Source organism: Triturus cristatus, chromosome 8, assembly GCF_964204655.1.
Source record: "Triturus cristatus chromosome 8, aTriCri1.1, whole genome shotgun sequence".
Lineage (NCBI taxonomy): Eukaryota > Metazoa > Chordata > Amphibia > Caudata > Salamandridae > Triturus > Triturus cristatus.
The window spans coordinates 1,666,239,328-1,666,311,416 of record NC_140591.1 but is presented as its reverse complement, the minus strand read 5'-3'; the positions used below and the strand labels follow the sequence as shown (position 1 = coordinate 1,666,311,416).

At 43.1% G+C, this 72,089-nt stretch overlaps 1 protein-coding gene across 1 annotated transcript; it reads left to right on the top strand.

Annotated features, from left to right (window-relative positions):
• Positions 1 to 34,259: 34,259 nt before the first annotated feature.
• Positions 34,260 to 65,062, top strand: LOC146808527 (vomeronasal type-2 receptor 26-like). Its single transcript, XM_085623979.1, has 4 exons — positions 34,260 to 34,283; positions 43,167 to 43,394; positions 53,642 to 53,765; positions 64,149 to 65,062. The coding sequence occupies exons 1-4, from the start codon at positions 34,260 to 34,262 to the stop codon at positions 65,060 to 65,062; spliced, it is 1,290 nt and encodes a 429-aa protein (XP_085480105.1).
• The last annotated feature ends 7,027 nt before the right edge of the window (positions 65,063 to 72,089 follow it).

The following is a 72,089-nucleotide window of genomic DNA, read 5'->3' as shown; positions in this document are numbered from 1 at the left end:
CTTTATTTGTGGCCAGACATCCTATGTGCAGCTGCCCTTGGACTGGGGTGGGACGTGCTACATATAATTTCTTCTACCACCCGTTTTCTTGGCCCCATCAAGCTATCATCAAGATCTTCGGCTCACGCTTGTCAGACACAGACGAGGGCTCGATGCTTCCGGCATTGACCAGACTGAGACAGCTTGGGAGCAATATACAGATTTCAATAAAGGATTCTTTTTCTTCATAGGTCCCATCCAGAATAGTAAACTTATCCGAAGGCTAACAAGGCTTGTAGGGTCATCGGTTCTAGCTGTTGCGTTTTCATACCTAATAAAGGCACCATCTGTATACAAAGCAATAACAAGGCTCCACAAGATTGCCCAAAACATACATCAAGACCCAAGCACGTGGACATGGTCCGGTTGGCTCTGGGGATTAATATCGGCTTGGGGATGGAAAGTGTTGACCGTCTGTGGGTTGATACTATTAATAATATTCAGTTGTTGCCTGTGTCTGCAGTGTGGCCCGGTCATTTGTGGCCTGTGTGCTACTGCATGTGTTCCACATCCCCATTTACAAAGCATTGAAAATGGAAAAATAATGCTACAAGAACAGATCGACTGTCTCATGAAAATAGACGTTACATAGGGGGTTCACTAGGGTACAAGGAGGGAATGTGGAAAATAAAAATCTATGAGGCCTATATGTCCCCATGTGCCCCCCAACGCCTATGTGCGCATGCATGTAACCTATGCATTTCCCCTCCATGGCCTTTCCTATCATGTTACTTATGCTATAACGTGGCCTGTCATCATTCAGTTCCCCATGAGAGAAACGACAAATCTGTATTGAGGCCTACACGTTTTGCATCATGGTTTCCTGCACCACATACAAACCCGTGTTTGTGGCTCAGATAGACTCGAACAGAGGTTTCAGGCCTCGGACGTTCAGAAAGCTGCAGCTGCGTATCCTTGGCCTTACACACTTGGGCCTCAGCCAAAGGGGCCCTGTCACAAGGTACCGAGACAGTATTGAGCACGGTTATCTGCTTACTCCTACAGAGCCGCATTCCTGCCTGGAGAAGGAGGGATCAGCAAAGGAGAAAGCCTAGCCTTTCTGTCTCTCTTTGTGAGATTGCAAAGCTCACGTCAGTAAAAAGCCCATAGCCCCCATGTAAGGCCTCTGCAGTAAATGAAGTAAATGAAGAAATAGATGCCACATCGGCTCTTGGTGATGAGCAACCTATGTCACAAATCAGTCCCTGCTCCAGACATCAGATATCAGATAAAACAAGATGTGCTGGTCGTCCTGACACTGAAGGCCTCACTTCCAGACTTGTCCGGTTGCATAGCAACCCTCCCCACGTCAGTTACACGTCATGCTCGAGTTGAGCACAAGTAAGGCAAAGTTCCAGTACAATTCCAGCAGATCACGCAACCCCCTCCAGGTATCCACCCACACTATGACAAATTACCCATTATCATCAAGTGGACGCCCACATGGACGCCCACCTTCACACCTACTTACACGCCCACATGCTCTTATCTCATTCTCTTTTGCTCTTTTTGCTTACGTACATTATAGAGATGTATATATACTGTACTCTGTGAATACTCTTTTGAGAATATTGAGAATACTTTTTAGTCCCTTCCAGATCCCTTGTGGTGATGGTAATATTCTCCCTTTGACTCGAGTTATTGGAATAAAGCCCTTTTTGAACCTGATACCACAGACTCAGCCTCTTGCTTTATGCATGATCCTATTGATATTCTGAAATACATAGAGCGTAATATTTTATTTACTACATTCTTCAGAAGTATAACACATGTGAGAATATATATACATGTTGACATATATCTCAGTCACAAGAGCACGCAGACCTTTAAACATGACAGCTTGCACTTCCCATTTGAGTACAGGAAGAAGCAAGATATGTGCAGAAAGAGACAAAAGAATTGTAGAAAGAAGGAACACAGGTGCAGAAAAAGGCAAGAGGGGTGCAGAAAGAGGGTAGAAGGGTACATCAAGAGGTGAAAGGGGTGCAACAAGAAGCAAGAGAGGTGCAGAAAGAAACAAAAGAAGCACAGAAAGCAGGAACAGAGGCAAGTGGGGTACAGAAAGAGGCACACGAGGTACAGAAAGATGCAAGAGTGGTGCAGAAATAAGCATGAGAAGTGCAGAAAGAAGCAACAGAGGTGCAAAAGACAGATGGGGCAGAGATAAAAAAAGGTGGAAGAGGGGAGGAAAAAGAGGCAAGAGGGTTGCAGCATGAAACAATAGAGGTGCTGAAAGAAACAAAAGAAGTGCAGAAAGAAGCAACACATGTGCAGAAAGAGGCAAGAGGAGTGCAGAAAGAGGGAAGATGGGTGTAGAAAGATGTAAAAGGGGTCCAGAAAGATGCAAGAGAGGTACAGAAAGAAACAAAAGAAGTAGAGAAAGCAGGAACAGAGGTGCATAAAGAGGCAAGGAGGGTGCAGAAAGAAGGAAGTGGGGTGCAGAAAGAGACACAAGGTTTATCACGGATTTAGAAAAGTTGCAATGGTGTCGCGTACTGTTGTCGGGAATTGCATAGGGTTCGCAATTCCAACGCAGTGTTGGCACTATTAATACAGATATATATAGATTTATGTCCTTCATTTTTAGATCATTGTTTTAGTTATTCATGAATAATATTAATATTTTATTTTTAGTAGGTTTTATTGTTTAAAAAAATAATTTAGTGGAACCGTGATACCATTGCACAGCGTCACATCACGTAATTCCGGTGTCGCGCAGGGTGCACGACTCTAACAAGGAGATATACTTATTAGAATTTAGAATGGTATATTTTTTTTTAAAAGCACATACAAATTAAAATGTAATACTTTTTGGGGGGATTTGCAGTGGAGGCGCGAAGGGGTTGCGCATAACATGTGGCATAAAATTTAAAGGATTTAATTGGTTAAAGAGTTTTCTAACATATAGAGAGAGAAATCCTACCCATTCCCTTTTTCATTTGGGTGTAATACTAATCAGTATGTTTTGCAAAGAAAGCAACTATTTTGAAGGTTCTTTGGTGTTTTTTTCTTGTGTTTAAGAGACAATGGCAGCCTCTTCTGAATTGCAGCAGGAGGAGAAAATCAACATGGAGGAAGAAGAATAGGAGCCTCCAAAGAAAAGGAAAGAAAGTGGTGTGTGGGAATTTTTTACAATACATGAAGGGGAGAAAACAAAACAAGGGCTTTTCACCACAGAAACATCACTTTTAATGATGCTCTTGTGGTGCAATGTCCTGCTCTTAATGTGGCCCAATGCCACCTTGTAAGTATGATCTCTACTGCACCACTCTGCTGTTGCAAAGGGGCAGGCAATGGGTGTTGGTGTTGACTGCAACACCCATTGCTTTTTGACATTGCCCCCTATTTACAAGGGTGGTGTAAATATGGGGCAGCGCTCGGAATAAGACCAGGAAGAACCTGGGGCCTTATTTATAAGCACTTTCGCACTGCTGGAACGTCATTGTTTTCATGTTCCAGAGGCACAATGTGCCCCTGCATATTTACCAGGTTACACAAAGCCACTTTATGTGGCTTTTCATGGCATTTTCCTGCCCATTTCATGCAGAACGGTGTGTGAAAGGGGCGTTCCATGAGTATTGCTGTGGGTGTTCCCACGCAACACCCGTGGAATCTGAAGCATTTGCAGATTTACGAGAAATTATAAACCTGGGTATCCAACCCCACCCCAGGGGTGACATTAAGGAGGCACAACAAGGAGAAATGTTTTCATTTCTCCTCGTTTTCTCCTTTTTCTATGTGTACTGCTTTGTGCAGCACACATAGAAAAATTAAATCATCTGAATTGATTGATTTTATTTAGGAAAGTGTCATACACAAAATCAATGAGCCCTGCAATGCAGGCACTCTTGCTCTATGATGCAAGGGTGCCTACGTTCACACATTGCAGCCCATTGTGCGCCAGGGCAGGGGATAACAACAGGAATGCACCCGATCTCATAGATATAGTTTATTCCTGCTCTTCTGTTTTGACGTAGGGCAGCACCGAAAGATTTAATAGGGCACTGCCCTATGTGAACATCTCATAAATTAGACCTTTGGTGTTAAATAGGTACAACAACTCTTGTTTTTTCTGTTTCTATCTGTGCTTCAACTTGCAGTATTGACATTAGGGATTGTTTACGTGCAGATGGTATTCTTTTCTGGGCATGAACAATCATTACCTGTAATGCATGCACCCTTGTACTATGTTGCAAAGGTGTCTGTATTCATGCTAGGCAGCTACTGTTAGTACCAGTGCTAGTGCAAATGCAGAGATTAGATGGTGCAGGTAAAGTAGCCTCTCGGTAGTAGACTACCTCTGTTTCAGACCGTAGGCTCTGTATATGTATGTAAAAGAAGCTGCATGGATCACTTTCTGTTTATTATACAGGGCAGCAGAGTAGGAAGCGTTGTGTACAAGTGCTTCAATGAGGCCTGCGTAGCAAACGGATCTATGTTTCTGGGACTAAAACGTGAAATAGCTCTCACAATATTTGTCCAATGGTATGATAGAATGTTTAGTTTTTAAGTTAGGGTCATCAGCTGCACCACACATGTCAGAATACATATAGAACTACAGACACACTTGAAATTTTATAGCAGTCAGATATTCAACCTTGAAAGCATATATTTTTAGGGGGATATGTACAAGTGAAGTGACTGAGAGAGACGTTAGCCGGCATGGCTTAATGCCTCACTCCACCACTTCTGAAACACAAGATTGCACCATATTTACAAGGATATGGTGCAGTTTTGCGTTTCCCCTGCATTGGCGCTGCACTTTGCAGTGGAGCCCCAATGCAGGCACCCTTGCATCAAAGTGCAATGGTGACTCCGTGCAGGGGAGGGTTGTTTGTGTTTATGTTTGTTTATATGTTTGTATGTTATGTTTATAAACAATCCTAAAATGGCATTGTGTCCCTTTTATGCGTGCTGCTTAATGCAGCACACATGAAAGTCACAACATTGCTTTTTTTTTTAACAGATTGTTCAGGTACAGGAAGGGGGACCTTCCTGTACATAAACAATCCATTGCAGTTTACTTTTTCCATGTGTGCTGCACAAAGCAGCACACATGGAAAAAGCAAAAATGAGGAGAAATAATGAATTTCTCCTCATTTCACCAAGTTAAGACCAAGTTTTCCCTGGTCTTAACTTTGGCGCTGCCTCCTATGTACATAGGGTTTGCATCAAAATTAATGGGTGTTATGGTGGAACGCCCACCGCAACACCTACTGCCCACCCCTTTCATAGCATGAAAGGGGGCCTTATTTACAAAGGCAGCGTTAGTGGCTTAATGCTGCCTTGTAAATAAGGTTAAGCCCCTATCACCACCACACTCCTGGAAAAATTGATGATTGGTGGCAATAGGGTTTTTACATATGCCCCTTAGTTTCAAGCACACATATCACAAGCTACAAAATATTTGCAGTGTACCTTTACAGAGACTTATATTGACTAAGATAGAGGTTAATACACTTGGAATCATATTTTAAATCTCACATTACTCTACGACTTTCTTTAAAGAGACATGTTGCTGTGCCAGGCAGCCTAACATAAAATGAAAGGAAAAGTCCTGCAATTTCACTCATATTAATGTCAGCATCCTAGAGATGTCAATGAGAGTGACTGTGCCTTTATAGGTAAGATGACACATGTAAAGTAGGGTATAGGTACTAGACTACCTTTTTTCCCACCACATGGTCTGTAAATGTGTGTAGAAGAAGCTGCATGATTCATTTCCTGCTCGTTATACAGGGAAGCCAGGTATGAAGCTCTGTGTTCAAGTGCTTCCATGAGGCCTGCCTAACAAACAGATATGTGCTTGTGTGACTGAAAGGTGATGTAGCTGTGACAATATTTGTCCAGGCGTATGATAGACTATAATACATTTTAATTAGTGTCATCAGCTGTACCACACGTAACATCTCACATAGAAATAGACACATAGCTGAGACATGGTAGTAGTCCAATATTCAAACTTCACAGAATACCATTTCAGTTTGAAGCACACACATCACTATCTATGACCTACATGCAGAGTACCATTGTGTAGAGTTATATGGACTAGGATAGGGTTAATATATTAGTCAACATGTTTTAATCCTCATATTTTCTACCAGTTTATTTAGAGAAGCAGAGTTCGCAATGCCAGGCCTAACCCAAAATGAAAGGCCAACTCCTGTCATGGCACCCTTCTGAGTGTCACTATCTTTCAAGAAACCTCAATGAGGGTGTCAGTGTCTTTTTAGGGGCAAGATGACACATGTACAGAAGCCTTATAGGTACTAAACTACCTCTGTTTCACACCGCATGCTCCCTAAATTTGTGTAGAAGAAGCTGCATGGGTCACTTCCTGCTTATTATGCAGAGAAGCCAGGTATGAAGCTCTCTGTTCAAGTACTTCCTTGATGCCTGCCTTGCTAAGAGATCTGTGCTTCTAGGACTGAATGCTAAAGTACCTCTGACAAGATTTGTGCCTGGGTATGATCGACTGTATCGTTTTTAAGATAGGGTTATAAGCTGCAGCACTTGTGTCAGACTACAAGTTCAAGTAGAGACATATGCGAGGCATCACAGCAGTCAGATATTCAAACTTGAAAGAGTCCGCTTTTAGTATACCAGTGCCACCTCCCCAGTGCATATGTAATTTAATATGGGGGTCCTGTATGCCCCCCTCGCAGCCCCAGGGACCACAACTTCCCTGTGGCACTTAATAATATGTGTGTGGATGAGCCCACTGGGCCCACCTGCTGCCCCGGAGACCCCCACCTCCCCAGGGCACATGTAAAATAATGCAGGTGGGGGCCACACAGCCCTCCACAGACCAGAGACCGCCACCTCCCTCAGACAATCATTCAATTGTATGGAGGCACGCAGCCTCCTCGTGCACTGGGAACTGCTACCTCCCTGGAGCCACAATCTAATAATGAAGGGGGTCTGTCGCAAACCCTGGCCATGGGGACCACCACCTCCATAGATCTAAAACAAACACTGTAGCGGGGCCGCATGGCCTCCTTGGAGGAGCCACAGATGGCGCTGGGGACTGCCACTACCCCAGGGCCGGCCCTTGGGAGATATCCATTTGTTTCCAGTCATTGAGGACGGTGGCAGTCTCGATGGAGCAGTTGATGGTGCTGCATAGTTCGGGAGTGATGGTGATGCCGGCACTGTGTAAGATGTAGTGTGGGCAGGGGGCTAAGGGGGCTCCAGAATGAATGCTCTTTATTGTATTGAGGGTGTTGTCTGTGGTGAGCGGGGTCCTGTTGAGTAGGATCTGTTTAGTGGCATTGTTGTCTTGTGAGGTGGAGGCGAGAGTGATGGGCCGGTCTTGAGTGTCAGAACTGTTGTAAATCTACCTACTCGTATGGTGGAAGTAGGTACAGGGTTTGTTGCATAAGTCTTCAGAGTGTGGGAGTTCTCTGGCCTTGCTGTAGAGTTTGGAAAACTGCTTGACTATTGTGAAGGGTTCTTTGCTGTTGTGTGCATTGGCATTGATTCTGACTTGATGGACCATTTTATTTGCGGTTTTGAAGAGGGTGTGGTGGGAAGAGGTGCAGCTTTGAAGGCTGTCTGGGTTTCTGGGGTTTTGTTGTTCCAACATCTCTTCTCAAGCCCTCTACAGGTGCGTCTGAACTCATGGAGGATGTGAGTAAACCAGCTGGCTCTCTTGAAGTGTTGCTTTCCGGGTGCTATCTCGAGGGGCGCCAGTGTCAGAGCAGTTGGAGCTCCATCGGTGGAGGTTGCGTGCTGAGGTGCTGGCATCTGTGGATATTGGCAGAATGGTTGTGCTGAAGGAGGCAGTGAGATGTTCTTCTGTGACCTTGCACCAGTTGCAGTGGGGAGGGCAGTGGGTGTGCTGGTATGCAGTCAGTTTGTTGAAGGCAATGTGAACGTAGTGGTTTTAGGTCCAGTAGAGTTCTGAGGTGTGGCTGTAGGTGATGTTCTCACTGGCAGAGAAAATGGGGTAGAGCGTGTGTCCTGCTGCATGGGTCGGAGAGGTGATAGCTGCATGAATCCGATGTTGGCAAGGTTCTCCAGAAGGGATGAAGTGTTTTTGTCATTGGGGTTTATGAGTGCTAAACATATGTATTAAGCTACTGCAAAAGTTAAATTAGAATACTAGGTGCACTACCACTGAGTGATACTATTTCTAACATATATTATGTTGGTGGATATGTGATTGTATGTATCCTTGTGTGTATGGGTGTGTGAGTAGCTATATGGGTGTATGAGTGGCTGTTTGTGAGTTGCTATGTGAGTGACTGTATTGGTAAGTGAATGTCCGTGTGAATGTTTGTATGAGTGAGTGAGCAGATGTGTGAGTGCTTGCATGGATGTGTGAATGTGTATGGAATTGGTTGTGTGAGTATGTCATTGCTTGTAGGTGTGAATCGGTAGCTGTGTTCAGAGGCTGCATGGGTAAATGAGTGGGTGTGTGAGTGACTGTGTAGGTAAATATGTTGGTGTGTGAGTAGCTGTATGGGTGAGCGTGTGGCTGTGTAATTGGTCATATGGATGAGTAACTGGTTGTATTATTGGGTATATGGGTGAATGAATGGTTGTATGAATGGCTGTATGGGTGAGTGAGGGGTGTATGACTGGCTCTTTGGAATATGTGTGTGAGAACTGGTGTGGATCTGTGAATGGGTATGTGAGTGCTTGTGTGAGAGTGTGAGTGGGCATACAAGAGGTTGTATGGGAATGAGTGGGTGTGTGAGTGGGACTGTGTATGAAGTCATCAGTGATGTCAATTGAGATGTCATCAGTTATGTCAACAATGATATCACTACCATGTCATGAGTGATGTAATATGTCAGGTCATAAGAGTCCTAATGTTAGGAGTCCTAACTTTACTACTCTTAAACTGAGAAAAATCCTAACTTTAAGACTTTCGGTATTCACAGAAGGCATTTAGGAGTCCTAAAGTTAGGTCTCCTAGCTTCTGTGAATACCGAAATGAGTAAGTGCCTTCTGTGAATACCAAAATGAGTAAGTGCCTTCTGTGAATACCAAAATGGTAGTAAGTTTAGGATTTTGTCTTAAGTTAGTTCTGTGAATCGGGCCCTATGTTTACGCCTTACTTGTACATCTTCACTTATCTCTTCCTCATTTCTATGAATCATCTCTTCTTTTGCATTGGTACTACTGTCTTTTACTTCATAATATGGGACAGATGCGTCAAATGCATACACTAATTCATTTCCTTTAAGTGTAATTTTTCATTAAATTAAGGGCCTGTAGTTAGCGTACTCTTCCATTCTCTTTTGAAAGTGTTGCAAAAGTTACTTTTATTGATATCCCCTTTTTAATTATCCTTCTTCATAGATAACAGAGTTTTAGCCAGTGTTTTCATTCTGCTTTGTTTAAAAAAAAATAGTTTGCACTTCAGAGGAAACACTTTGTTAAACACGAACTTAATATAATTTTTGGGGAGTATTCTTCTTCTCATCTTAGTGTCCCTCATTTTTCGTACCAAATAAATATACTTCTAAACATTCTTATTCATATTTCTTTAAATAGTTTCCACCTCATTGTCAAATAACGTATTTTTTATTTAAAAAAAAAAAAATACTTTTAATCTGACTTACTCCTGCTACGTTACAAATTTGGAGAGGTAAAGTACATAGACAGCAACAGTGTAAGTATTTGGGTGAACGCATACAGTAGTTAATCAAAAGGTCAACTTTTAATGTGTTTCTGTATTTGTAAATAGTAAAATAAGTTATCTGATGTTTGTTTGTTAAATATTTGGTTTAAATTGTTTTCTAATATGTTAATAAAATGTACTTGTAAAGTTATCAATATATTTATTAATAATTTAGGTTAAGGGTCACAAGCACTCCTGTACAGGAACTCATATATATACTCACACACTGATACAGTCATTCACACAGGTACTGACAAACAGACACACTGACACACACCTACTCAAAAATCCTTACAGTCAAACACGTGGCATTTTGCACAGTGACTAACCATATCACTCAAATCTTCAAAGGAGGCTGCTATTATGATGACTACAACTGATGAGCGTTCTTCCAATAGTGCTGCAGAGATGGAATATTCTGCTGCACCTTGTATATCTGTATCCTGCAGTTGTACACCTTTTCATGACTTGTTTCTCAGTGGTTTCAGTAGGAACTTATTCGTTGTGAATACTTCTTGGCACAGCTGCTGAGGAACAGAATGCTGCAAATATTACACTGCATATATTTAGGTGCAACTTTCTTTACCCCTGAAAGTATTGTAAAATGCTTGCAGACATCACATTCTTTTGTGATTGCTGGTGTAAAGATATACCTGCAAATGTTTAAAGTGGGTGTGCAAAAAACTGTATTGGTAAATAGTTAAATACGTTGTTTTCCCCAATATTCAATGATGACTGCTTACAAAGTACATTGTTTATGGTGTATGGGTAAAAAAGCTGAGAACAGTAAAGAAAAGGGAACATGAAATGTTGATTTATATTAATAAATACCTTTACAGTGTGAGAAATGTCAAGTTATTCTTAAAATTAAATCTGTATGTATTGAAGAAATTGTAAGTTACTTTTGTAATTCTATTAATTGTAAAACTAATACATATTTCATTATTCACTTTTATGCAGATCAATGACCTGATCTTTTGGGGTAATGCACTTTATTAATAAGTTCTGCTAGTGTTTAGACTTTGAGGAAGCACACCCAAGGGAAGAGTGCTACAGTTACTAACACACCTAAGCACACATCTGTACAGCAACACACACACAGACCCACACTGAGATAGCCACTGGCACACCTAGACACACATCAATACAGGCACTGATACACCCAGCCAAACACTAATGCATCCAATTCGACTCCCAAGCGGACAGTGACACGCCTAGGGACTTACCAATGCATACACTCACACACGTAGGCATATACAATACAGACAATGACACATCCAGCCAAACACTGAGACACCAAGATTCTTACCAATACAGACACTGACAAACCCAGGCTTCTATCAATGCATACACAAACACACCCAGCCAAACAGTAATCCATATGATAACACTCCCAGGCACACACTGACACACCCAGGCATACACTGATGCATAGCCTGAGACACCCAGGCATACAGCACTGCAGATACTGATACACCCAGCTAAACCCTTATGCATTCATTAACATGCCAAGGCACACACTGATGCATACAATGACATACCCAGGAACATACCAATGCATTCACTGACACACCCAGGTATACAGTAATGCAGACACTGACACGCCCAGCCAAACACTAATGCATCCAATAACACACACAAGCACACACCAATGCAGACACTGACACATCCAGCCAAACACTAAAACATGCAATGACACACCAGGGCATACACTGATACACACATGGAGACACCCAGAGACTTACCAATGCAGACAATTACAAACCCAGGCATAAGAAATGCATGTACATACATATCCAGCCAAACAGTTATTCATACAATAGCATACCTAGGCACTCACTGATGCATGTTCTGACATATAAAGTCTCACATTGATGTATATCTTAACACACCCAGGCACATGATGATGAATACACTAACACACCAAGGCAGACACTGATAAAAATACTGACACGCCCAGGCACACACTTATACACACATGGAGACACTCAGAGACTTATCAATGCAGAAACTGACAATCTATATAACTCATTTACTAGGTCTGATGAACTGGAGCACCTAAAAGCACTGTTCACATTCTTGGACGAGTTTGATGCAAGTAATGTTACACCTTATTCTCTTTTACTATTTGGCGATTTTAATATTCATGTATGTCATCTCAATTGTTTTGAAATATTAATTATGATCATTGCCCTCAAGAGGTAACTCACTTTGAACATTCTAAGGGTGGGATGTACCTAGAGTGTATTGTATCTGCCCTCCATTTATTTGCTCCCGTACAAGATTCCTTATCTCCTGTCCCTACGTTCACTGGACAGGGCCATTATAGTACGATTGATTATATTTTTGTTTCTTGTCTTTTGAAGGACCTTATAGGTTCTTTTTGTGTCACTCAAAATGCCTTAAGTGATCACAATCCTCTCACTATGGAAATTATTATTAAGGCTGTGACGAGGATAAACCCTCTGCCTACGATTGCTAACTTAAACTTAGTCTCTATAAATCAGGGAAGACGTTTGAGATGGGATGTCATCACCCCGGCCGATTTCCTCGAGAATTTGTACCATAGTAATATCGTGGATTTAAGAATATGTTTGTCAACAGAGTCACAACCAGTGGAAATCCTTGGTGCTTTCGAGAGAATAACAAAACAGGTAGTGGGCAACTTAACCCACTACGGGAGACCGAGGCCTAAGAAATTTAAAAACTGGTTTGATCATGCATGCTCTAGTGCGCATTCTGCACTCTTGTCGGCATTAAAAGAAAGTGGGAAAGATGCAAGTAAGATTGTGGAGGCAAGAAGGTCTTACAAAAAAGTAATAAAGGCAAGGAAAATTCAGTTAAACAATATGGTATGGGATGAATTGTCAGAAGCAAGTATCTTAAAAAATAGCACCCAATTTTGGAAAGTGATTAATAGTCCACTTTTTAACGAGCTGGAGAACACAAATAAAGACTGTCTTATTCCACCAGCTAAATGGGTGGCTCACTTTAGTGGTCTCTATTCTGAAATTCCTCAACTTAACCCAGTAAACTATGGGGATATTAACCAGGCTTCGAAAATTTATTTTAAGGAAGACGAAGTCCAGGAGGCCATTGAGTCAATGGCAAAAGGTAAAGCACCAGGCCCGGATGGTGTCCCCGTGGACATTTATAGGGCAGATTCAAGGTATTGGGCGAAGCTTTTAACTTCTGTTTTTAATGCAGTATCTAAGGCGGTTGCTCCTAGTGCATGGGGCAAAGCAGTCATAGTACCATTATTCAAAAAAGGCTCAAGAGAGGATCCGGCATGTTATCGGCCTATCTCTCTCTTGGATTCTGCCATGAAGATAATGGGTAAAGTAGTTCTCGCTAGATTAACAAATTGGCTGAAGGATAAATCCATCATTTCTGATCTACAATATGGGTTTAGACAAAGAAAGGGCACTGTGGGTCAATGCCTTAATTTACATCTTATCATTGGGAAGTACACGGTCGCTAAGCAGGGGGACTTACATCTAGCATTTATGGATTTGTCCACTGCTTTCGACCTTGTAAATCGTCAAAAACTATGGGCCTCCCTAGTGGTATTGGGGCTTGACCCGGTGTTGATATCCTTCCTGGCGCTTATTCACGAGGACACCACCGCAGTCGTCCGCTACAGTGGTGACGGGAGTCTGTCAGAAGCTTGGCAGGTGAAGCGAGGGGTAAGACAGGGGTGCATTCTTGCTCCCCTGCTTTTCTCGCTTTACATTAATAATCTGGGTGAGGCTTTAATTTCGACCAGCAAGGATATCCCCAGAGCCGGCTTAAAATTGATCCCCGCATTATTGTATGCGGACGACACGGTTCTGCTGGCAAGAACCGCGAGAGGCCTACAAGCCCTTTTAAACTGATTTAATGATTTTATGGTCTCTTTAGACTTACTAATAAATTTTAAAAAATCACATTCCATGTCAATTGTTTGTGGGGGGGCGAAAAAGGCTAAATTCTACTGCAATGGGCAGGAGCTCACAAAAGTGCAGACCTTTCCATATTTGGGGATTGTCTTTGATGACAGGAGAACTTGGGTCATGCAATGCCCCCAGAAAAAGAATATTCTTGCTAGGGCAACAGGAGCCCTGTTGGCCTTTGCAAAACGTTTGGGCTGTAAACCCCTGCTTATTCGACTGGTAAGGTAGTCCAGATGTGATGCCTGTCCATAATCAGTGCCGAGTGCACTCATGCAGGTGGTATCCTTCCCGTACGGACCGTAAGCACTGAAAGGTAAACTGAATATACAAGGACAGGATTACAGATTCTTGTGGTTACGTGTGACGCCGCCACAACAGAAACCATTGGCGGTTTGGAATTATCACTGCCTATTAAATGCTACAATCAAGCAGGAAATAGCCTTGAAAAAGTCGCGGGACAACATTCCCCAGTAGCGACGAAACACGTGTTGGCTTGTGGCTGTTTTGAATAACTGAGAAGACTTGCAATTAATAAAAGAACAACCAAGAAGAAGAAAGACAAATTCATTCTTATGTTCATTTGATTGAAGCTTTTGTGGAAACACGCTATATGTATTGGCATTGAAAATTATTACGTGTGCTAAGGATTGTTTTATATTGTACAGGGTCAAGGCCCATGATTCTGGGAAGTAGGGTGGTTCTTCTCACCTTTTAGCACCGTCGATTACTTAGTTCTGGACAACTATATATGTGAACATTCTCTGTGGCTCCTTTACCTAAAACAAATACCACCGGTGTGAACTATTCAACTCCCTTGTGATTGGTCAGACCACCACTCCATTATATTCCTCATTAATGGAGCGGTAAAACTAAACTTAGCCCAACCTACAAAACCTATAAAATGGAAAGGAACCTAAAAAATGCTAACAGAAATCTACTAACATCCTCCAGTGTCAACCTCTTGCTTCCCCCTGAAGACTTATCTGATGTTCAAGTTCTTACAAACCACTACTTTAAATCCATGACTATGGCATAGACACAGTTGCAATGTTACGACTGAAAATGATCTCCACAAAATATTTTAAACCATGGTACAATGGCAGCCTCAATGTGGACAGATGTTCCTTAAGATTAATTGAACGTTGATGGAGAGCATCCCTGTCCCTTGACCAACTTAAGCTTCTAAGAGATACCAGAAACTATAAAAATATCAGAAGGTCTAAAGCAAATTTTGTTTAAGAACCAGTTACACCAAGCTAGAAATCGACCCAAAAAACTATTTGAATTAGTCAAACCACAATCAAATGGCCTACCATACCCCCCTCAAGTTGGACTGAGTTTATTATCCAGTTGCAAAGAATTTGCCTCTTTCTTCATTGAGAAGACAGAAAACATGAAGATAGACGAACATAAGGCCTTAGTACTTCATTCTGACATCCATAAAGACACCATATAACCCTCTCTGGCAACCCTTAACATGTGCACACCAAAGTTTGGCCTAAAAAATAACTCTGCATAGTCCTCCTTCAAAACTTTTAGTGAAGACACAATCTTAAAAGTGCTCACATCATTGAACCCTTCCAACCACTTCACCAATCCTCTACCCGCCAACTATTTAAATGAGTTCAAACCTTTGCTGCTGCCACTATGGACCAAGATTACTAATGCCTTTCTGCTTCAAGGCATTCTACCAGAAAACCTTAAATCAGGGCAGGTGTCCCCTATCCTAAAAAAACCAAAGGCAGACAACACAGACTTAAAACATTACAGCCCAATCTTTAACATCCCAACTCCAGCTAAACGCCTGGAAAAATGTGTACACATCCAACTTTGCAACCACATTGACCAATTCAACCTGCGAAATTAATACCAATCTGGTTTTCGTTCAGGGCACAGTACTCAGTTGGCTCTGACCCACATAGTTGATGATGCACTAAAAATCCTAGGCCAAAATGAAGCTTGTCCTTTAATCCTGCTCAACCTATCTTTGGCATTCCACACCATCAAACATGACAATCTTCTGGACCTCCTGAAATATAGAATGGGACTATCAGGATCCGTACTAAATTGGTTCACCTCTTTCCTCCAAAATAGATCTTTAAGATTCAAGGCCAATCAATCCTTATCTAAGTCCATCCCAGTCACATTAGGAGTCCCAAAAGGCTCCTCCCCCTCATCCACTCTTTTTAACCTATTCATGGAACCTATTACCAAAATTCTTAGCTCTTCCAGCATCCACTATCACATGTACACAGATGATACACTTCTCTGGAGTACAACAGGTCTCTTAATTTAACTCTACAAAAAACACATATTTGGCTTGCTGGAAACCCCGTGGAACTAAACACCATCAAGACTTAATTCCTCTTGATCGCTCCCCCAAACCAAACAACCACCATAGAGGAATGGCTTAAACAATTTACAGCGCTCAACTGCCAGCCTCGAGTTATGGACTCAGCGAGATCGCTGGGAATAACACATGACAGAAATCTATACTTGCAAAAACATTACCGGTCCGCAACAAAAGGAGCAAACATACAGATGAACATTATGAGAAAATTAAAAGGCTTCCTTCCCACCAATAATGACTTTCAATTGGCAGTACAAGCTCTGGTAATCTCAGATTAGATTATGGGAGTGCAACTCTCAGCAGACTTCCCAGATCTACAACGTCCCCTCTAAGAGCCTACCTCAATTCAGCAGCTAACTCCTCATGGGTACTAAAACAAACTGCATCATTTCCCCCGACCTTAGAGTGTAGTGAGTTCTCCCTGAATACGTACATACATTGTTAAGTTAGCATAACCACGTTAAATGTTAGAAAGCCATCTTTTTGTCTTTGCACATGACACTGCGTTTACATGTTATTTCTTAAACAAACTGCTGACTCGAGACTTGCTTCACACGAGAGAAATCTGTTGTTACCATCCCAAGCTCTGCGCAGCGACCTTGGTCTGTACATGGTGTGACAAACAGTCTGGAATATTACACAATGTATGTTTTCCACTCTAGGTTGATCGACCCACTATTTAGCCATAACACACGCGCAGCTGCAAATGCCTGAAAGTTGGTGCTTTTAATATCACAGACATCATGTTTATTATTCAGACCGAAGACGAGCCTTCCTGCGAGAAGACTCCTGATGCTCCTGTGATGTGATTTCACTAAGCTGATCTTTGAGGTATGGGGTCCCCTATTCAAGCCTAAGAGACCTTCTATTAGCATAATAATAATATTAGCTTATTCGTAAAGGGAAGGTGGTAGTATCCACTGTCATTATAATATGATCACCCCTTTTATATTCTATGGTATTGTAACTATGTTGCTGGTTTTGATATTAATCATTTGTCTGCTTGTATTAGCCAAAGTACTGCATCTTAGGACACGTGGTCTATAAAAATAAACCCCTTTTATTTACAACGTGTCTCTGTTGATTATTGTTGTGGACTGATGTGAGAATAATATACGAACAGGTATTTCCGATTCCCACCATTCCTGAGTATGTACTGAGTCGCTTGTTCTGGGTTGTCTATTCATTGGGACCGCCGAGCCAAATCTCGGATAACGAATGGGACACTTATGCTAGCCGGATACTGGGTTCTGGGTTCTGAGGTGAGTTTCTGGTACACCACAATTCACTGAGGTCCTGGGGTTCTACGCATAGTTCTGTGTATCAGCAGAATCCCTGCAACATGGCGCACCTAACGTTTGGTCTATGAGTTGAAACGCCTTAGTAGTGCTTACATTTAGTCCACAGCACCCTCATTCTTGTTTCCGGATAACAAGTCTGACGGATTTAAACCTACCTAGTTCTATTGATATAGGTTCCTTCAAGCTTGATCATTAAAAAGGTTATTGAACCCTTGTGCTACTGAATACTTGAAGTGTAGCTTGTCCTAATGTCCGTAGATATTGCGGCGCATAGCCGCGCGGCACTGAAACGTCATTTGACGCAGTATGGAGTGCCGGACGCGGGCATGGACGTCATCTTTGTGGTGGGAGCCGATGCGGCTCACCCGTTTGAGTTATTCTATTCTTGGGTGACGATTCCGGCAGTGAGTGGGGATGACGATACCTTTCATTCTTACACTGCTACTGCCGTGCCTGCAAACTATGCGCCGTATAGGACACAGGAGATACCAATATCTGCTTGGCAACATCAGATTTGGTTTAATGGCGCCCTCCCCCATGTGGTTATACCGCCGAGAATGGGCCCTTTATCAATTGCGGGGGCCACTTGGCCGGTACTAGCCGGATTTACGCCTCATCCCCGTTACCTCACGGTGACGGTGGCTGAATTGCGTGTACTACACACTGCCCTTATAGCAGTATATAGGGCGTTGGTGCAGTATGTGTCGCGCACTGTACAGGCGGGGGCGCCTGTTGGTGCGGGACAACCTAGTGATCGTCACGCGGTGGTAATTAGTCCTGTTATGGTTAATTCTGTTATGGGCAAGCGCCCCCTCACAAGAGATGATTATCCCTTTTGGCTTGCTGAAAAATTTGACCAAATAGAGGCGGTTTATCCGCATACAACTCCTGTGGAGAAACACAGGATACTCACCATTAGTTTGCCTAAAGACTTAGTTCCCCATATGGATGATTGTGTATCCTGGGGTAAGATTTTTGCTGCGACGTACGCGCAGTGCTTTGGCACTCCGTCTATGTTACAGCTGCCCTCCATTATTAAACAGGTTCAAGAGGACCATGGAGCGGAGTCTGCGATGGAATTGGGGATGCGGCTCCTCGGAGATTTTGGCCTGGTGGCTACCATGATAATGGGAAACCTTAAGGGTGATGCGTTGCACTTTCAGGTTCGTAATGAACTAAAGAAAGTTGCTGAAGAGGACAAGCCGCAGGAATTTGCAAAAATAATTTCAGAAGCATATCGTGATTTGGGTCGTAGCTCTTTAGGAGTTAAGCCTGTGATCAAAAATCCCGATTCTAGGCAGCAGGGTAAGGCAGAAACTTCTGGTAAGGATGGCCGACCAATTTTTACAAAACAAAATTGGCGGACTAAACAACAGGGAAAGCAGCAGCAGAAACAGGGCTCTCGGCCTGCCTCTCCCGTACAGTCAAGTAGTGAACGCACTTATGATCTGCGAGATCGTGCTACTATTAAGTCTCCTGATAGATTTCAGGTTTCTGAACCGCGTTCTCCTCGTTCTTCACAGGAAACATCGGCTACACAGTCTGGTGGCGGAGGCGGTGGCAAAGGTCGGGGTGCTCCACAACAGCGTGACCAACCCCGACAGACTGAAGGTAAAGGCAAGCAGGACGAATTTGCTCGACAAAGACCCCCGTTTCAGAAGAAGAAAGTGGCGGCTCTGACGGCAAAGTATGCCTCAGATAGTGCGGACACAGCTTCAGAACCGGACATGGGCGCTGACGCTACTGGACAGCGCGGCGGAAATTACCATAGTCCGTCAAGCTCTGCGTCCATTTCTGGCGGCGACAGCAACTGATGTATTGGTTACTGTTGAAACAGCTGACACCAGAGTGGCTCCCCCTGATAGACTTTATGAAATAGTCTTATTAATTGAGGGTGACATACAACGTACTATAAAAGGGATTTTTTGGGATAATCTGACCACCACCTATGATATCCTCCTAGCGGAGGCAGATTGGCCCCCAGCCTTCATTTTGGAAGCTCCTAAAGGGGAGGAGAAAATCCTCCCGTCCTTTGCGCACACAGTGCCTAAGGACCAGGCTGAAATGTACGCTGGGGAGTGGGCGCTGGCGCTTGCGCCAGCGGTATATCGTACTCAGGTGGGTTGGGACCGGTTGTCCCCCTGCCATGAGATTCCATTGCGGTCTATGCCCCAGCCTCAGCCCCAGTATCCCATGCGTCGTGAAGCTAGACCCCACGTCGCGGCGATCCTTGAACAATTGGAATATCAGGGTGTTATTTAAACTTGTGTGTCCCCTATGAATAACCCTTTATTCACTGTAACGAAGCCTGACGGCTCGTACCGTTTAGTTGTGGATTACCGGCACCTAAACTCCCACTGCCGGACCTGCGCGGTACAAAATACACATAGCTCGGCTCTAGTCGACAGTCTCGTGCGTAAGCGGTTTAAAACGACACTTGACATTTCCAATGGCTTCTTTAGCCATAACCTGTCCACACTGAGTAGCCAGTGGACAGCGTTTACTTCGGGCGGCAAACAAAAACAGTTTACAAGATTGGCCATGGGCTACAAAAATAGCCCTGGCGTCTTTTCCGCTCGCGTGGTTTCTCTCTTAGAAAGAATAGACCCCGAGGCATACTCCTACGTTGACGATATCTACCTCACGGATGATGAGCTGTTGCCGCATCTGTCTCGAGTCGACAATATTGTAGTGAGTTTTGCTGACTATGGCTACAAATTCAATTTTGCGAAGTCTCACATCGCGGAATATACGGTGTTGTTTTTGGGCTACGAGCTCAATAATGAAGGAAAGGGGTTAGCTCCCCACTTTCTGGAGAAGTGCGCATGCCTGAGTGCGCCAACGACACTAAAGAATTTACAATCTCTGCTGGGCTTTCTGAATTTCGGCCGTACGTACATTCCGGATTATGCCCAGCGTATCAAGCCGCTTTACGCCTTGGTACAACCCACATTTTCGAAGTCTAGCTGGCAGCTGGAACATTCAAAAATCTTGGTTGCAGGGGATTCGTGCACACGTTTTCTGTGGGTATGGCCACAAAGGAGTGCTGACTCGCGGACTGTCATCAGGGATTTGCGTGTCTTTGTGGGAACTTTTGCGTGTGGTACCTTCCATTCTGATCAGGGCCCTGCGTTCGCCTCTAAGGCTTACAAGGAGGCTATGAGAAATTTGGGGGTCCTAGTCAAATTTTCGTCTCCCTACCGACCTGAGGGTAATAGTGTGGTGGAGCGAATGAACCGTGACTTAAAGCAATCATTGACAGCCCGTGTTTTAGGCACAGGCCGGAACTGGCTAGCCCATTTGTATAACGTTCAACGTGCACTTAATAATCTCCCTAGAAGGTCTCTGGGTGGGCGGACCCCGTACATGATGCTCTTCGGAATCAGAATGTTTGTCCCAGACCTTGATGGTCTAGACTTAGCGGCGTCGACCGCACCCTTTGACGTAGATGATCACTGTGCTGTTTTACAGACTCTACAAGAAGCCAGAGACACTCTTTCGAAGGAACATTTGCCCTCCACATCTGAAGCTGAAGTTCAGATTCCGGTAGTCGGCTGGCTACCCCGAGTTGGAGATCTGGTCCGTGAGAAGGTGGAGAACAAGAAGGAGTTCGGCCCCTCTTATCGTGCACCAGTTCCAGTGCTTGGAGTGCAGGGTACAAGAACAGTCATTTTACCTCCACTTCCTGGTCGCAAAGAAAACAGGTACATCTCTATTGACAATGTCAAACTTCAGCGAGTGGCCGATACTTCTTAGTATGACTCCAGCAGTTTCATGCCAGACGATGCAAAGAAATTCAATGTTGACACTTGCTTCTAACACCTTGCCTGATGTTGCCATCGAGATGCAGTCAGTTACTGATCGCTTGTTGATACCATCGGCTGGTGGTTTGCCCGAAGAGACTGAGTATGCTTATCCTACACGTGGTCCCTCGCCTGTTTTACAATCTACAGCACTTGGCCAGTCCCCTTTCTCCTTTGACTCTAACTCATTGCCCTCAAGCCCCCCATCGAACATTGCTGTTTTTTTCAGCTGGTTTAAGCGACATTTTTTGATTGCCCCTTGGACATACATTTGGCTGTTGCTTTTCAGTGTTTTTTTGTTTATGTCCATTGGATTCGTAATAGTTTTTTTCCGTCTTGTGGATGGCCACTATCTGAGTGAGAGATCGACAATTAGACTTATCAATGGAACTTTGGCCCCCCACTCCTCGTCCCACATCATGAAGAGGGACCAGACTTTGGTGAATATTACTGCCTGGCCCGTCTTGGATGGAATCGCGTGGGATGCTGTTAAATTCCAAATTCATGGGCCTACAGAGGTCATTAATGTACCTAATGTGTTTCGTGTTTCTATGGGTGATGTGGTTAGGCAGAACATACGTTCTGATGATTGGGATGTACATGCCATTGAATCACTGTTCGCTGATTTGAAATATTATGCCGCTTTTGATGCTGAAGATTTATATGAAAATGCGGCTAATTATGCGGAACAGTATTGTTTTCAACATTATGGCAATCACTTCCTACATAAGGCAAATACATTTAGAAATTTTGTAAATTTTACCCAATGGGAACACTGTCCCACTCCCGCATACGGAAGTTCACAAACCCTGGTTAATAAGTATTCTTATTTTACCGATTCTAGTGTTTCCAACCCGGCGGCGTTTTATTTTAAAGTACTGCCTGAGTCTGCCGCAAAGGTTAGACTGACACACACAAAGTTACTTTATTCCAAGTCCTTTATGGACGAGTTGTCAATCAAAGGTTATGACGAATGGAAGGCTACTATTGATCTAAAATCGGTTTGGGGTTCCAAGCCGTGGCAGGTACAGGGTACGGCTTTACATCGTGCCTGTCTTATATCAAATCATATTCTATTTTTAAATTCATCCATCTTCCAAACCACCTGTTTTGGATTGGCTACTTCTAAACAATTAAAGTCACCTTCTGTGCCGGATCTGGGCGCTTATCCCAATTGGGATAACCACACAGATCTATCCCTGGCTGCTTTGCAATCCTTAGTTTCAAATACATCTTTCAATATTTCGAAATTTAATAGTGAGGGTTGGTTAATTTGGCAAAGCAGTTCAGATATCTGTCAACGTCGTTTTCTAGGACTGAAACCGGGGTATACTCAGGAACGCGTAGACCCTCGGTTTGAGTCATCACATACTGTAACCACATACTCTGTGGGCACGTTATGTCAATCTTGGCTGCGACATTCCACCTTGGCGTCTGTCAAACTTCATTTATCACAATTACATGACAAAATAGATTTGAATGATTTTGTTAAAGGTCCTGTGGGTGGCAGAACGAAAAGGTGGGCGTATGCTATTTACAACGAAGTCTGGAAGTTGTCGCAGATTGAGGCGGCTTCCAGATTGAGAGCTATTGACCAAGCAAACATGGAAAAGGTTTTAGCCGTTATAGATAACAGCATTAGCACTCTCTCTTCTAGGATTTATACATTAGATAATATTGTTTCTTCAGTTGTTGATATTGTGCATGATGATATGTCTGTGTTATATCATGGTCAAAACCAGTTGCGTTCTGTTATGCAGTTTGCATGGACGTTGCAGACGTTAAAGGCAGGGAGGGTCCCTTGGGACTATCTGAACACTACATCGTTATTCCTTCCCTTTAATCTTACTGACAAGCAGCGATTTATGTCCATGAAGGATGCTACATATTCATTGTTACATATTGAAAAGTTAGAACCGTTGCCTTTCTCTGTAGCGGAGATCAATTCAGCTACGTGGTTAGTACACGGATTGATAACTCTCCCGTTCGCGCTTTTTAAGTTTACGTCTTGTATGAAACATTATGCTTTGGGTAGGTATGAACCGCTGGGCACCGCTTTCATACATGAGGTTTGGTCCCTCCCCTTTACGTATAGATGTACTAGGGACGGAACTGAGGTTTATTTGAAAGGCGAGGAATGTACCACAACACCAGACCATTCCTTGGTATGTAGGCACATTCAATTACACGGCGCATGCAATGTACAAGCACCGAATTTGGCGTGCGTCCTACGAGGTATCCCAGTGCCTGTGATTACACCTTCTTTCACGCTGCTTGCAAACGGTAGTTATTTAATTTTGAACAATGAAGCTTGCTGCGGGATGTTAGTTGGAATACCGTACATTGTAACTGTCTCGCAGAAAGTTGTCTGCTGCAATAATGTTCTTTTTCCACCCCCGCATGGGCGGCTGGATGTTTCCATCTGGCCTTCGATTCCAACCTTGAAAGCAGAGTTCAACAAGTTGAGCAGAATAAGAGCCTTATTGTCCCAAAAAGAGGTGCCTTTGACTTCCTCTCGTGAAACATTTGTCCTTCACGTTGCAAATACGCGCACTGAGGTACAGGCGCTTCTGAATACTGACCTCCCCCTGCATTTCGGCTCTTTGATCCAAACTATCTTCAATGCCTCGTCCACGACCGGCCTGGCTCATTTTTTTAAACTTGTGGGCTCGGGTCTCGTGACCTCTTTCCAAACTATTTTTGGTGTGATTCCGGCTTTCTTTCATTCACTTTTCTCGAGCATCTTTGGAGGTGTTCCGCTGCTACTGGCGCTAGTGGCAGGTGTGCTGCTTTTCCTTTTCGTACTCCGGAATGGCTGCTCCTTCTGTGCCACACGAGCACCTGTCCCGCCTGCATCTTCTTCGGGATAGGATGCTTGACTTTTATGGAACTCTGCCATTGGCGACCTTAAGCCTGGCATATGGATTATCCTTCCGGTATTCCTATTTCACATGTGTGCAACCTGTATTTCACTGCCTGGATTGTCCCTTTGAATGGCCTTTGGATTTGTGCTTGACCAACTTGGTGTCTCCGGTGCCGGATTTTGATCGACTGATGAGGCCCTTAGTGTCTCACGAGTTGGCTTGTTCTGGTGTCCGGATTATGGCCTGTGGTGCGGCGCATGGGATCCTGGGTAATTGGGACATCTCAGCGGCGGCCTACGACTTCTTGGCCATGAGCTATTTGGAGGAACATTCCGGGTGCCCTCTGATTGTGCTAGAGGCTCCGATGGTTGAAGAACACGTATGTTCCTTTTCTTTACTTGATTGGATGGCTGAGACTTTTAGTGGCCCTGCAAACGATTTTTTGTTGGAAGCGGTGGCCACATATGCTGCCTATACATTCATGGATTAACTGGACTGTTGTCCTTTGCGCTGACGCTACTGGACAGCACCCTAGCGCAACATTTATTCTTTTTTTTCTCTCTTTTTTTTCTCTTCCTTATGGTCGTTTTGAGTTTTTTTTTTATATATACTTGTAATTGTTTACAAAACTCACATGTTTTTATTTTTTTGAAGTTTCAGTCTTTGGCGCATTCTGAAACTTTGCATTGGTTACGCCTTGTTCTGCTCTGACGAAACTGAACTCTGCGTTCTCTCTTTTCTTGCCTACTAAATAGTGCTTCGATCAAGGGGGCGTGTAGTGAGTTCTCCCTGAATACGTACATACATTGTTAAGTTAGCATAACCACGTTAAATGTTAGAAAGCCATCTTTTTGTCTTTGCACACGACACTGCGTTTACATGTTATTTCTTAAACAAACTGCTGACTCGAGACTTGCTTCACACGAGAGCAATCTGTTGTTACCATCCCAAGCTCTGCGCAGCGACCTTGGTCTGTACATGGTGTGACAAACAGTCTGGAATATTACACAATGTATGTTTTCCACTCTAGGTTGATCGACCCACTATTTAGCCATAACACACGCGCAGCTGCAAATGCCTGAAAGTTGGTGCTTTTAATATCACAGACATCATGTTTATTATTCAGACCGAAGACGAGCCTTCCTGCGAGAAGACTCCTGATGCTCCTGTGATGTGATTTCACTAAGCTGATCTTTGAGGTATGGGGTCCCCTATTCAAGCCTAAGAGACCTTCTATTAGCATAATAATAATATTAGCTTATTCGTAAAGGGAAGGTGGTAGTATCCACTGTCATTATAATATGATCACCCCTTTTATATTCTATGGTATTGTAACTATGTTGCTGGTTTTGATATTAATCATTTGTCTGCTTGTATTAGCCAAAGTACTGCATCTTAGGACACGTGGTCTATAAAAATAAACCCCTTTTATTTACAACGTGTCTCTGTTGATTATTGTTGTGGACTGATGTGACAATAATATACGAACAGGTATTTCCGATTCCCACCATTCCTGAGTATGTACTGAGTCGCTTGTTCTGGGTTGTCTATTCATTGGGACCGCCGAGCCAAATCTCGGATAACGAATGGGACACTTATGCTAGCCGGATACTGGGTTCTGGGTTCTGAGGTGAGTTTCTGGTACACCACAATTCACTGAGGTCCTGGGGTTCTACGCATAGTTCTGTGTATCAGCAGAATCCCTGCAACAAGAGCTCTCAATTTGCTACCATTTCAAGCAATAATTCAACAAAAAATCACTTGCATGACACAAAACCCTTCACGACAATTTCCTGAGATATCTGTCACAGAAACTGCAGCTCTCATGTGGTGACAGATCCTCCAGAAGTTCCAACACTCTTCTTATGAAACCTTCTCTGGAATTACCCCAAGTATCTGGAATGCACTGCCCCAAGAAACCAGACTAAATCCCTCTACTGCCTCTTTCAAAGAAAGAAGTAATGTCTCTACTCATGACTAAACTCACATAACACATGTAACCCACATAACTAATGTTGTCCTACTTTGTTTTAGAAGCCTTATTATTTTTTGTATTTGCTCATATACCTCTGTAACTATCTATAGCAGACACATATATGTATATATATTACCTACTGGTGGTCGCCAGTAGGTAGTTATAGTTAGGACCAAGTTTCCATAGGAAGAGCATTTTTTTGTTTTGCTTATAACTTTTGCGTTGTTTGATGAATCTTCATGAAATTTTCCAAACTAATTCTTTGTACATATCAGCTCCTCTGTTTAAAGTTTGGGAGTGATTCATCAAGGGAGGGCTGAGAAAAAAGGGGGTTCCAAAACGTGTTTTCTCCATGCAATTTCCATAGGAAACTTTAGACAAGGTTACAGGTCGAACGGGTGAACGGAATTACCCCAAATTTGGCAGGGAGAAGGGTCTTGGTCTAGAAAGCATGCTTTCGTTTATTTGGTCTAAATCCGTTCAGTAGTTTTGGAGAAATATCAAAATTTACAGATATCGATATTTGGGAATTCTGCCATCTGATTGGCTGAGGCGTTACTAGCCGAGCTTGTTGCTTATTGGCTGTGAGCTGTTGGAACTAGGAAGTGTTGGCAGCCATTTTGTGATTCAGTTGCAACGAGTAAGGGGAAAAAAGGGTGAAAAGAGTAGGAAACAGGAGGATAGGAGCACCCTCAACTCTGTGGGAGAGTGCAAAGCAAAGTACTCACTCCTACCGGTCTGAAAGTGCGGTGTTGCTCACAGTGACATGGTGCTGAGATGAGATGCTGCTACTATCGGGTATGAAACCGAGAGCCTAAACTATGAGCTCATTGCTGTAAAGTGATGTGCTCTGGTCTTTGTAGCATACCTGTGAAAGTAGAGTTAGAAGGTGTTTATACCATACAGGGAGTAGGAAGCGAACTACTGACCACTACCGTGCATTTATATTATACCGGAAGAGGGAAGCGAAGTACTCATGCCTACCGGTGTGAAGACATCGGGGATCAAACCGAGCTGATTGCTGTAAAGTGATGGGCTCTAGGTGCTGTAGCATACTGGCCGCAGTAGTATAACTGTTTAAGTAGTGTTAGTATGTGTTTATACTATACAGGGAGTGGGAAGCAAACTACTCACCCCAACTGGTCTGAAGACTTGGGTATTAAACTGTGAGCCTAAACCGTGAGCTCTATGCTGTAAAGTGATGTGCTCTGGGCGCTGTAGCATACCTGTGGAAGTAGTGTTAGTTTGCGTTTATACAATACAGGGAGTGGGAAGCGAACTACTGTCCCCTACTGGTCTCAAGACTTGTGGATGAAACCATGAGCTCATTGCTGTAAAGTGATGTGCTCTGTGTAGTATTCCAGTGTAAGTCATAGTAGAATGTTAGTATATAATGCTACTAGAATGTAAGTATGTAATGCTAGAATGTAGAGCTGTCATGAGGGGAATCTTGGGGAGTTTGTAGACAGTGCTAGAGAAGACAGTTGCCTTGCTGTCTGCTCCTGTTGGTGGCTGTTTAAGCTGTCTTCTTTTCCTTTAATAAATCTACTTATCGGATCCACTGCTGTCTGCCTCTTCACTACATACATTTGGCGAGGAGAGGGGGGAAGGTAAAAAGAAGGCAGCACTCACCAATATTTTGAGCTTCCTTGCGTTCTGCTGAAGGCATGTTTTCTTCGTGAGGCTGTTTCTACTCATCCCAGGGCCGTCGGCTCATTGAACTATGTGATCTGACCTCTGGTAGGATTTATATTTTTTTGATTTTGGGCTTCCTCCGCCTCTTCACTACACTCTGGTCATGGAACTACAGGTGTGCAAGTAGTGTTAGTATGCATTTATACTAATTCTGTAGTTATGCAGTAACCAATGTGTTAAATAGGTGAGACTTCATACGTTGTTCAACTTGAGTTTATTCGAAGTTACACCACCAACAGTAAAGATGCTGCTCTCTCGGACTCCAGTCACCAACCGCTCCCTCTTCACAGCGGAGTTGCATCATACAGTTCTACACATGTTAAACACAATACAAGTATAACACATCCCCCATACATATCAAGGCAAGACAATTAAATTGAACAACAAAAAAAAAGAAAATTAGCACTTTAAACATTACCCAAACTAAAATCACTGAATCTCGCTGGAAGACGATGCGATCTCTGTGGAAACCTTCTAGTATGAACACGACCAGGATCAACTAGATCAGGAACAGGTAGGTTAGTATTAGCACTAGAAGGGGAAACTGGTTTAGTCCCAAAGAATTTTACAAGTCTCGACATATTCCACTTGCAGCCATTATGCATCGTAACAACATTCTTATGAATATAAGTGATCCTAAAAGGACCCATAAATTCCGAAATACCTTTCTTATGAAACCTAGGTTTTTTGACTAACACCCACTCACCAATGTTCCAAAACCTAAACTTGGTAGCATTCTTGAAATCATAACGCTCCTTGTACCTCTCTTGGTAAGATTGAATTCTGGAAATTCACTTCCTCCTCATCCAGGGGCACAATTCTTTGAGAAGGAAGCCATCCAGGATTCAATTTAGACCTGGCATGCCTACCACGTAAAAGCCGGAAAGGGGAGCTACATAAGACATGATTTACTGTGGTGCGATGAGCCCACCAAGTGTCTCGAAGAACATCTTTGAGAGGAGATTTGGTGTCCAAAGCTGTTTGTACACAACTTTTGACTACTCGATTCATGCGTTCAACAAGACCATTGGCCTGAGGAGAATATAGGGCAGTTTTGCGGTGCAAAATTCCAAAGCCATCCAGAAATTTTTTCATGTCAAGTGAAATAAATTGTACCCCATTATCTGTGATAAGACAATTAGGAACACCTTCAGAAGCAAATTCATCTTTCAAGAAATCAATAATAACTTTAGTGTTTACAGTGCTCACACACTTGGTAGAGACCCATTTTATTAGTGTAGTCTACCAAAAGGATAACAAATCTCTCCGAAGGCCCAAGCAAATCAAAAGGCCCCATCAAATCTAAACCCAACTTCATCCAAGGTTGCTTAGGAACCTCAACTTGGGATAGGGGAGCTGAATTGATCACTTTGGACTTATCATTAGAAGAGCACTGATAACAATCCTTCACCACCACCTCCACTTGATGATCCATATTAGGCCACCAATATCTTTTACGTTGCCTGGTCTTGGTAAGATTCCTACCAAGATGTCCCTCATGTGCCAGACTAATTAATTTAGGTCTCAAATTCAGTGGAGGAATTATTCTCTCTCCCCGCATGAGATCATCCTCAACAAGGGTCAACTCATCCTTGATAGACCAAAAAGGTACGAAATCTGGATCAATATCTCTGCATCGTGCAGGCCACCCCTTGATAATAAAATCCTTTAAGACTGCGAAGGAGGGGTCGAGGGATTTAGCATCCACCCATTCTTGTTCAGAGATGGAAGACTCCCTAACCCAGGAGACATTAATAACCTTGACATCAGCAATATCATCATGCCCTTGTAAAGGCAACCTGGACAGACAGCCAGCAATCCTATTAGAAGATCCAGGAAGGTATTGTAACTGAAAATTAAATTCTTCCAAACCTTCACTCCATCGTTTAAGTCTGGGAGTTAACCTGTCACTTTCCATACATGAGAAAACTTGTACCAAGCGGCGATGATCAGATCTCACAAGGAAAGGAATTCCCCAGAGGTAAAATTTGAAGTGTTTAACTGCCCACACAATTGCAAGTGCCTCCCTCTCTATGCATGAATACTGCTGCTCAGCTTTCTTCAATGCACGTGAAGCAAAAGCAACCACCCTTTCCACACCACCATCAATTTGTGAGAGAACAGCACCCAGTCCAGAAAGACTAGCATCAGTGGTAAGTAATGTTTTTTTTTGTATCAAAATGGCCTAAGCTGGGTAAATGACCGATGGTCCGCTTAACTAATTCAAAAGCCTCACTACACCTCTCATCCCACACAAAATGGGTACCCTTCCTTAATAAATTCTTGATTGGTTCGACTACAGTTGCAAATCCTTTTACAAACTTAGCATAAAATTCAGCTAACCCAAGGAAAGACCTAACTTGATCTTTATCAGTGGGTGTAGGTGCATCAATGATACTTTTTGCTAACTCAAGTTTAGGTTGAATGCCTTCACCGGAAATCACACGGCCAACGTAGGTAACAGAGGATACAGCAATTTTGCATTTCAGTTTGTTGACCGTGAGACCTTTACTAGCTAGTTTCTTCAAAACCACCCTCAAGGTAGCATCATGTTCAATATCAATATCATCTTTGCCATGGACAAGAATGTCATCCTGAAAAAAAATGACATTCGGCATATCACCAATAACCATCTTCATGATGCGTTGGAAACATGCCGCAGCCGACGCCAAACCAAACGGCATCCTGAGAAAGCGGAATGCCCCCAACGGCGTTACAAGTGTTTAGAATCAACATGAAGTGGCACTTGATGGTACGCCGAGGACAAATCCAGTACAGAAAACATTTTAGATCCATTGAGCATTATAATTGACTCAGTGATGTTAGGGAGAGGTTGGCGATCCACCCAAATCCACTTGTTCAAATCTCTGAGGTCCACACACATACGAATACTCTTCCCACCATCCTTGGGGGCTAAAACTACCGGGGCCAACCACTCCGATGATTCTATCTCCTCAATTACATTCAAGCCAATCAGTCTATCCAATTCTTGCTTAAGCGGAATTAACATCATATTCGGTACCTTCCGAACTCTGTGCACACAAGGTACTGCATTGTGTTTAAGAATAATGCGGTGTTCAAAGTCCTTAAGTAATCCTAATTTGTCCGTGAAGACTTGGGGAAACTCTTCAAAAAAACTGTTTGAAACGGAATCATGGTCAACAAGCATGACTTGATCAGCTGGCTTGAGAGCATTGGGATTTAGAATTATACCTAAATCTCTCTGGTGTCTCCTCCCTAAGAGATTATCACCTCTTTGCGCTACATAAATCTTGCCAATGGTTTCACGTCCTTTGAAATATATTCTCATAACAGTGTAACCAGACACATCTATACGAGAGCCCCCATAACTGACAGGATTAATATCTGAGGCAAGTAATTGAATTTTGGGAAAGGTTTTGTTCCAATGTCATTCACTATCATCGTGAACGGGGAGCCAGAGTCAGCCAATACCACAAAAATGTTCCCCCCAATTTCAATGTTACATTCAGGCATAGATATAGGATCAGCATCAACAACACCATCACTCCTTACGTTGGAAACAATCATTTTAGGGACAGTGGATATAGTTTCAACATTTTCTAGAGTGCGAACCTTGCTAGAGGACCTACAGACTCTGGCATAATGACCTTTTATAGCATACTTCAAACAAGTCGCAGCTTTAGCAAAGCAAATTGGGAAGTTTGAAGAGTGATTCAGACTTCCACATCGGTAACATTTGACTTTGTTTCGATCAATGTGAGGTTTAACTTTGGAAGTCTGAGTGACCTTGGAAATGTTGTCATTACCAGTTACTGGCTGGGTGTCCGTGGAGACTTCATGAATACTGCTAGGAGTAGGAGCACAATCAATGGACGTCTTGTGCTCCTTCATTTCTTTTACCCATCCTGAAGTGTTTTCCATGCCCTCAACAATAGAAATAGCTTCCCTTAACGATGGATTTTTAGAAAGAAGTTTCTCCTGAACTCTCTGACTATTTGTACATCTGACTAGTTGGTCTCGAATTAATGATTCTGTTAATTCGCCAAATTCACAGGTCCGCGCTAAAGTTTTTAATGAGGCTACATAGTTTCCAACCTTTTCATTGGATTCTTGGGCCCTCATAACAAATTTGTGACGTTCAAGTACAACGTTTATACGGGGGCCAAAGTAGTTCTGCAGCATTTTCATTGACATCTCAAAGACGTCACATCATGGTGCTATGGAGGGCCACCTCCCAGGCGCAGCTCATACAATGTCCCGGGGTGTGCATCCGAGGGACATTTATGTTTGCTATTACAGGGGGGGAGCATGGCTTCCACCCAGCGATAGCAAATCCTTGTTTGCCTCGTTGAAGCGAGGGGAGGAAAACCTTGTTTCGCTTCAATAAAGCGGATCCGGATGGTTAAAATGGAGAACAAAAAATGAAGCAGGGTCTCACCCGTTCATTTAAATAAGCCCCCTGTCGGGTAATGTTCCAGGGCCAATCCTATTATTATATTGCGGGGTCTCTGCAGCACTGGGGACCTTAATCTCACATGTAAATTTGGTGCTTGTGGGCACAGAGACATTTTGCAGACTAGGGGATCGACACCTCCCCGGGTCTTGTTTACTAATTGTTTGGGGGGCTTTGAGGCCAACTCAAGTCTGGGGATCAGCAACCTCTGGTGTTTACTTAAATATGCAGGGTGGGCCTTGCCAGTCCCTGAAGCCTTTGTGGTTCTAGGCAGTGCGTTATTGGTTCTGTAATCACACAGGCAGTACTCATGATGTTATAAAGTGATACACTCATAGAACCCTTGCAGTTGTAGAATTATCCAGGCTTCATTCATGTAATAGTCTGTTGGTTTATATTTGGTAGGTGCACCGCAAAATTACAAATGTTTTCCCTCATAACCTCCTGTCAACTGCCTATTTTCACAATAAACTACAGACAAGTGTTGTCAGAAAAAGAAGACCCATAACTCACTTATTTATTGGTAAAAAAATAACCTTTATTAAAACAACACAAATAAATGGAAACGCAACTTTATTCGAAGAAACAACAGTATAACATGAAATGAGTGGATGGACTCCTCCGGAAGCAACGTGCAAAACCTGCAAGACAAAAAATAAAAAGTATGTGTGCCATGTCCAAGAGAAAAAGAAAGGTAGTCAGAATGAAAGGAAGAATGTGAGAATGGGACAGAAAGCGAGTGGGTGGAAGGGAGAAGGGGAGGGAGAGTCAAAAGAACAGAGAGAGGAGGAGACAGAGCATTGGCCTACTGCACCCAGCCATCACTATTCACCTCCCGTCTCCTGTGTGTCTGGGACGCTGGGGTCCGCAAGAAAGAGTGCAGTCCAGCAAGTCCTTAAAATGAAACAGAGATATGAATGAAGCCAGAGATTACATATTATCTACGGCAACATCGCTTGCCTGCACTTGTGCACTCAGGCTGCTGCACCCCAGCCTGTTCCCCGCACTGTGCTCAATTGCAGCTCCTGCGCAACGAGGCTTCACGGCTCACCTGCCACCACCGGTGTGTCCAACAACGTGCCGGTGCGAGCTCCGACTCCAGAGTGCCTCTGTCAGGGTGGCACAGCAGGTCTCCGGTCTGGGACGGTGTCTTGATACCACGATGGAAGGCATCAGAATGCCCAGGGCATCATCACGGGCTGAGCACCTGCTGCGTGCATTTTGGTGCAACTAACTCAGTGTCTGAAAAGGGAGAAATAATATAATGCTGGAAACGTCTTGAGGTAAATGAAGGTGTACTTCTAGGTTATTAGAGAACACCAGTTGAGTGCAGCCTTCCTTCTTGAAGTACGATCTACCAACTGTTAGTGGTAGCCGTGGTTCAAAGAGGAGTTGGAGTGTACGAGAATACATAAGGTTAAATAATAATATGTTATGCCAACGTTCACATACAAAGGAACACAGCGCATACTAGAAGCATAATGTGCACGTGTAACTCAGCCTATATAAGGATATCCTGGTATAGACGTACCCATTTTATAAATGCAGCTCTCCCCCCTCCTTTTTCTTGAAATTCAGCAATTGGTCACTGATACCTGCTGTACATTTTGTTATTAATTATTAATTTGTGAAACATATATATTTTTTCAATTATGAGGTTGGTCACTAATACCAGTTAATTCATTCCAACTGCCACTGACAATAGTTAAAATGCTTTTGTAATTATAAACAGACAAATAAGTCTTTTTTCTCTGTTACTAGGTGATTAGTTTTGTTAAAAATCAAAAAAACTAAAAATCCCAGAACTCTATGGGGCTCTAAATATTGTACAGGAAATGCTTTATAAACGTTACAGGAAGTAAAATCACCTCCCGTAACAAGGCCGACAAGGCTGAAACGCGTTGGTGTAACAGACGGGGACTCTGTTAAAATAATAAATCCTGTCAAGGTTCCTGAGTGCGAGTGTCATTTGTTTGAAAATTGATTCCTGGCCGTTGGCTTGGCCCAACACCCGCACACGCTGTGGAGCGATCCGAACCAAAGCCGGATTGTTGAAAATACATATATATATATGCATATATATATATTCAACAAAAAAGAACAGCCTCTTAGTGGAAGCCCTCCCGGGAAGTTCTCTCATGTAACTGTGGACTGCAGCAAAAACAGCTCTGCCCTTTCATCTCATGCCATGGCTAAATGCGTTTCAGACCAACATCATTTGTCAAGAGCCTCACATGAAGGAAGAAGGTAAACAACAGGTAAGTATTCTGCACTTAATATATTGAACACGCCCTGGTTGGCGTATGTCCCACCCCAGTGGGTTTGAGTTTGAGTTTGAGTTTGAGTTTGAGTTTAAAAGCACTTTTAAAGCGCACGTATACCGGCGGTTTCTTGGCGCTGTAGCTAGTGGGGACTGAGGGTTAAGAGCAGGGAGAGAGGAATGGGCATTTATTCAAAGGATTGTGTGAATAGGTAGGTTTTAAGACTTTTGCGGAATTGGGGATAGAGGGTGATGGCACGAAGATGAAGGGGAATGGAATTCCAAAGGGTTGGTGCTAGAATGGCAAATTTGGAGCCGCCCCACTTCTTTCTCCGGAAGCGAGGGATGGTGAGGAGGGACTGAGAAGAAGAACGTAGGTCCCTAGAGGGGACATAGGGAACAATCTCAGAGGAGATGAAGGCAGGTGCCAGGTCCAATCGGGCCAGGAAAGTGATGGATGCGAGTTTGAATTGAATTCTAGCCCGCACTGGGAGCCAGTGGAGAGATTTCAGAAGTGGGGTGGAGTGGTGGAATTTGGGAAGGTTGAAGGCTAGGCGGGCCGCCTGGTTTTGGATCTGTTGTAGGCGGCGCAAACTGTATGCAGGACTACCGGCATACAGAGCGTTCCCGTAGTCCAGGCGGGACACCACCATGGCCAGAATAATAAGTTTGAGAGCGGAAAAAGTAAAGAAGCGGGACACCTTGCGAATAGTACGCAGTGAAAGGAAGGAAGAAGATACCACAGAGCTAACCTGGGAGTGGAGGGTGAGTTGGGAATTGAGCTTAATGCCTAGTGTGTGCCATATAACATATACCCATGTGGGTGCTTGTCCTTTTCCTGATTCTTAGTGCATTTCTCTACCACAGTAGGTTGATGAATGAAAGAAACACTCACTGCTATTGTTCTAATACAAAGTCCCACAGCTTGAACCTTCCGCTCCCAGTACGACAGCCGGATTTCTATATCGAATAGTGAGATGTCATCAGTGATGTCATCAGTGATGTCACTGACCATGTCATGAGTGATGTAATATGTCATCAGCAGTGCACGAGTTATAGTTAGCTATAACGGGGGAATTTCACGGGTTTTGTACGAGTCCAATGTCCAACTAACTATGACTTTCCCTAAAATCTATCGTTTTTTCAGTGAAATTCTAAGGTTTTTTAAATGCTAATTTCCAACTATAACGTGCCTGAAACCTATGTTTTTTTCAGTGAATATATATATATATATTATCTACTGGTGGTCGCCAGTAGATAGTTATAGTTAGGACCGTGTTTCCATAGGAAATCCGCAACATTCTATTTGGAATAACTTTGGCGCCGGTTGAAGTATCCTCAAAATAGGTGGGGCTCTCCGCTCCGCTCCTACCCTGAAAGTCTCGGGGCGATTCGTCAAGCGGGGGCTAAGAAAAAAGGGGGGTCCCAAAACGCGTTTTCCCCATGCAATTTTCCATAGGGACATTTAGTCCAAGGTACAGCTCGAACGGCTGAACAGAATTACTTGAAATTTGGCAGAGAGGTAGTCCTCCGGTCAGGGAAGTGCCTTTTGCAGGTCTGGTGTCAATCTGTTCAGTAGTTCCTGAGAAAATCAAAAGTAAAATCATATATATATGTGGGCGGAGCCTAACCACACATCTCATCCTGAGATCTGATTGGCTGTCAGCACTTCATCCAAGAAGTGTTGGCAGCCATCTTGGGACCAATATACATGATAGCACCTCTTTAAAAAGCATTGCAGTTAATAGAAGGTTTTAAGACTTTAGTTACATTATAAATCATTTGTCACCATGTGAAAAAGCCTTCTGCTGGGATATCATGATTGAGATAAAAATATTTTCTCATGCTTTTCCCACAGAGGTTTGGAAGGTGATCTATAAGCTAAACTGAGAGCTTATTTTCTGTAAATTTACATTATCTTTCTCAGTCATGTGAGAATGAAGTCTGACATTCTCAGTAAAACATGTACATCCAACAAGGGCAGAGACTGTCAGTTGATTCCTTTGTGTTCTACTGCAGCTTCCCAGAGTGTTCCAAAGAACAACTAGAGCGCTAACAGTCCTACTTATGATAAACATATGGCACACCTGAAGCCATCTTGCTTGGATTAAAGTGATAACTCTTAAAACATTTTATTTAAAAAGGAACAAAATGAGGGGGTTCATTTTTCCATAAAAAGTATGATTAGTGCTGCAGAAAGAAAAATTAGGTCACCTTTTGAGTGACTTCTCAAATCCTCTTCTATTTCATTAAAAAATTCTGACATGCAGACTGAAACATGCACTTTCAATACCAGCAGCAGTTTTCCCTGGTGAGCAGTAGCTTTACTACAGTGATCTAATTAGCAAAAAGAGTGCTAACATTCTGAATTTATGGCAAATGTGTGACACATCTGAATGCCTTCTTGATGGAATCAAAGTAAAAAACTGAAAGTATTTCCTACTGAGGAGACTGCAGTAAATGAGGAAATTAGGAAACTTCATAACAAATAAGTCTCCCAAGATGGCCACCAGAGACAAAAGAGCCCAAATGTAGCCCAAATATCACCCAGATGTAGCCCAAGTATAGCCCATTGACAGAATGTCCCAGAGTGTTCTTAAAAACAACTAGAGCGCTTTCTGTCTACGTCATGACAAAAGTATGGCACACCTGAAGCCATCTTGATTGGAATAAACTGGTAACACTTAAAACATTTAATTTAAAAAGGAACACAATGAGGGGGTTCATTTTGCCATAGAAATTATGATTAATGCTGAAGAAAGAAAATGAGGGCACATTTTGAGTGACTTCTCAAATCCTCTTCTATTTCATTCAAAAATTCTGACATGCAGACTGAAACATGCACTTTTAATACTAGGAGCAGACTTCCATGCTGAACAGTAGTTTTACTACAGTGATCTAATGAGCAACTAGAGTGCTAACATTCAGAATTTATGGCAAATGTGTGACATATCTGAATACCTTCATGATGTAATCAAAGTAAAAAACTGAAAGCATTTCTGAGACTGCAGTACATGAGGAAACTAGGAAACTTCATAACAAATAAATCTCCCAAGATGGCCACCGGAGACAAAAGAGCCCAAATGTAGCCCAAAATCACCCAGCTGTAGCCCAAATATAGCCCAATGACAGAAGTGTGCAAAACACTTATTATTTTGTGTTTTTGCAGTGTTATATAGTGCAGACTTGTCAGGTATTGGAGTGCTTTACATGAGCATTGGTTACATCACACAAGAACAAATTCATTTTGGTTGTAGACATGGGGAGACTAAGTGATTTGACCAGAATCACAGAATGTCGAGCTGAAGCAGAAACTTCAACCTGGTTCCCCAGTTGCAAAGTCTGCAGTTCTGGAAGTAACACCACATCCTCTCCCCTAAGTGCAACATTTAATCAAGTGGTCAACTGGATAAAAAAACATAAAGATAACAAATCATTTAAAAGTGCTTTGTCGCTATTTGAAAACTCAGAAAATATGTCCTTATTTTAGTCTTTTAGAGCACTAACCATAATTTTGATGCCAATAAGACCCTCTCATATATGTAATTTCTAAAGGAAATGCTCTAGGTATTACAGTTTTCATTACATCAAGATGACGTCAGGCGTTCCACACTTTTGTAATAAATATAGAATGTTAGCAATCTAGTTGTTCATTAGGATACTGTTGAGAGGCAGAGGCCAGGGGCACGGACTCTGAAAATTGAAGGCAGGTAGGAGGGTGAAAAGGCAACAATTTAACCACACTGAGCAGGCAGGAAGTGCAGTGGCAGCACAACAGACTATGGAGGGCAGTGGAAAGGGGGGCAGGGGCAACAAACCAACAATACAGGACTTGCAAGAGAGGCTGTGGCAATGTAATAGACCATTGTGGGCAGAAGGAAGAGGCAATGGTAGTACAACCATACATGCCAACAGACCCGATTCAGCCAGGAAACGTCCAATGTTTTTAAGCTCAAATGGGCTTTATTTGATCTGTCTCCTGTCTACAATCTCCTCTTTTTCAATGTAACTCAAAGGGGAAAATCAATACCCCAGTTTTTTTTCAAAATCTCCCTCTTACCAAGTTCAAAATGTTCGCAAGTATGGTACATTGGATCATGGAAGGAAATGGGGTAGGGACATGGACTTGGACAACAGAGGACAGGAGGGACATGGAGAGGTGCACCAAACTGACCCTGCAGGGCAGGCATCAGGGTTTGCAGCAGCACAATACACCACACAGGGCATGCGGGACGGGAGTGCAGCACAACAATCCATAGAAAGCAAGAGGGAGGGGACAGGACGATGCACATGGACAACAGAGAACAGAGGGGCAAGAGGCAATGGTAGCTAGCTGACCATAATGGACAGACAGGAGAAAAAGCTGCAGCATAACAGACTATAAAGGGCAGGAGGGACGGATCAGGTGCATTACAATGGAACAGACAAGCCAGGAGAGAGGGAGTAGGGGTCTGCACATGTAAACAGAGGGCTGGGGGCAAGGGGGCAGGGCAGGAGCAGCAAGATAGCCATGGAGGTCAGGCAGGATGGGCACTAGAAACAAGACACACCATGAAGAGCAACACTGAGACTGTGATGGCATACACACAGACCATGAAGGGAAGGTGGGAGGGGGTCAGGGGCAGCTAACTGACCACACAGGGACTGAGGGAGGGGGCATGGCAGCACAGAAGACCATGCATGGCAAGTGGGAGGGTTAGTGGCAGCACAATGGCTATGATGGGCAAGAAGGAGGGTGCAGGGGCATGCACAAAGGACGATGGAGGATAGAAGGGAGGGTCAGGACCTGTGCACAGACAAGAATGTTCAGGGGAAGGGGCCTCACAACAGACCGCACGGGGCAGGCAGGAGGAACAGTTGCAGCACAACAGACCAGGGAGGGCAGAAGGGTGTGGCAGTACAATGGACCATGTAGGACAGGAGGAAGAGGATAGGGGCATGGCATGTGGACAGGCAGGGTGGAGGTAGCAGGGACAGGTTACAGTCATCTGACAATGCTAGGCAGGTGGGAGGGGAGTGGCAGCTCAACAGAACACTCAGAGTAGATAGGAGTGGCAGGTCCATAGAACATGGTGGGCAAAAAGGATGGAGCAGGGGCATGCACAAAGACATAGGAGGGCAGGGGGAAGGAGAATAGGGGCAGCAAGCTAAGCACAGAGTTTAAGCAGGAGGTCAATGATGGGGCATAGAATTGGGCAATGGAGGGCAGGAGGAGTGGACTGGTACATCATACTAAATTGATGGCAGTGGCAGAACATCAGACCATGCATGGCAGGAGGGATGAGGCTAGGCCATGGATTCACACAACAGAGGATAGGGAGGAGGGGGATGAGGCAGCAACCTAACTGTTCAGAGAAGGCGGGTATTAGGAACTTTATTGTTTTTAAAACGTGTGTCTGTGCGAACTACTTAAAATATGAACAAGTATGCAGCATAATCTCACTTTTATTCAGGAAGAAGAGGACGTTTGTGACTGTGACTCCGGGCTCACTTGGCAGAAACACCCCCTGACCCTTCACCCCCTATCGCAAAATGTAATGCCCGTGAAAAGGGTAGGTGAACACAGTGTTATATAGAACATAGTCCTGAGAGCACGATTGAAAATGAAAACTAGATATAGTGTATGGTATAAACTATGCACCAAAAAGTGTGATATAAGATGAACCGGGCGTGAAATATGATATGCAATACATTGTGCGCAATTACAGATTCATTGGAGAGCGCGAGATAGCACAGGCACTAGCGCGTGCTATGCGATATGCGCCTTGGAGTGTAATATGCACAGGGCATTGTTGTGTAACCTAACTAGTCTCTAAAGTTGTAATATAAAATATGTGCTGGAGTGTAACGTTGCATATGCACTGTGACAAAGATATGGATCCCAGATTGTAATATGTATGGCATAGCACTGTGCGTTATAACATAGGCATCGAGGAAGGCACGTTAGATGGGGCAATATAACCCGTGCGAAGGCAAGTGTGGCATGAAATATTCACGGGGTGGTGTTACAGTGCACATGGGCTAGAGAGTATCATAGCATATGCACTAGCTAGTGGAATACAACACAGAGGTGTGTGGCACTCAGCAGGCAATGGTGGGTGTAACACAGGATTGGGCTCTGCCAGGAGTGCGCTGTGACTCTCAAGTGATGTTCGTCCCCTTTCCAGAGTGTAAAATAAAAAGTATTACACATCCGGCACATGTGTGTTTTATTAACCGTGAGGGGGGTTTCTTGCATAGTTTTGGTTGAATTTTTGTCGAATCCCCTTTGAATGGCTTGGTGTGCATGTGTATTAAATGTGCCCGTCAATAGCTACCCATGTTTGTATAAATAAACGACAAGGATGTCTACCGGGATTAGGCACGGTAGGGCATCAGACATGTCAGAGCTTCACTAGTGGTGTAAATACATTCCACGTGGATTCATTGTATGCATATTCGCCTTTTAACGAATATCACGTAAAACGTCATGGTGATGGGTACGTACGGTTTGTCCAGCATGTCCTAGGTGTGTCTATAAATATATATTTTTTAAAAATAATAAAAAACAGTGGCCGGCCCTGGGGATTGGGGTCAAAAAAATATAATTAGGAGACAGGCCCTGGTGGATGGGGTCATCAGGGCCAATAAATTAGAATAAGAAGGGGAACCACACAGCCCCCCTTCTTAAAAAATTAAAATAAATAAAAGACTGGCATCTTGCCGGAGGCCACACCCCCTCCTTGCAGCACTCTGCAAACGCGCCCCCTGGTGAATTGTAAGATGGGGAATTAATTCCTCTTCAATACTGAGGGTCCCTGAGGGCCAACTAGCCCAACAGGCATCTCCAGTATGCGCCAGGGGGCTGCGCTGCAGACAGGTGTTCTGAGGCCAAGCCCCTTTTTACACCGCTCTGCAACGCAGCTCTGTGGCACTTACTGGAGGTACCTAGTGGTCTAGTTTGACCCTAGGGACCCTTAGGATTCAAGGGGACTTAATCTCTCAACTTAGAACAGCCACAGGGCGCGTTTACACAGTGGTGAAGGGAGGGGACGGGGCCTGAGGTGACGTGTGCAAACACGCACTATGGCACGTTTTAAATTGGGGATATAATTTCCCTTCAATACTGAAGGCCCCTGGGGGCTAACTAGCCCACCAAGTGCTTCCAGTAAGCGCCACTGAGCTGCATTGCAGAGAGGTGGTCCAGGCTGTGCCACTTTTTACACCTCTCTGCAATGCAGCTCTGTGGCACTTACTGGAGGTACCTAGTGGGCTAGTTGGACACTAGGGACCCTCAGGATTCAAATGAACTTAATCTCCCAACTAAAAACGGACACAGGGCGTGTTTACACAGTGGTGAAGGGAGGGGACGGGGCCTGAGTTAACGTGTGCAAAAACACCCTGTGGCCTGTTTTAAGAGGTAGTTTTAATCCCCCTGCCCTATTATATACTAGGGGCTTACAGAGGAGGTCATGCTAATCACAGGGGGACCCCAACGCATAATGTTCCCTAGTGTATGTAGGTGTTTTCACTGTATTCTAAGTGTCTTTTAACATAGCACTGGCTCTAGGACTGGTTAGTCAGACTCAGTTTCCACCAGTATCCGTCTGAAAAAGTCGAGGTTACAGGATGATTTTCCAACAAGGCTTCTTTCTGCTCTTCTTTTTGTTCTTTCTGCACGTTATCCTTCTTCCTACACTTTTCTTCGTCTTTGAGGACTTCTGTTGCTTCTTTCTGCACTTCTTCTTTTTCTTTTTGTGCATTTTTTCTTCTTTCCTCACATGTCCTATCTCTGTAGGCATAGTTGGAAATTAGCATTTAAAAAACCTTTGAAATTCACAGACAAAACCATAGGATTCAGGCACGTTATAGTTAGGAATTAGCATTTAAAAAACCTCAGAAATTCACTGAAAAAACCAAAGGTTTCAGGGGTGTTATAGTTAGCAGGACTTTTCACTTGTACAAAACCATTGCAATTCCCCCGTTATAGTTAGTTCAGCTAACTATAACTCGCGCGCCCGCAATGCACTGCTGATGACGTCACATATTACATCACTCATGACATGGTCAGTGACATCACTCATGACATCACTGATGACATCTCAAATGACGGTGCGCGCACGGTGAAAAATCTGAAAAAAAAATATTAATAAATACATAACTTAGCATTTAAAAAACTGTACAAATTCACTTAAAAAACCATAGGTTTCACACATGTTATAGTTAGCTGGACATTTCCTTCATAAAAAAACAATGAAATTCCCCCGTTATAGTTAGTGCAGGCAACTATAACTCACGCGACGGCAATCCTCTGCTGATGACGTCAGATATTACATCACTGATGACATATGTGTCTTTCTGAAAAATAAATATTTGTAATATATGTATAGCTAAAGATTAATGGATGAAGACATGGGTAAATAGGTGTCTAAATACAGTGATGTAATATCTGACGTCATCAGCAGAGGATTGCGGTTGCATGAGTTATAGTTGCCTGCACTAACTATAATGGGGGAATTTCATTGGTTTTTTACGAGGGAAATGTCCAGCTAACTATAACATGTGTGAAACCTATGTTTTTTTTTAGTGAATATATATATATATATATATTTTTTAGATTGGATTACCACATACTTTTGCCCCACATTGAGTTAAAATTCAGTTCCTTTTTTAGGCATTGGTCTGGTAATTTGGGAAGTTGATACTCTGAGGGCATAAATATTTGTTTTAAAAAAGATTGACATTATTTAATTCTATAAAATTAATATTTAAAAAAATAATTTTTTACTTGTGTTAAATCAATGTAGCAATAAATCTATATTTGCACTAAAAGTGTTTGTTTACATTTTTGGAAGGATATTTTTAGATGGATGTATACAGTGCTTTTTTTCTTCATCACCAGATCCTTCACTATCTGAAACATCTGCACTTTAAAACGAGCACTGGAACGGAAATTTTCTTTGATGCAAACGGAGACGCCCCAGCAACCAGCGACATACTGAATGTGCAGATATCTCAAGATGAGGAATTTAAGCTATTAAAAGTAGGAAAATTAGACCCAACTGCACAAGATGGTGAAGACATCATCATCAACACTACCACCATCCTGTGGAGTGATGGGTCTTCTCAGGTGAGATTATTGGTATGTGTACAGGCATGTAAAAAAGCAGTAGCACCACAAATCTAAATAACCTTTCTTAAGAAATGTCTTATTGCCGGGTCCTGACATGTCATCACAGCAGGTAAAATAGATGCTGTACACTCACCTTGGGGGAGGACTCAATCCAAAAAGAATCCAAATTTGAGAAATAAAAGTAATTCTTTGTAAGTGTAAGTATAATGCAGTTTGTATGGATAAACTTTTAACTTTCGATGATGCATCTAGAATTGTAAAACAATCAATCCAATCCATTAAAGAGATTCTAGATTTCTTGTATCTGAACATCTAGCAGCAAGATTCCATGCTGCGTTCCAATGCATTTCAGGCATCACAGTGCCTTTCCTCAGGAAAAGGAGCTTAAAACGAATAATGTGACATTAATCAAGGAAACCCTGAAACATTCTTTATTTTATCTTATTTCCGTTTCTTAATATAATGCACAACTCCCAGAGGAGTATCTCAGAGCTGTAGTCATCAGGCAGTTAAAGCATTCTAAATCAACCAAGTTTTAAACATATTCTTGAAGTTTATAAAATCTGTGCAGGTGCAAAGATTAAGAGTGAATTTAATTTAGTGGTATGGGGCCATGTATGAAAAAGGTCTCTCCCCAGATCTTGAACTGCAAATACATTTATGACGTTACATCACATACATTCACAACGTGGCATTTTACAACGCATTCGTTACAATGCAAGTTGTTACAATGACTTACTCTGGAGGGTGCTGGACTTACTATTCCAACTCCAGCCTACGTAACAGTAGAGAAGGTGTTGGGATAGTAAAACATACTATTCCTTAGTTTAGAGCGCCATCCAGCGCAAGTCGTTGTAACAACTTGTGTTGTAATGACCGCTATATAAACATAGCGCGGTGTAACGACCGCGTTGCAAAGGTCATTCTTCGGAGCACTAGTAGTTCAGGCAACTGGTTATAAGAGCCTGGACAAGGCTTTTTCTGGAATTGTCCGGGAACCAAAGAAGAATGTTCTAGGAACTTCATTGTGTCATTGCTTGATGATCATGGACAGTGATTGATTTATTTTCACTCCAAGATTTTTCACCAACTGCTTAGGTGCAGGGGCTGGACTAAATATGAGAGGCCACCTGTCCGTGGGCTATATCTCATTGACTTTACCAAATAACATTATCTCAGTCTTCTCGCTGTTTAGTTGGAGGCACTTGCTATTCATACAGACTGTGGTTTCCATCTTGCAACCCGCAAATTTAGCTTTAACTTTATCTGGGACAGGGCCAAAGGAATGAGAATGAGTGTCATCTTCATATGATATGATCTCTACACCGCACAATCTCACAATTTCAGCTAGCGGCACTATATAGATATTAAAAAGTGTTGGGATCAGGTACAATTCCTGGGGGACCCAATTATTAGTATACATCCTTCTTGACTTGGAGGGGAAAGGATAGACATTTTATGTGCGGTTGTCCTTGAGCCAATGTAGTGCTCTGCCATGGAGACTATTAGGACTAATGGGGTAATCCAGTGTCCACCGAAACCTGGGGAATCTAGTAGTATGAAGCAACAGTTGGTTCTGTAGGGCAGTAAGATATTATTTTTCAAATCTCTTCATTTCTTGTTTAACTAGGAATGAACAAATAAATGGTGTAACACAGCGGGTTAATAATAAAAAAATAAAACCAAAGTTTTTTTAAGTATAACACGGTATATTAATACTCATATAATGTGGAGGATTGCAAATAATAGAGTTATCACAATAACACACAGGACTGTTACTTAACATTTATAATAAAGAAAATGTAATAAATTCAAAATCAACACGGTGTATCACAACTGAAAGAAATTGGGGAGAGGATGTAGCCTTATGGCTAGAGCGGACAACTTCAAAGCTGGGGAACCTGGTTCGAGTCACGGCAATGACGTTCAACATCCTGTGATTCTGGGCAAATTACTTAATCTCCCTATACCTAGCAAAAAAATTTATGTGTCCATTAGTAACAAAACTTGTGCTCATGTAAAATGCTCTCATACCTGATTTTTCGGGTCTAGTTTGTGTATATATCAAACTCTATGAAAAAAAGGAAAGGAAAGAAAAAAATACATTAAATACACAAGACATTGCATATTTTAACATAAAATACAAAAATAACTCCAATGGGTGTCCATATGAAGCTCATATATGTCTGAGCATATGTCCTTATTAATTGGATGTGGGATATGCTCAACAAAGGTAAGGAACACCTATATTAATCTTCGACGTTTCAACCTGATAATTTTGTGTGCTCACATCAAACATCCCCATGGGTCTTCATCAGAACAAAGAAATAGTAAGTGCGGCCTGGTGCAAGTGGATCCTGAATTGGCTTCCTGTTCAAACCACAAAAATAGTATCCACAGGGAGTAGGCCCTTAAGATTTGTAAAACTAGGGTCCTTAAGAACCTAGTAGGTCTTAAAAATGCTATTAAAATCAGCGTACGAAGAGAGACTTCTTGTCGACTCCCAAATCGGTATGGCAAATTAACCAATAGCCTAGAGATCCAGAGCGGATTCTCCTACTGGGTAATCAAGAGTGGATGAGTCACATCTTGACTGTTGGGAAACAAATCAATCCTCCTAGGATCTCTAAGGTATTGGTTAATATGTAATATGCAGATTAGAATGGAATGGGAGACCGTGTCAAAGGTGGCAGATAGATCCGATAGCACTTACATGACTGGAGTTCTTGTATCTAAAGAGACACTGATGTTATCAGTGACTGCTAGCAATACAGTCTCAGTAATGTGTAGCTCTCTGAAACCAATTAAGAGGGGCCTAAGATCTTATGCTCTTCAATAATCGATCTAAGCTGTTTAATAATATACCTTTCTAGGGTGTTTGCATGGCGAGGTCACAGCAAGATCATTCTGTAGTTGGAAAGGATATCAGAATTGGCGGAGGTGCTTTTAAGGAGTGGAGATACTTGGGCACATTTCCACTCACTAGGCCCTTTGCAGTGGCTAGTGAGGGACTAAACGTTTCCTTCTTTGCTGGTGCCAGATGGTTAGCTAGGCTGACTGTTATCCAAAGAGGACATGGGTCCCGAGAAGAGCTTGATTTGGCGGCGGCAAGCATTTTCTGCACCTGATCCACAGACAAGAATTCAAAATCACTCAAGGCAGCTATGGCGTTTGGGTGAAGATGACTTATGTCAGGTTCCATTCTGAAAGCCTGAAACCGGTCCTAGGATGCTTGTTTCCAGTTCAGGGAGGACCTGGCCTGGCAGTTTGGGCTGGGCTGTTCCCATTGGGCGCAGGGTCAAGACTGATTTGCATATGGCTGGGTCCAAACTGGATTGTAATGGTGAGCAAAAGAACAATGGAGTTAGGCCCAGATCTCTGTAGAGGGTGAATGTATGACATTGTTCTGCATTCTGTCCATCAAGTGTTCTTTTTGCAGGTTCCATTCTAAGTCATTCTGGACTGACTGAAAAGTTCCTGTAGATTGTATTAATTCTAGCTTCTAAGAAGTCAGCTAAGTCATCACAAAAGATTTGGTAGGCCACAAAAGGGGAAAGGCAGGCACTTGGTTTCACAAAGCTTTTTAGTGCTTTGTATAATTCTTTTTTGGAATTACTAACATTGGCAATTGTAGAGGTTATGTGCAGTTTCAGTTCCACCTCAATCAAATGATGGCAAATTACCTAACCTAATCCATTATTCTACTTTATGCGCAGAGGATTTTGTGAGGCGCCATCGGTATTCAAGATGTTTGCAAGTCGATTGGTCCCAACGCAGGGTGTCTGTGTACCATGGACCTTGATTTCCAGAGGAAGCAGAAACGTTTTTTTTAAGAGGAGCTGTTTGGTCAATTGTAGTTATTAAGGAGTCATGGTAGGCGGGCAGAACAGTGTCAACATTTGTGTAGGTTGCTATTGAGGTTTCATGAAAGGCCCTAGTAAAGGTGGCGGGAATGACTGTTTTCCAGGTGCAAAGAGGTCTGCTGACTTCTTTATTAGGTTTTACCAGGGCTTTCTTATGTGGGATGGTAAACTTATTCCAATGGTGATCCGACCAAGTGATTGGAAGCAGAAGTTCAAGTTACTTCTGCAATATTTGTAAATATGAGATACAGCTTGTGCCCTGTCCTATGAGTAGGGTCAGATTCTATATGCTTGAGCACTACTATCTACAGATCTGTTAATAGTTGGGTACTCCTAAGACTTCAGTGTTCTCACCTCATCCTTAAAGAATATCTAGCTACTGTTATGTTCTATCCTCGCAGAAATGTGTTTAAAACTCTTGCCTTAAGTCAAAACAACGATAACACGAAAATTACCCTTTATGACAACTTAAAAAAACATCCGATGCACTGTTTCTGTGAGCGCACCTGTGTCGCCAAATACATCTAACATCAACTCAAAGCTAACCCAATGAATAATACAATCACTAAAACTTGCTTCATCCTAATTATTGTGCTAAAAAATACCATTCATGCTCAACAAACCTAATGGTTAATGAATGAGCGCTAACCCAATGGTGACTGAATGAGCGCTACCCCAATGGTGGATGATTGAGCGCTAACCCAATGGTGAATGAATGAGTGCTAACCCAATGGTGAATGAATGAGCACTAACCCAATGGTGAATGAATGAGCACTGCTTCATGACTGGCTAAATACCACCCCCCTGAGTAAAACCGCATGGCACGTCATACAGAAATGGACTTAAAAAAATACCGGAGGTGAAAGGGGCACAAAATCAAGTGGGAGTCCATTGTTTTACAATGGAAGCTCACCTATGTTACCGCTTAAGACAATAAGTGATGGTAAACTTGCTACATCTCTGTAAACACCGCTGCGGGTGCCCATCATGAAGGAGGGTCCTAGTGGCACACCTCCTTTTACATCAGTTCTTTATGATGCAAATTTGTAGTCCAATCCCTTTGCCCATGTGATGCCATATTGGAACCGGTGCTGAAAATAATGTTTTAAAAAACTGCGGGAAAGTCCAGAGAAAAGCTAAAAAATGTCAAGAATAAACATGAAGAATAAAATTAAAGAATGTGAGTGAACTCGTGAATCAAACATAACTCCAAGTGAACATGGAAGTGTGATCTCCAGACTCTGAAAACCCGATGGGAGTACTATACTGAAAACAGATGGCGGGCACGTTAAATGCTCCAAATTGATTAACAAAACTAAGCTGCCATTTGAGATACTAAACGCGCTCCGTGCTACCGTGCCGCCATTGCGACCAGTAAGTAGGAAGGACAATTTACACTGCTTGGAGAGAGAGGAGTCACCTTCTGTATGTTGATCCATTCTGGGGTCATTACATCAAGTACCACCTTCAAATCCAGACCCAGGGAGGTGTTTGCTTTTCACCCTTGGCACCTCGCTGTTCTGGAGAATTGGACGACCACCGGGGACTAAGAGTCCGATAATCCTCTGCTTGGTAACCAGCTAAACTGGATTAGTGCTTTATAAGTGTGTGGGTGTCCCACTGCTGTGAGGAAGAGGAGCCGCCTGTTGATCCATTGTTTGGGGTCATTACATCAAGTACCACTTTCGAATCCAAACCCAGGGAGGTGTTTGCTTTTTACTTTGGGCTCCTCACTGTTCTCTGGATGGTAATTATTAACTGGAAGTTTTTATTTTTTATTGCTTACTGTTGAGATGGCAAAGGCAAGGCTACGGAGTCCCTCCCTGGGAAGAAGAAGAACATTTCCCAGGATGTTTCTGAATTAATACCATCTACTTCCATGCTAATAAAACACTCAAGGGTGTAGATATATTAACTTAGGAGATGAAATCCCTCCTGGGGAGAAAGGGCACCCAGAGACCAAAAGTTGAAAAAAAGAGAGGCTGGGAAAATAGCCTCAATATTTACCACAAACGGAAACCTAACTTCCTGCCCCTGAGTGATAACCTTTCTCAGAAGCCTGAATCTTAGGGCTGAATGAGAGTAATCCTCCTACAATTGGTCCATTAAATAAGGGGGTAATTCTGATTAAGCCTGTGATTGTATGTTGTAATAGATTTTCCTTACTTATAGCCACTCAATCTGAATCTGGTAATGTGGGTTCGGGGAGGTTGGGAGCGAAACTCATATAATGACTGCAAAATATGGGGCTAGCCAGACAGTGCATATGGGATCTGGTAGTGATGAGGGAATGGATATGTTGAGAATTATCGCTCTTGTCAAAAGGTTGCTGAAATTATCCAATGAGGCATACTCTAAATTAGTAGCCGAACAAACTGGAAAATTGGTTCGGATAGCTAGAGGCAAGCCCCCTCACAGAAGGCTATACGATCAGCACCTGAACCTCATGAGGTGTGACCACTTCTCCAGGCTTCCCGACCCCCTGGCAAATTTTTGCAACCAACTAAGAAGCAATAACCATACTCAAGTACAAGCATGATCGGAGGGTCAAGACCTCCTTGAGGGGGTTAATACCGCCCATATATAGCACATAAGAACGCAGTAAACTCTTGGAAGGGCCAAGCAGGTTATAGCAAGAGACTGAAATTTATTTGACCAAGGTCCCAAAATCACCTGAGGGGTCGAGGAAGGATGAGGTTTTATTAACCAACAAATGTTTTCACTATATAAGATCTACACAGAATTGTTATTCAATCATATGCGAAGATATCACAGCTATAAAGAGATCCCATGACCCTTCAACCAATGGGGAGTCATTTGATTATATTGACATCTGGCTCAAAGATTGTAAAATGGCAAAAAGGCCTGTGGGCTTGCCTCCGAGGAAAAAAAAAATAGGAACCCAAATTCGGACTTTTATATGGGTGTTGATCACCTGCAACATGCAACCATTTCTTGAACTCCAGGAATGCCAGATCCCCCTGTTTCACTTATTTTGGGAGAGGCAGAAGCGTTTTCGAATCCTTTCCAAAGACTAAAGCAGGCAAAATAAATATTCTGACCTAGAATGTGGCTAGCTTATGCCCCTAGTTTAGTAACCCTGATTGGGGACTGTTTATTAACCGATTCGATATTAGTTTACTTCGAGAGACTCTGTAGATGGATCAGGCTTTTTACTGTTTTTTTGTACCAGCAACCACCAATGTGGCTAGCTTATGCCCCTAGTTTAGTAACCCTGATTGGGGACTGTTTATTAACCGATTCGATATTAGTTTACTTCGAGAGACTCTGTAGATGGATCAGGCTTTTTACTGTTTTTTTGTACCAGCAACCACCAATGGTAGGGAACGCCCCTCCTTTGGTCTCCTAGTATGGATACTCACCTCTCTGAATATATCCTCACACCCCCTAAGTATACCATCCTCAGATATACTAGGTATAAAAATTGTTGGGGAGAATACATCTGTGACCACCTGTGAAATGTGTATAATTGGGGCATTAGATGGAGCAGAGAAACCCCAGTTTTGAAACAACTGCGGGTATACCTTGAGATGTGTAATTGTGAAATCCATATCACCCTGTAATTATTGAGGGCGACTTCAATACTTCATTTGAACCACTAGATAGTGATGGTTATTTACTATCCGAGGTGGAAGATGAGGAATTGGGGATATCTGCCCTCGAGATTCCACTTGTAGAGAGGTGGACAGAGGTAGCATACCAGTCGCTCTTACTTATGTTAGCTGGTGGTTTGAGGAGCTTCAATGGGCAAACAAAGTCAGACTTACATGCCTTACATACCTATAATCAAATTGGTCGTACTAGTAGGATAGATTATATACTGCTTTCCATTTCTTTGTGGAAATTTGTTGATGATAGCATGATAGTTACTAGATCCGATAGTGGCCATAATGATGTTGTTTGTAAATTGTCCAATTTGATTGCCCATCATGAGTAAATCCCATTATCTTGTGTTAACAATTTAAAACCAGCAAATGACAACTGGAGGCTTAAATGGGCTAATGTAGTATCTTGGCCGGAGTTAGCAATGGCTATGACTAAGGTATTGAAGGAGGGGATAGAGAGTCTGAAGGGCCTCATTACCCGAACTCAAGACAATTCAAGCAAAGCTTTTTTTAAACTTTGGGGGGGCTGCTTTATACAAGGCCAATGGAAACCTATGCAAAGGGGAAATGTTTCTACTGTATAGTACAATAATGATTACAATCTAGCTAAGCAACAGTTGTGCAAAGCCTTGAAAGATAAGGATCCAGTGCAAGTACAATTGCAGAGAGAATTGTACAAGCAGGCTCAGGTTAAAGCTTGTACTAGTTGGGGAAATCAAATTTTGGGTAAACTATATAAGGCTGTGATTTCTAGGGATGTTAAACGATGTTGGTACTTGTAGCCAATATGGGGCAGAACCCCAAAGATCATCTGGCTAATACTAATAGTATACTGACTTGTCTAAACTATTTGACTTTGCATCGGGTCTATTTAGGGGTGTGTCCCAAAAGCACCTGGTAATAAGGTATGTTCATTAAAAACTATGTTATCATATGATGAAACCCTAGCTGCAATTAATTGTGTTGCTTTAGCGAAAGCTGCAAGTCCAGACGGAGACTCAGGTTATTTGTTTTGTGCAGATGCTGAGAGTTGGGCTATTTATAACAACATCCTGTACAATGCAATTTTTAAGGGGGCACTAATACCTGACAGCTGGAAAGCTGCAGAGATAGTGCCAGTATACAAAAAGGGGCTCCTGAGATTCACCCATAATCTATAGGCTCATTCGTTTGATTGATGTTTTGCAGATGGTATTTAGGAGGCAGGTCTTAAAGAGACTTTAGGATTACATTGATGAGACAGAGGCTTTGTCACATCTGCAAACAGGTTTTCAGAATGGAATTCAGGTTTATGGCCATTTATTGGAAGACTCCAAAAGTTGTACTTATATATGGTCTTTGTGGACCTTAAATCTGCACTCGACCTTGTCCCTAGGCAACACCTTTGGAGGTGCTACAACATAACAGGTTCCCTGAAGATTTACTAAGTATCATAATTCGATTACAAGTGGATACATACTCATAGGTTAGATGGGGCCCACTGGGGGAGTTACCAAGACAGATAGCAGCTCCCAAAGGGTTCTGCCAAGGCTGCGTATTGGCCTGACCCCATTCTCCATAAGTTTCAGTGGTGTGGTCACTTATCTGACAAATCTTGACGGTGATGCCCAAAAGATTGCAGGAAAGAAAGTTCCACTCTTGTCAGCAGATAATACTCTGTTAGTGTCGAAGAACCCAATGGGCCTATAGACACTACTTGATCGGTTCTGTACAGAAAGAGGGCTGATAATAAACCAATCAAAAACTAAATTTATGACTATTCACTCCCATAAGTCTTTTAGGGGAAGCATGATGTGGAGGGTTCAGACCTAGCAAGAGTCTTAGAAGTTGACTACTTCGGTGTACGGTTCAACCAAAAATTTCCTGGTCTCTATCCCAAGAAGCCTATCTTTGTAGATGTAGGAACGCAATCCCACCTGAGTTAGAACCATCTAGGGGGTAATGCTAAGGGGTAACATTTGAGCGGATTCTGTGCCATAGAACACTTCTAGAATGCCACATATAAGTGGAGGACACAAATATATACATACATACATTGAGGCTGTAGGTTGGGGGTGCTGGCTGATGCACTTGCTGCATCTCCAATAGAGATGAGAAGAGCTGGTCTATGGTTCAAGAAACAGCCAAATAGGTAATAGGTAATAGGTTTCACAAGAAGGAATAATAGGAGCTGGGCATTGATAATGATATGATGCTGCATAGTTGTGTCCTTTCTTCTATTGACCATGATCAGGGAATTTACACTGATCTCTTTCAGAGCGATGGCTATTTTGTCAGTATGGAAAAAGTCTGTGTTGAAAATTCTATTCTAAACTATTTTTTTAGTACAAGAAACAGACATCAGTCCTTCCTTATGGATGAGACATTCTTGGCCTTATCTCAATGTTGCCTTCCTAGATATTTCTCATGGTTTCATGACGGGAACTGATGCTATCTTCTAAACAGTGTCTAATTAGATGCCGTAAACATATTCTGTATCAAACTGTGCAAAGTACAATTGTTTTATAGAAATCTTGTCGAGGGTTTATTTACCTTTCATTGCAATTCAATCCACTTTTAAGTTCATATCAAATTTACTGGCGTCTAATTCATCCAAGTCCTTTGTGGAGTAAACAGGATCACTCCTCTCTCTTCACAAGTATTTTCAGTTTATACTTTCAAGGTGTGTGTCTTCATGTTTACATGTTCTGATGTTTCCTTTTTCTCATCTTCATGTCTCAGTCTCTGACCGGTCACCACTCTCTTTTCTCCCCAGGTCCCCCGCTCTGTCTGCAGTGAGAGTTGTCCCCCTGGGTACAGGAAGGCTGCCAGACAGGGGGAGCCCTTGTGCTGCTTCGACTGTGTCCTCTGCTCCCAGGGAGAGATCAGCAATGGCACAGGTGGGTTAATCCTTCCTCTTCACTGCATCCTGTGCTTCAGAGAACAGCTCAAAGTTGCTAAGATTTGTATTTAGTAAGATTGTCAATTTTGTCTTCAGAATACAAGCTTTGATGATACACAGACTGGCACCTTTTTTATTTACTGTCAATTAGAAGAGTATGAAGTAGCATAAATATACTATGTTAGGTGATCATTCAGTCAATTTATAGCTTGAGGGTCTATCTGAGTGAACCAATATTGCTCAAGTAATTCCTCATTGGAAGTTTACCTTATCAAAAAACTGTAATAAGTTCCCCAAGTCTGTTCAAGGTTCAAAGTCAGAGACCTAAAATTCATAGGGGCATATCAGCAAGGGCCGGCGACAAATATCGCTAAGTGCACTTAGCGCTAGGATCATTATCGCTGGCTAGCGTGGATTTTTATCGCTGAGATAGCGTGCTATTAGCAATGCCTATCTCATTAGAGATGCAAAGGTGGGCGTTATGGGAAAGGGAGCTAAAGCAAGGAATCACGCGTTAGCGTGACCTTGATGATTAAGCGATAAAATTATCGTCGCTGTTCGTCCGAAAACGGACGCTAAAGCGGCGATAATTTGTCATCGCCAGCTTGCTGATATGCCCCTGAGTTTCCAATAATGGCTCAGAAATTCTGTGCCATAGATTGTCCAAAACCAATCAGGAAAGCAAGAAAGCTAAAAGTAATTAAAAGCAAACTGCATTTCTAAAGTTCAGAAAACAAATGGATAAAACTTACTTCAATTAATTGAAAATCAGATTTCTCATAAGCAAACCAGTAATAGAGCATAGAAAGGATGTGTGGGGCTGACCTGCCTGTAAAGCTGCATTACTAAAGAAGCAAAACACCCAGCCAGACAAAAGACGTGCCTCAGTCAACACCCTTCCTTGCACAACCAGAGGGAATCTGCGATGTGCACGATCCCACTTGGAAAGGTGTAATCTAATACACATTACTTAAATGTGATATAATAATACAGCTCTGCCCCTCCACTGCACAGCCACATGTCTGGATATCAAATTGTAATATGACACCCACTAAAAAGGAATCAACAAAAACTGCTAACAACAATTATTTAGCACAAAACACACATTACCAAGTGCCTGGAATGGCATACCTCTTGTGGATACAGCTCCTGACAAGAGTACCTTTGTTGGAGTGTCCAAGCCAAAAATAATTGGGTCCATAAACACATGATCCAATTATTTTGGACCTGGAGACACTGGGTCCATGCTGCTCAGTGGAGCTGTGGGGGCTGTGAGCAACTGCTGCACCCGGCCTCCCTTGCTTGCATACTGCAGAACGGAGTTCCCCCCAGCTGATGCAAAGCCTGATCTGCCCTCCTACTACACCCTACCCCAGCCATCCTGTGGCACTGAGAGAAAAGACCTTCCACACATTTACCACCTGCTCCAAGCAAGTGGTAACTGTGTGTAGATTAGGGCCTCTTTTTCCCCAGAAGGAGGAAAATGGACCTGATATTTCCTTGTTCATGCATTATTCCTCATTCATAAACTCACAGAGAGAAACTAGACAGTGTAATGAATTCTGGCTTTGGTATCTACACGTGGAGTTAACCGAAAACTTAAAATGAGGCCCAATTTTCTAAAAAATTGTTTCTAAGCAGAAAATGACAACAAAGAGTTCCTGGCACTTGAAGAGCAAAGGGATTCAGCTCAGACCATCAACGACATTAGGACATGGGATAGCAATGGGATGTGGCTGCAAAACAAGACCAAGAACATCAACACCCAAACATGCCATACAATTTCAGTAGAACAAATGTTACAGAGTACCAGCAAATATAACTCAAGCATCATATGTTATAAAAATACATAATTTATTCTTCTGCCTCTTATCGGAATCATTTCAGTTGAGCAATTTTTAATTAGGCAAACTTTTAAATATTTAATATTGAACATAATTTTTGTAAATTTTGTCACACTTTAATAAATGTATTTACTTTCCCCTATCTTTAACTATAAGAGATCTTCACAATCAAGATGGAGCTTTCTGTATGTTAAATGACAGGGGAAATGTGCCCTATATTTTTCCATCAACAGTTCTTTTTGCATTTGTCACCCCAAGGGGGACGGGTATGCTCAGACGTGAGTCCCGTGCTCTCCATGCCATTGGTATCAGGCTATCCTGGCTGAAGAGGGGTGAAACCCCGAAACCGGTCCTAGGATGCTTGTTTCCAGTCCAGGGAGGACCTGGCCTGGCAGTTCGGGCTGGACTGTTCCCATGGGGCACAGGTTCAAGACTGATTTGCATATGGCTGGGTCCAAACTGGAATGGCATGGAGAGCAAAAAAATGATGGATTTAGGCCCAGTTCTCTGTACCGGGGTGAATGTGAGACATTGTTCTGCATTCTGTCCATCAACAGTTCTTTTTGCATTTGTCACCCCGAGGGGGACGGGTATGCTCAGACATGAGTCCCGTGCTCTCCATGCCACTGGAATCAAGCTATCCTGGCTGAAGAGGGGTGAAACCCCCAAACCGGTCCTAGGATGCTTGTTTCCAGTCCAGGGAGGACCTGGCCTGGCAGTACGGGCTGGACTGTTCCCATGAGTCAGAGGGTCAAGACTGATTTGCATATGGCTGGGTCCAAACTGGAATTGCATGGTGAGCAAAAAAATGATGGATTTAGGCCCAGATCTGTGTACTGGGGTGACTGTATGAGATTGTTCTGCATTCTGTCCATCAACAGTTCTTTTTGCATTTGTCACCCCGAGGGGTATGGGTATGCTCAGACGTGAGTCCCGTGCCCTCCATGCCACTGGAATCAAGCTATCCTGGCTGAAGAGGGGTGAAACCCCGAAACCTGTCCTAGGATGCTCGTTTCCAGTCCAGGGAGGACTTGGCCTGGAAGTTCAGGCTGGACTGTTCCCATGGGGCACAGGGTCAAGACTGATTTGCATATGGCTAGCTCCAAACTGGAATGGCATGGTGAGCACGAAAATGATGTATTTAGGCCCAGATCTCTGTACTGGGGTGAATGTATGACATTGTTCTGCATTCTGTCCATCAACAGTTCTTTTTGCATTTGTCACCCCGAGGGGGATGGGTATGCTCAGATGTGAGTCCCGTGCTCTCCATGCCACTGGAAACAAGTTATCTTGGCTGAAGAGGGGTAAAACCCCAAAACAGGTCCTAGAATGCTTGTTTCCAGTCCAGGGAGGACCTGGCCTGGCAGTTCGGGCTGGACTGTTCCCATGGGGCACAGGGTCAAGACTGATTTGCATATGGCTAGGTCCAAACTGGAATGGCATGGTGAGCAAAAAAACAATGGATTTAGGCCCAGATCTCTGTACTGGGGTGAATGTATATCATTGTTCTGCATTCTGTCCATCAACAGTTCTTTTTGCTATATTTTTCTATAGCAGTACCTCCACCCCAAGTTGCAGAGATTTCCGTATGGAAAAGTATATGGAAAATGTTAATAAATTCCTTAAGCTTTATTTGGTTTTGCTTAATAATAATGTAAGTAATTTTATATATTTATTTTAAAAGTAGATCAAAAGGAAAGCATCTGCAGACAATTAGCAGAAAGTTGAATGAATAGAATAATTTAAATGTATTAACATAAATTAAAATTATTCTGCTAAATTTGATGAATAGAAAAAATGAAAGGTAATTGAATTATATTTTAACAGCACTTAATCTAGCATTGATTTTCAATAAAAAAACAGCTTTTAAAAAGTTTTGCAAATAAGTATAAATATGTATTCTTTTGAGATATTTTTTTACATTAAATTATATTTGTTTATATTTTTAACTAGTTCAAATTATTTACTTTAATTCAACATTATTTCCTATGGCGTTTTAGTTTAAACCCATACGTCCATTATTTTCTACAGGAGGCGTGGTAGCAGAATTTGTTACCATGTGTGGTGCTGAATAATATTTGTTTTTCACAGTAGTAAGATATACTCAAAAATGTGGCTCCACCCCTACAACTTGAATAACTTTATATTAGGATTTTCTGAATGGTCTAAATTAGAAAGGTTACCCAAAAGTTTAAGAGTTACTCCCCTTTGAAGTTTCACCAACTTATGTATCTACATGTCTCTACTTATATCCAATTGGCATATTTAATTTGCTTATAAGTGCCTTTTAAAGTGCTATACCACATACCCAGGGCCTGTAATTAAATGCTACCAGTGGGCCTGCAGCACATATTGTGCCATCCACTCGCCATTGCAGCCTGAATGCAGTTTTAAACTGCCATGTTGAATTGCCATTAAAACCTTGTTGCTAAGCCTTGAACTCCCTGTTTTATTACATATAAGTCACAGAGGCATACTAATCATAGCGTTTGCAACATATATTTTACAAATCAGTGGACAAGGACACAAACGTCTCAAAATTGTGAAAACAGGTGCCCGTGATAGCTCATTATTAGATTGAAAAGGTGCACAATCCTATCAAACCAATCTCTAAAGCCTTTCACAGTATTCCAGTGATATGAGTAACAAGGTCAAGGTGCCTGGTGTATCCCCAAGTCCTCCTGGTAAAAAGGATCAAGCTATCTACACAAACTTACACCCAAAAATAACACCAATAGAATCAGGCAATCAGGCATTAAACAACAGCAAATGTTATTACACAACATATCTAAAAAAATATATAGATATATTAATGAGCATCTCTGCTAGTCCAGGATCACAGAGAGCGGCATGCACTGTCTCTATGTCTGAAAGCAGAGCCAAATTACGAATACCTGTCACCTTCGTGTCATTTGGAAGTGACAAATGAAGGTTACCCGACTGGGACATACTGGGACCTTTCTGTAGAGACTGGACTCTAGCTTACTCGTGACAATATACATACTTTTACTAACTTGCTATCATGCAGGCTTTGAACTGAGAGGGTCTTGCTTTTTCATGTGTTTATTCTCTTAACTAGATATTTCAATAGCTGCTGAGTTATCACCAGTAGGTATAAATTGCATGTTATTATTTGGTCTCCTTCAGGATATAGCTCACAGTAATGGATTTCATTGGGAGCCACAGACGGAGAACATTTCTATAAAACCTCTATACTACAGGGAGGAAAGTACACACCTGATGATGAGAGTTACACATTGCCTTCCATCTGCAGGTGTTGAACCTGGCCCTCTCGGCAGGTTCTCCCCCAAACATTTTGCCTTTAACATCCACATGTTTGCTGGATTCAGTTTTGTTGGCCTTAGGACTCCGTGTAATTTACCACTGCTAACCTTTGTAAAAGTGCTTTTACTCACTCCCCTAAAACAGATTACATTGACTTATATCCAATTGGCATATTTAATTTGCTTATAAGTGCCTTGTAAAGTGCTATACCACATACCTAGGGCCTGTAAGTAAATGCTGCCAGTGGGCCTGCAGCACATATTGTACCATCCACTCGCCATTGCAGCCTGAATGCAGTTTTAAACTGCCATGTTGACTTGCCATTAAAACCGTGTTGCTAATCCTTGAACTCCCTGTTTTATTACACATAAGTCACTCCTAAGGTAAGTGCTAGATACCCCAAAGGGCAGGGTGTTGTGTAATTAAAAGGTTAGACAAGTAAAGTTAATTTTAACATGTCAGAGGAGTGAAGTTTTTCACTTCTGTGAGTCCTACCCTTCCCAAAGAATAATATTGGGGAATATATATTTCATTTGAGAAACTATAATTTCTATTTGGGAGCGGTTAGCATACTTTATTTCTTTGGAACTGCCATGAGAATCCCTATTTAATGGTAAAGTCTGTTTTTTAATTTCAATTTGGTAAATGGCGCTTTTAGCAAGTTAGCATTTTTCTGCCCTTGGCCTTTTTGTGCCTGCAGCCTGTCTTGGGTCACATGACTTGGTATTACTGACAGTTAGACTTTGTGAGATACTCTCAGACTCTCACACAATAAAAGGATTAGGTGTGCCTAGATGGACATCTGCTAGCAGGATGAGGGCGGGGCTAAGCACAAACTCACTTGTAACTGAATAGTGAGTTCTCTCATCCCTCACACAAAAGATCTATCACGTTGACATTGTCACTGCAGCCAGCTTAAACCAGAGCAAGGGGGTCAGGCAGTTCCATGCATATCAAAGCCACTGTCTAGAAGCTTCCCCCACCTTCCAGAATAAAGGTGCTAGGGTAATAAAAGGGAACCTCAGACACCAACTCTTCAGTACGCTTCTGAACTGCCAGGACAAGGACTGCTGTGCTGTTGAAAGAACTACTCTGCTGCACTACTGCCCTGATGGACTGCTGCTTCACTGAACTGCTGCCCTGCTTCCAAACTTTCCTCTTGCCTGGCAGTAGAACTAGACCTGCATCTTGAACTCAGGGCTGCTAGAGTGACTCAAGGGATAGTCTGCTGGTCTCCTGATATGAGCCCCAGGGACATAAAAGGCTCCATGCACCAGCACCTGGACACAGCTGAAATGAGTTCCTGCCCCCACCCCCCAAGTGGTGCACCTCAGCTCCTGGACACTTGGAGTGTCCTCAGAGAGCTGTAGTTGGAAATGTGGGCTCTTAGAGACCGCAAATGGATCAATTCACACCGACCTCACCACCCGCACCGCGATTCAGCACAAAGCTCCAGCAACTGCATCTTCATGCTACAGCATCGACCGCTGTGGGGGCTGTTAACGAAAAATGTGCCAGCAAGACTCGGTCTGCTCGTCACACTACTCTGGCTCCCGTGATGCTCTCCCCGCTCCTTTTGGCACCCTTCACCACAAATGGGACCCTTGGCGCTGACATGAGAAGGTAAACTTCAGCTGGCCTTATCTTGTGACTGTGGTCAACCTACTCTCAAGTGTCGCTCTCATGGGCTATCACTAAATTATCACTAAAGGCTTTAAGAATTCATAACTCTTATTCTACTGATTGGATTTTTGTTTTTTGGCGTTAAATATTTATTGAAATTGACTAAATATTTTTAATTTGGTGGGATTTTTCCTGTGTTGTATTTACACTTTATTATTGTTTGTGTGTTGCATAAATACTTTACACATTGCCTCTAAGTTAAGCCAGGCTGCTTTTTGTGCCAAGCCGCCCAGAGTTCAACACAGTTAATTTACTGACTTTTTGTGATTCTCCCTGCAGGGCTGTAGCTTGGCCAGGGCTCACACCCCCAGTCAACCAGCAACCCAATTCCTCAATACAGGTATTTTTTTTACAAGCAGTGGTTGTGTAGTCTCTATTGTTTCCATATTTAAACCATGCACACTAAATCTGATCCTTCCTTGTAAATCACTTATAGCCAGAGGAGCAGTTCATTCAGGCACCAGGAGCAGCACGCTATTTTATCCTTAACATAGTCACTAATAAAGTTGATCCAAGATGTTGAGTTTGCAGCTGTCTAAACTGGCCATCCCAGGATACATAGATGCAAAGCATCCTTCTCCCAAGATTGGGGCATCACTTCAAATGGCACACTGGTGATAGGATGAGGAGGAGGGATATGCCATCAATGTACAGTCTCGGGTACAGAATAACTCACTACATGCCACAATGCTGTGGCTGCACTGTGTGCATTTGCATGCACAACGTGGCAGGCACCCACGTCATCCATGCAAATGCAGGGGGGTACCTATGTGCCCCCCCAACCCCAACATCCAGGGGGCCCGCAATGGGCCACCAACTCCGGAATCCACATACCTTTCCGTGGCGGCAAAGCATCGGACGGTCTTTCCATCCGCCGTGGTCCCCCCGCCATATTATGAAATGGGAGGTGGGCGGGGTATGATGTAGGGTGGAACGCCACCGCCATGCGGGCGGTGGTGATCCGCCCTACATCATAATACACAAACCACATTGGGGCTTGTGCATCGTGAATAGGAACACGCATCTTTTTCACTCACAATTCATTGTCAGCCATGCCTCAACAACTCATTTTCCAGTGGGATTCTGATAGGATACATAACAATGGAAATAACTTTTTGGGAAAAAAAGTTAGTTTATCATCTTAGTTGCATTCAAGCATCATAGGGGCATATTTACAAGCCCCTGTCATCACAGGATCGTCACTTTTAATTATGTCACTGTGGCGATAGGGGCTTTGCCTTATTTACAAGGCAGAGTTAAGCCACCTAACGTGGCTTAACGCCACCTTGTAAATAATGCACTCTTTCCCGCTATACTTAGCGTTAAAGGGGTGGGCAGAGGGTGTTGCGGTGGGCTTTCCACCGCAACACTTATTGATTTTGACGCTGTCTACTACATACAAGAGTGCCGTAAAAAGGAGGAGGCACCTTAAGACCATCGAAAACCTGTTTTTTACATGGCGAAACGAGGAGAAATGCTTCATTTCTCCTCATTTTTGCCCTTTCTATGTGTGCTGCATTGTGCAGCACACATTGAAACAGCAAAAACGCCATGAACGAAGGTGCCCCTTCCTGCACATAAACAATCATTACAAAATGACGATTTGCAACTTCTATGTGTGCTGCTCAATGCAACCTACATAGAAATGTCAAATCACTATTTGTGATTTGTAGTCGTTTATGTGCAGGAAGGGGCGCCTCAATGCAGGAACCCTTGCACTTTGGTGCACGGGTGCCGGCATTGGTGCTAGGCAGCTTCCTTCAGTGCCAGCGCAGGGGGAAATGCAGGGATATGCCATATATTTGTAAATTCGGCTCATCACTGTGCTTCATGCCACGCTCAGCCATTCCCTTGTAAATATGTCCCATAGTTTTCTAATATTTTTGTGTTATAGTAAATAAGAATCCACTGCAATTCCCACAGAGGCAGTCCATTCAATAACCACAAACACAATGGACACAGAGTCACCAAAGTGTCAGGAGCAACAGAACTAGCATGACACGCCCTTTGACCTTTACAACCTCATAGGAAGTGAAATCATATAAACCTTGGCCCTGGTTCTTTCCAGGTAGGCATGTCACATGATCCAAATGTCACAATAATTGACATCAATGATGTTCCATAATATGATTAGTATAACAACATAACACAGGCAAATGTCTATTTGCAAACCCAGCGCAAAGTGTTAAGACAGGATTTACTATCCCACAAAAATTAGGATTTGCATTGGATGGTAACCAGAAGTTATTTCATGGATGGTGCATGGCCGCTCCCATACAACCACCCATGGCTGTTGATGCAAATCCTTATCTACAAACATAAGTAGACAGGAATTAGTGCCACAATCTTTAGCCAACTTGAGGCAGGTGTAATATGGAGAATTGTTTTCTTTTCTCCTTGTGTTTTTCTAATCTTGAAAGTGTGCTACATTGTACAGCACACATACAAAGTGGAAAAGCAAAAACACATAGGGGCAGATTTACAAGCCCCTTGCGCCACTTTTGCATCACTTTTAACATGGGAAAAGTGACGCAAAAGTGGTGCAAGGGGCTTGTAAATCTGCCCCATAGTTTTTGAATTGGAAGGAACCCCTTTCAGTACAAGCCTATGCTTTAGAGAACACACACACCTTCAGACTATGACACAAGGGTGTATGGGTTGGCGCATGGCTGTCAAAAGTGCACTAGCACATGGGGAGGAAAAACTGCTCCATATTGTAGTAGATATGGCACATTTTTCTTTCTCCATTTGCCGTAAGACAGCACAGTAATTTTGGTGGAGCATTTTCTTGTGCCAAACAGTAGTAAATCTGGGCTGCAATCACACACAATGTCACTCACTACCTGCCACTCCCTTTGAAACATACACACTTCACACTTGTTTATACTTATAGACACACTCTCATACATACACTTACTTTCACCCATAAGCACACATACAATATACATTTGAAATAATTGTACTTACCAAAGCTGCTACCAAATATCCTGTTCCAGCAAAGTGTGCTCTATTTTATTACAATAATAGTGTATACTAGAATATTATAGACTATTAGCATATGAAAAATGAGCATACAAATGTAATATGGAGCTATCCCTGTGATCTTGGCAAACATCTTGCCCCCTCTAAGCTGTAACTCCTGCCAACCCTTAAATTATGTCCATGCCAGAAACCAAGCTTTGATGAGGATACCTTGGCGAGGAAGCAACAAACTTGTTGATCATACAAGACTTTGATGTAAACTCTTTGCTAGATGAGACAAGAGGTGTGCTGAAACCCAGTCACTAATTTAATTAAGAATGTACTGTTAGTGTTTGAGAAACTGGGCAAAATCTCAGCTGTCTAGATTTAGGGGCATGAGAAAGCCCATGCTTTACTTATCAGTCTCATGTTGGTGTGGATTGAAATGGGCCCCTCCATTGTGGTATCTCACTTACTCACAGGCACGTTTAATGATTATTTTAGGCTAAACCCTGAAAAAATGAGTTTTTTTAAAAGGACATATATTAAGCAGTTTTTGTAATAAGAAATAAAAATAGAATTTATGCAAACATCTTTATTCTTTTCAGATGCAGTGAAATGCTTGAAATGTGTTGAAACCCAGTGGTCCAATAAGAGACATGATCGATGCGTTCAAAAGCAGGTTGAATTTCTAACAGTGGATGACCCCTTGGGTCTAATACTGGCCGTCTGTGCATCAGTTCTGACCCTGATCACTGCTTCTCTTCTGCTTCTCTTCAACAAGTACAAAGACACTCCCATCGTCAAAGCCAACAACCGGGAGCTCAGTTACCTGCTTCTCATCACCCTCATGTTCTGCTTCCTTTGCTCCTTCATGTTCATTGGTCACCCTACGAAGCTCACCTGCATGCTGCGACAGACTATATTTGGGGTGATTTTTTCCATCAGTGTGGCCTCTATTCTGGCAAAAACAATTCTTGTTGTTCTCGCTTTTAAGGCCACAAATCCCAGCAGTTCATCACGGAAGTGGCTGGGATCAAAAACACCATTTTGTATAGTTTTCTTCTGTTCGTTGATCCAAATTGTAATCTGTGTTTTGTGGCTAGCAAAGTCTCCTCCATTCCCAGAACTGAACATGAAATTGTACAAAGAGAAGATCATTTTTGAGTGTAATGAAGGAGACACCATTTTCTTCTACTGCATGCTGGGATACATGGGCCTCCTGGCCACAGTCAGCTTTATAGTGGCCTTTGTCTCAAGGGATCTCCCTGGAAGTTTCAACGAGGCCAAGCTGATCACCTTCAGTATGCTGGTGTTTGTCAGTGTGTGGATCTCCTTCATCCCGGCGTACCTGAGCACACGAGGGAAGTACATGGTGGGCGTAGAGGTGTTTGCCATCCTGTGCTCCAGTGCTGGACTGCTCGGCTGTATATTCTTTCCCAAGTGTTACACCATTCTCATAAGGCCTGAAAGAAACTCTAGGATATCTTTAGTAAGAAAACACAAAGTCAAAGAAGGATGATTGCCATTGATGAGTTATATTTTCTGGTACCCTGATAATTAATTAGGATGATTGACAATCATGATGACCATTAAAAGTGACATTCCAAAACCATGTAAAAATGTTCAACCACTATAAAAAAGCCTTAGGTAGGTGGTGGTGCAGGTATCTTCTACATATTTAACACTGTTATGTTTTATTCACGGCTATGAAGTCGCAGAGACTACTGACCTTTATCAAAGTGGGAGTTCTAGCATTTTTCACTAAGAACCTCATAGCAGGGTCCCAGTTAATGCTGATTCATACAGTAACTGGTAACGTTGCTGATCTATGATGTTTTACTCTGAGACTCCACCTGCCAGCAGGAACTGGAATTCCTCAACTAAAAGGGGATTCTCAGAGTCCCACAATGGGTGTGGCTAGCTAGCCAATATGACGGATGCGCTCCAGCGAGGCTCCACACACTTGTGCCATTATCCGTTAGCAATCCTGCACCGGCAGATGCATCTCCAGCCTAAACCTGCCTCACCTGCCTCCCAAAGTTATTCCCTACCAGCGCTTTCTTAGACAGACTTGCTAGATACCCAGGAGTCAGAGAGAGGTTATGATGGGATCGGGTAGCAGTGAAGGTGTGCGGCCTGAGATGGTGGCAGAGGGGCTACTTGCACACAGATTAGGGGCAGCACCACCACCACTGGATGATTTTGCTTACCCTGAATTGCCCCCCCAAAATGCTGCGCACACTTGTCAGAACCCCTGTGGGTGCCGCCATCGGGGACCGGCTGGATGGGATGATTTTGTTGGCCTAGTTGACACCAAAGCTACTGAGGTCCCTGCAGGACTGGTATAGGGTGCTGCTGAGGTGGACTGACTGTGAGGGAGAGTTGGCATGAGGGAGGTGGCATTGGACAGGAATGCTGACGCTGTTATCACTGGGCTGCTCCCCCCCTGTCCACGAATAGTCTCAGTAACCCAGAGGCCAGGTTCCGCAATGCAGAGGATTGGCCAGGACTGGCGTGACGTGCCACATGCCTAGGTCGACTCCCCTGCAGCAGTCCCTTGTGGTGGTGCCTGCAGAATTGCACACTGGCCTAGACCGCAAAAGGGCTGCTGCTTTTGACTGATGAGTGGGTGGGGGAATGGGGGTGTTGTCAGGCCCAGACCCCCAGGTCTATGGGGTTAACTGCTTGTGGCTTGCTCTGAACCTGTGGGGGCCCACCCTGGTTGGGCACTAGCAGGCCATTGTGGCTGGGCAAGCGGAGTGTGATGGAGCTGTTTCTCTTCCAACCGCGTGGTATACCCCACTGAGTGTTGCCGTCACTGGGCGAATTAGAGCTGCAAAGTATCTGCAGTGGAGCCTGTTTGACCTAACCTGGCCTTCTCTCCCCCTGATGCTTTTATTGCTGTCCTGCAGCTGTTCACCAGACACTACCCTTGACCAAGCCCAGGACTATATTTGCCTATCCGAGCCTGGACGTGTGGGCATGCATGTGGACTGCTAGCAATTAATGCATGTATGCATATTTAGAGCCCACTCACATAGAATTTTCCCTTTGTCCATTGGAATACTAACAAAGTGACTGAGATCTCCTCTGGGCACAACACATTCTGGTGCCTGTAAATGGGCCACAGTTGCTGATTCTGAGACTTGCTAGCATTGTTGTGCTACCCTATGTTGACACTGTGCCTTGATTATCTTACTACCCTGGTCATGTGGACCCCCTTCTCACTTTCTCCCATGATACATCCTGCTCAATCAGACATTTCTGACTTCTCCGGTAAGTCAGTGAGAGGAGCGACAGAGGATCTTAACTACTGGCCAAGCAGCAGGGAAAACTATGAAACTGGAATACTAGCGAACTGCTAGCTAGCCCAACATTGTAGCCCCTCAATATAATCCTATCCAGCATCAGGCTCTCTGATGCATAGCACCCAACAACTGGTCATGGGTCACCTTCACTCAGCCGCCCGCGCCAGCTCACACTGAGATGACTATGAAGCACCCGCACGGCATGCAATTGGGAGCCGAGCCGCCTCTTGCTGGTGTGTCACTAGGTGCCAAACTGGATACAGTCCTGCAGGCTGTGGAGAAAATTGGTGCCACACTTGAATTGATGAAGTCAATGCAGACTTCAATCTCCTACATGTAGACCACCGCAAACTTACGGATAAAGTGCGAAATGATGAACTAACACTCACTAAACTGCAGCTGATCACACCGCCCTGATGCAGTCTCTAGTGGACTGGGTTCATACCTTGGAGCACAGGGTGGAAGATGCTGAGGGACGCTCCTGCAGGAATAATATTTGGGTTATGGGGTTGCCAGAGGGGGAGGGGGGCCAGGACGTTGACTGAAAATTGGATCAGCATGCTCTCACCCTTCTCAGTTGAACAGGCTCACCAAGTTCCGACACGAAGGTCACCACCTGGCTGTAATCCTAGACATTTTTTGTTTTGCCTGCTGAACTATACAGATACCACTCTACATGAATTGCGCAAGCTACAGGGGATCACGTGATCAACGCTTCAATGGTGGTCTTCCCAGATTGCACTGTAGAGGTCAATAACATAGGAACTCCTTTCAAGCACTCAAGAGGCAACTATGTAAAGTGGATATAAGCTGCTCCTTGTTGTTCCCTGCCCCACTCAGTGTGGCACTAGATGGACATACTCACTTCTATTACTCTCCTGGAGAATCTTAGGATTATGTAGAGGCTAATGGTCTCATTGCCTTGCTCCCTTAGGTTGAACCCAGGGAAGCACAGTCCACCAGGAAAATGTGCTGTCCTGGCAGGTGCGGGTGGGCATGCTGCGCCCACCAAGGCTGTACAGAATCTTGAACAAGTGTTGGATGAGTGCATACAAGCCCCACAGATGGCATCCACATTGCGGGAGCATGCCTCCATCATTAGTCACAATGTTGGCTCCACGAAATCACTCAGCGCTGACAGCTCAGGTAACACTTGGCTGTCATGAGTAGGAACATCAACTCCGCCAACTATCACTCCGCAAACAGCAGATTACATTATTTGAATCTTTGGCACCAATTTCAATTACATCAGAGTTTGCCTTTCAGTAAACTAGTGCCCACTTGCACTGTTTAATAAAAGTAAATGTTATTTACTCCTGTGTTCAGGGGGATAGGGGTCAAGAAAAGTCACAGGTCCCATTGAATTGTCACTGAGGTGGGATTTAAGTTTCTAAAGTGTTGAAACTCGACATTAAAGCGTACTGATAGCTGATATACTATAACCTCCATACTAGGGGTGGTGCACTGCTAATTTGAGACACCTCTATGCACCATCAACTTAACCGATACTCTTGGTGGTTGCAGCAGCTAATTCAGCAGTTTCGCCAATTGACTATTGCTTTTCTGCCCTAGTAATGTTTTATGTATAGAGATTTCCTTCCACTCTTATTATTTTTCACAAGTTATGCCCTGTTGCCCTCACATGCCCAGCTTCCCTGTCCGCCCTTACTCACTGGCGCCTTCACATGGGATGGGACCCATTGCTTGGGTGGGAGAGAAGTGTATGTGTGACACTGTTGCGATACCATCATGACCCACACTGACATAATCACCTGTAATGTGCAGGGCATGCACACACCCTCACACCATTATGCAGTGTTCTCATACCTTAAGCATAGGTCCACTCACAGAGCACTGTTGTGCCTCGCTGAGGCTGATCACCTTCATCAACGAAGGCAGGGCCAGGTGTTTGAAAATCACAATCCAGAAGAGACAAGGGATTAAGTCCTCTCTGACTCCCTTAGCAAACCGTAAGTCTCACACAACAGAGATAAACTTTATAGTACCAATAGAGATCCTATACAGTCAAAACGGGAAAATCACAAGATTTTTTAATACTGCCCTCACACACTTGGTAGTGTCATGCTTCATCATTGGGCCACATCATACACCCAGGTGCAGACCAACACACTGGGTGGAGCGCAGTTTTTTAGAGAAAAGAAGATGAAGCGCAGTGGTGAAGGTAGAGTATAGTAAAGAAAGACAAAAGCACAACACAAAAAGTGTCAATCAAATCATACAGGAAAATACATTTTCTCCTAAACCGAAAAGGGACCAAGAGAGGTGCAAACTGCCTTGGGGTTAGCCTGTATCTATTTATTCTGTGTCAACCTCTGGCAGGGTTCAAATTTTCAATATGGGGAAATCGGGGAAGGTAACGACCCTTCTATCCCCACTGCAGTTACCAACATGTTTCTGCCAGCTTTTTATGCGCCCCACAAGGTCGCTCTGGCATTCGTCAGGGTGTTGGTCCCTATTTTTGCGGTCTGGACCCCTATTTGGGTATTTTTTACCTTATTTACTCTGTAAACATGGGCTTTTTCCCAACGTTTTTTATTCCCTGGAATGTATCGAGAGGAATCTTTTTTCTAAAATGAGAGAGAGACAAAAACAGAAAAAAACAGGCCTTGATTTTCCTACTCTTCATTGAATTTTAATGTCTTTCCTCACACCCAAATACCCGTGCATTATTAAAAAGATTTTATTTCAGCCAGTATCCTTCAGCACACACCTAACCCCTCACCATAGGTACACCACACAGAACGCGTGCTTAATAGTTTCCAACAAATCGTGGATAGGAATGGTCGGCTTCAAGTCTGTATATAGATTCTGTGGATTGAAGAACCGAACCACCGGTCCCAGTGGATTAAAACCATACACCACACCATCAACCGGATTCAAAGTTACTTACAAGAGTTTACGGATTAATATTCTTAACCCGGGACGGTAGGGGAGGTGCTCTTGTCGTCACACTCTGTCAGTGTACAATTCATCAGGTATATCAAATGACATGTAAAAGATAAAAAAGGGGGTGTGGGGTGGGGAGGGAAAACGAGAGAGACACCAGGAAGCTAGCATTACCAAAAAGCTAAGCAGAGCAACAAAGTCCTTGTATGCCCCCACCTATTCTATCTCTAAAGGTTCTGTTGTCCAGAATTCAAAATCATCCTTATTTCCTTCATCCTCCACCTAGTTTCGGGACTAAGTCGACCATGGGAGCTGCGACAACACTCCACGTGTAACACCGATAAGGTTATCTATCTGCTCATGTGCCCCTGTGGGTTGCAATATGTGGGCATGACGACTCGAAAAATAAAAACCTGCATTTTGGAGCACATGAGTACGATACGATGTGGAAAAACTAATACAAAACTGACTGCTCACTTTTTTTAACACAAACATAAGGAAAATGAGTTGAGATGGGTGGTTCTAGATAAGCCCTTTGTTCCGCCAGGCACGGGCGATATTTCAAACTACCTGTTGGTGAGAGAACAAAGATGGGTTGAAAGACTTGGGAGCAGCACAAAGGGGTTAAATGATGGCATACCCTGGTTCCAACTATATGGTATTATGAAAAGATGAACCATATATATAAGCACAAATGAAGCTGGGCAATGAAACATACTTTTTTCATGTAAGATCGAGTATATCAGGCTTTTTTGAAGCTGTTGACTATGATCGTCACCTATACAAGACGATAAAATGATGTGTTGTAAGGAGAATCTAGCACAAGTATATACTGACCAGTATAGATGACGGGTTTATACTCTCAAAAGGAACAACGGTCCTGTGGGTTGGATCTGGTAGCACTAGATTGACTCCTCCCCCTGTTCACAGAAAATAACCTTCCCTGTTTTATTATATTTTTTTATACATTCAGGCATGGTAATTTTTATAATTATAACGGCAAAAATATATATATAAAAACCCTGTGAGTAGACCTGAAGGGAAATATATATTTGAATGTCTTCCTGGTGTTGTAAATACGATCTAAGATCGGTGCCGGCTAAGAATAAGGTCTATGAGTAATGGCCGCCACATTAGTCAGTTGTTGGTGAGGCTTTAGACGACGTTCTGTGTCCCGTTGCAGGGGAGTTGCTATGGAAACAGGGGAACTGACGTAGTGTACCAGGAAAGGAAGGTAGGACTTAGCCTTCCTTCCCCGTTATATGGTGACTCGAGACTCCGGGACAAGCGTCGACGGAGGACGCGTGAGGGGCTACCGGAGGCAGTGCTTCTTTGGAGTAGTAAGTAAGACTCCATCTGAGTGCGTGTTGGAATCAAGTAGGGCCTGAAGGGGTTTCTATGAATATATCGACCTCGCACCATAGAGGGATCTCAAAATGTGTGTGAAAATTTGTAGAACCCGAAACTAGGTGGAGGATGAAGGAAATAAAGGTGATTTTGAATTCTGGACAACAGAACCTTTAGAGATAGAATAGGTGGGGGCATACAAGGACTTTGTTGCTCTGCTTAGCTTTTTGGTAATGCTAGCTTCCTGGTGTCTCTCTCGTTTTCCCTCCCCCCCCCTTCCCCCCACCCCCCCCACCCCCCCTTTTTTTATCTTTTACATGTCATTTGATATACCTGATGAATTGTACACTGACAGAGTGTGACGACAAGAGCACCTCCCCTACCGTCCCGGGTTAAGAATATTAATCCGTAAACTCTTGTAAGTAACTTTGAATCCGGTTGATGGTGTGGTGTATGGTTTTAATCCACTGGGACCGGTGGTTCGGTTCTTCAATCCACAGAATCTATATACAGACTTGAAGCCGACCATTCCTATCCACGATATGTTGGAAACTATTAAGCACGCGTTCTGTGTGGTGTACCTAAGGTGAGGGGTTAGGTGTGTGCTGAAGGATACTGGCTGAAATAAAATCTTTTTAATAATGCACGGGTATTTGGGTGTGAGGAAAGACATTAAAATTCAATGAAGAGTAGGAAAATCAAGGCATGGTTTTTTCTGTTTTTGTCTCTCTCTCATTTTAGAAAAAAGATTCCTCTCGATACATTCCAGGGAATAAAAAACGTTGGGAAAAAGCCCACGTTTACAGAGTAAATAAGGTAAAAAATACCCAAATAGGGGTCCAGACCGCAAAAATAGGGACCAACACCCTGACGAATGCCAGAGCGACCTTGTGGGGCGCATAAAAAGCTGGCAGAAACATGTTGGTAACTGCAGTGGGGATAGAAGGGTCGTTACCTTCCCCGATTTCCCCATATTGAAAATTT

Excerpts from the sequence above, each read along its gene's own strand:
- LOC146808527 (XM_085623979.1), top strand. The coding sequence starts at position 34,260 with ATGAAGGAAGAAGGTAAACAACAG. Across the intron at positions 34,284-43,166 it reads AGGAAGAAGGTAAACAACAG|ATCCTTCACTATCTGAAACA; the intron begins GTAAGTATTCTG and ends CTTCATCACCAG. Across the intron at positions 53,766-64,148 it reads AGAGATCAGCAATGGCACAG|ATGCAGTGAAATGCTTGAAA; the intron begins GTGGGTTAATCC and ends TATTCTTTTCAG.